General features: G+C 33.1%; 1 protein-coding gene across 2 annotated transcripts; it reads left to right on the top strand.

The window, feature by feature from the left end:
* Nucleotides 1-36338: 36338 nt before the first annotated feature.
* Nucleotides 36339-39237, top strand: LOC139844013 (G-type lectin S-receptor-like serine/threonine-protein kinase LECRK3). Of its 2 annotated transcripts, XM_071834210.1 has the most exons (2): nt 36339-38632; nt 38980-39237. In XM_071834210.1, the coding sequence occupies exons 1-2, from the start codon at nt 36344-36346 to the stop codon at nt 38992-38994; spliced, it is 2304 nt and encodes a 767-aa protein (XP_071690311.1). In that variant the 5' UTR covers nt 36339-36343; the 3' UTR covers nt 38995-39237. The 2 variants fall into 2 exon arrangements, with proteins under 2 accessions (XP_071690311.1, XP_071690310.1); XM_071834209.1 differs by lacking the exon at nt 38980-39237 and having other exon boundaries at nt 36339-38839.
* The last annotated feature ends 32852 nt before the right edge of the window (nt 39238-72089 follow it).

The raw sequence follows: 72089 nt of genomic DNA, 5'->3' as shown, positions 1-72089 counted from the left end.
AAATTGTGTTGGGACCTAGTTTTGGTCGGTTTGTGGTAGAGTACAATTTCGGTTAAATTGTACTTATGATTTTGGATTTGAATTATCACCGATGTGGTAATGTGGTAAATCTCGTTGAGAGATAATGGACGTGTTTGACGAGCAAGGTGAAATCCCTCGGTTAAGGGATGTGCATATCGGATTCTCTTCTAGAGAACTTTTGTTTTGTGCCTATGTTTGATATAGGTGGTTCTTGCTCGATTGTGTGAATGGTTAGTGGTATTCGTTAGGATTTACTATGGCATAGCAGAGCGCGATGTTACGCTACTCGTTGTCCGAGGCCAAAAGGGCGTTGATTGGTGAAGCATGACCTTCGGGGTCCGCTGACTTCATCATGGGAGTATGCGATTGGTGGAGCATGACCTTCGGGGTCCGCTGACTTCGTCATGGGAGTAGTGTTGTATCGGTGAAGCATGACTTTCGGGGTTTGCTGACTTCATCCGGTGTTGAGATTGGTGAAGCATGACCTTCAGGGTCCGCTGACTTCATCATGGTAGTGGATCATGTGTGGTTTCAGATTCACGATGACGCTTGTGGTTTCGGTCATCTTATTGTGAATGTGAATCTCGTGTAGTTCGGATTCACAAATGACTCGTGTGGTTTCGGTCATTGTATTGAGAAGTGAGTCTCGTGTTGTTCGGATTCACAAATGACTCGTGTAGTTCGGTCATTCCTCTGGGATAGTGACTCTCGTGTAGTTCGGATTCACTAAGGCGTGTGTAGTTCGGCCAATCCCGATTGTTGTTGTGGTGAAGGTAGTGAGTCGCGTGTAGTTCAGATTCACTAAGGCGCGTGTGTTTTCGGCCAGCCTTCTTGTTGTGTGATCTGTCGGTTGTTTTATACACCTATGGTGGGGTCGTAAGGACCATGATGTTTGATCTATTAGTTGTTTGATACACCAATGGTGGGGTCGTAAGGACCATGTTGTGGGAACTATCGGTTGTTTTATACGCCGATGGTGGGGTCGTGAGGACCATGTTGTACGTTTAGTGATGCGATAGCCGTGTTTCGCTCACATGTTGTTACGGGTGTGACGATAGTCAATTTTGTACACCTTTGGATTAGCGTTGCCATAGTCGTTTCGGGTGCTATCAGTTTTAGCCGTCTGTTATGATGTTACGGTAGTTGCGTATGGGTCGTATTGCGCACTACAATGGATGTTTAGTGGTAAGTGTTATCCGTAAGGATTTACTTCTTCTCAGTCTTCGTCGGTTTAGATGGTTAACCTTAAGTTTGGTATGTAGTTACTTTAGCATTGTACTTGGTAATTGTATGATAGGGGTTGATATCTCAGTTAGAGATTGGATGAGTTTTCCCGATGTGAGGGAATTGAGCAGGTTTTAGTGCTCGGATTGTGGTTTTGATATATTGCGGGTGACGATCTTAGTTGTTAAAGGTGATTCATTGGGAAGAATTGTCTAGGAAAGTTCGGATTGGGACTTATGATTGAGGACCGTTAAGTGGGTTCGGAGTGGTTAAGTGGTGAAGATCACGAGGACATGATCGATTTTAAGTGGGGGAGAGTTGTAAGACCTGGATTCTGATTCTGACTGGTCGCGCGCCGCGCCACCTGGTCGCGCGCCACGCCAATGATCGCTGGCAGACTCCTTCGGTCTTTTCACGTTTGAGCCAGATTTGAGGACTTAACCTCATCCACCCATTTCATTTCCCTATTTCTTTTTCCTTTTCTTTCCATTTTCTCTCAACAAACTCAAACACCCATTTGATTCAAAGGGATTTTTGGAAAGGAAGAAGCGGGTTTTGATCTTTGGCGTAGTATACAAGTTTGTTCTCCTCGTTCTTAGCTACGCGGTGATACTAGTGGTAAGCTCTAACTCCGAATTTTGTTTTTGTGTTCATCATTCAAATTTGGGGCTTTTGATTGTATGATTCGTAGATGAAACCCATTTAGTTGTTAATTGAAGATTAACACCAAGATTCGGGTTTATAAGTGTTAAAGGCGGGTTTTGGGTTGGTTAATGATTTAACCATGTTTAAGACTTGAGAATGGTGTATAATCACTAGTATTAGTGATTATTGATGTATTGGAGACCTTTAGGGTTCTTGTGGTTGACTAATTTTGACTAGAGTCAAAATTAGGGTTTGTTGATGATTATGACCCGAATGTCGATTCAATGAGGTTTATAAACTTAAAATGGATTAAGTTGAAGTATAAAACTGAGTTAAATATGTTTTGGTGTTAAAACTTGTAATTGGTGAGATTTTCACTTTATGGGTCAAAATTAGGGTTTAATGGCGATTTTGAGAACGATAGGTGTTTAACACTTGTGTTCGGGTTTAATTGGCATATTAGGACCATTTTCACTTGTGTTAGTGATTATTGGTTAGTTTGGGCACGGTTTGTGCTTGGAAGTGCAATTGGGTCGAAATGGCACTAAGTGTCGATTTGGGTTGGTTTGTAAATCCACTCTAAGTGTGTTGTTGTAATTGTGATAATGGAATAGGTACTTTCCATTGACGAGTTGTGGATTATTTGGAAGCATTCATCAAGGCGACAGGGTGAGTGTTAATATCCTATGTACATATGTATGTGTAGGATGGGTGCGGGTCGGGTGAAGTGGTTCTCGGTTATAGAGCTCACTTCACATATAGGTGGATTTGATGGACTTTTGTATGAGTCCAATTGGCACGGTTGTGCGTTTTGGTTGACCTCCTTTTGGCGAGGTGTACACTTGTGTGTACGTTATCACATGTATTGTGATATGGATTTGGATAACCCCGATGTAGTGGATTTTATAATCCCGTGACCGTCGGTCATCTTATTGAGGTAGTAATCTCGTGTGGTTTCGGATCACTAAGGCTCGTGTAGTTCGGCCAACCTCAATGTTGTCTTGTTGAAGATAGTAATCTCGTGTGGTTTCGGATTACTAAGGCTCGTGTAGTTCGGCCAATCTTCATTGTGGTGTTTGGTATTTCGGTAATGGGTTAACCTTATTCGTTTATATATTGTTATATATAGATTGTTGTATTGTTGTGATGTAACTAACCCTCCGGGCGTAGCTTGTTGGCGTTGTTCACATCGTCGTTGGTGACTTACTTTATGGTTGTTGTTACTAGCTTGTTGCTTAGTGATTATACGGTATGCTTAGCTTAGCTTGCCTTTATGCTTGGATGCTCCGGTATGCGGTATTTGATTATTTGTGTGGCGTGTCCATTTTATGCATATATATGTATGTAGTATGTTATCACTTGTAGTGACCCGAACTTTTCCATGTTTATATATATTAATTGAGATTGATATTTACATGATTAAATGTTTCCAACATGTTAAGCAATCAAACTTGTTAAGACTTGATTAATTGAAATATGTTTCATATAGACAATTGACCACCCAAGTTGACCGGTGATTCATGAACGTTAAAACTTGTAAAAACTATATGATGACATATATATGGATATATATATAGTTAACATGATACTATGATAAGTAAACATATCATTAAGTATATTAACAATGAACTACATATGTAAAAACAAGACTACTAACTTAATGATTTTTAAACGAGACATATATGTAACGATTATCGTTGTAAAGACATTTAATGTATATATATATCATATTAAGAGATATTCATACATGATAATATCATGATAATATAATAATTTAAAATCTCATTTGATATTATAAACATTGGGTTAACAACATTTAACAAGATCGTTAACCTAAAGGTTTCAAAACAACACTTACATGTAACGACTAACGATGACTTAACGACTCAGTTAAAATGTATATACATGTAGTGTTTTAATATGTATTTATACACTTTTGAAAGACTTCAATACACTTATCAATTACATCCTCGTTCAGTTTCATCAACAATTCTACTCGTATGCACCCGTATTCGTACTCGTACAATACACAGCTTTTAGATGTATGTACTATTGGTATATACACTCCAATGATCAGCTCTTAGCAGCCCATGTGAGTTACCTAACACATGTGGGAACCATCATTTGGCAACTAGCATGAAATATCTCATAAAATTTCAAAAATATGAGTAATCATTCATGACTTATTTACATAAAAACAAAATTACATATCCTTTATATCTAATCCATACAACAACGACCAAAAACACCTACAAACACTTTCATTCTTCAATTTTCTTCATCTAATTGATCTCTCTCAAGTTCTATCTTCAAGTTCTAAGTGTTCTTCATATATTCTACAAGTTCTAGTTACATAAAATCAAGAATACTTTCAAGTTTGCTAGCTCACTTCCAATCTTGTAAGGTGATCATCCAACCTCAAGAAATCTTTGTTTCTTACAGTAGGTTATCATTCTAATACAAGGTAATAATCATATTCAAACTTTGGTTCAATTTCTATAACTATAACAATCTTATTTCAAGTGATGATCTTACTTGAACTTGTTTTCGTGTCATGATTCTGCTTCAAGAACTTTGAGCCATCCAAGGATCCGTTGAAGCTAGATCCATTTTTCTCTTTTCCAGTAGGTTTATCCAAGGAACTTAAGGTAGTAATGATGTTCATAACATCATTCAATTCATACATATAAAGCTATCTTATTCGAAGGTTTAAACTTGTAATCACTAGAACATAGTTTAGTTAATTCTAAACTTGTTCGCAAACAAAAGTTAATCCTTCTAACTTGACTTTTAAAATCAACTAAACACATGTTCTATATCTATATGATATGCTAACTTAATGATTTAAAACCTGGAGACACGAAAAACACCGTAAAACCGGATTTACGCCGTCGTAGTAACACCGAGGGCTGTTTTGGGTTAGTTACTTAAAAACTATGATAAACTTTGATTTAAAAGTTGTTATTCTAAAAAAATGATTTTTATTATGAACATGAAACTATATCCAAAAATTATGGTTAAACTCAAAGTGGAAGTTTGTTTTCTAAAATGGTCATCTAGACGTCGTTCTTTCGACTGAAATGACTACCTTTACAAAAACGACTTGTAACTTATTTTTCCGACTATAAACCTATACTTTTTATGTTTAGATTCATAAAATAGAGTTCAATATGAAACCATATCAATTTTATTCACTCAAAACGGATTTAAAATGAAGAAGTTATGGGTAAAACAAGATTGGATAATTTTTCTCATTTTAGCTACGTGAAAATTGGTAACAAATCTATTCCAACCATAACTTAATCAACTTGTATTGTATATTATGTAATCTTAAGATACCATAGACACGTATACAATGTTTCGACCTATCATGTCGACACATCTATATATATTTCGGAACAACCATAGACACTCTATATGTGAATGTTGGAGTTAGCTATACAGGGTTGAGGTTGATTCCAAAATATATATAGTTTGAGTTGTGATCAATACTGAGATACGTATACACTGGGTCGTGGATTGATTCAAGATAATATTTATCGATTTATTTCTGTACATCTAACTGTGGACAACTAGTTGTAGGTTACTAACGAGGACAGCTGACTTAATAAACTTAAAACATCAAAATATATTAAAAGTGTTGTAAATATATTTTGAACATACTTTGATATATATGTATATATTGTTATAGGTTCGTGAATCAACCAGTGGCCAAGTCTTACTTTCCGACGAAGTAAAAATCTGTGAAAGTGAGTTATAGTCCCACTTTTAAAATCTAATATTTTTGGGATGAGAATACATGCAGGTTTTATAAATGATTTACAAAATAGACACAAGTACGTGAAACTACATTCTATGGTTGAATTATCGAAATCGAATATGCCTCTTTTTATTAAGTCTGGTAATCTAAGAATTAGGGAACAGACACCCTAATTGACGCGAATCCTAAAGATAGATCTATTAGGTCTAACAAACCCCATCCAAAGTACCGGATGCTTTAGTACTTCGAAATTTATATCATATCCGAAGGGTGTCCCGGAATGATGGGAATATTCTTATATATGCATCTTGTTAATGTCGGTTACCAGGTGTTCACCATATGAATGATTTTTATCTCTATGTATGGGATGTGTATTGAAATATGAAATCTTGTGGTCTATTATTATGATTTGATATATATAGGTTAAACCTATAACTCACCAACATTTTTGTTGACGTTTTAAGCATGTTTATTCTCAGGTGATTATTAAGAGCTTCCGCTGTCGCATACTTAAATAAGGACAAGATTTGGAGTCCATGCTTGTATGATATTGTGTAAAAACTGCATTCAAGAAACTTATTTTGTTGTAACACATTTGTATTGTAAACCATTATGTAATGGTCGTGTGTAAACAGGATATTTTAGATTATCATTATTTGATAATCTACGTAAAGCTTTTTAAACCTTTATTGATGAAATAAAGGTTATGGTTTGTTTTAAAATGAATGCAGTCTTTGAAAAACGTCTCATATAGAGGTCAAAACCTCGCAACGAAATCAATTAATATGGAACGTTTTTAATCAATAAGAACGGGACATTTCAGTTGGTATCAGAGCGTTGGTCTTAGAGAACCAGAATTTTGCATTAGTGTGTCTTATCGAGTTTGTTAGGATGCATTAGTGAGTCTGGACTTCGACCGTGTTTACTTGAAAAATGATTGCTTAACAAATTTTGTTGGAAACTATATATTTTTAACATGTGAATATTATGTGATATATTAATCTCTTAACGCGTTTGATATTATGTGATAGATGTCTACCTCTAGAACAAGTCCCATTGACTCACCTAATAATAATAAAGAGTCAAATGTAAATTGGAATGATTCGTGGACTGATTCACAAGTTCCCGAAGAGGAACCGGAAGAAGAGTCGGAACCGGAAGAAGAATCGGAACCGGAAGAAGAATCGGAACCGGATGAAGAAATAGAACCGGTGGGGGAAATAATAAAACGGTTAAGTAAAAGAAAATCCTCAACCAACCGACCAAGGTTAATTATGGTCAATGGTGTTTCCGCCAAGGAAGCAAAATATTGGGAGGATTACCAATTCTCCGATGAATCGGATTCCGACGAGAATTCCGATGATGTTATAGAAATTACCCAACTGAATTTAAAAAGGCAAAAGAAAATAATAAGGGAAAGGGCATAAAAATAGAGAAATCTAATTCCAACCCCGATGAACTTTATATGTATCGTCAACCCCCGAAGTCCTTAAGTTGTAACAATGACCCGGGAACCTCTAAACCACCAGGTTTTTCTAAACCAATGTGGAAAACGACGGCTCGTATTAGGGGAACATCATATATCCCTAGAACCTTGGCAAAACGAACCAAAACCGAAGAAGAAGAAACAAGCGAGTCGGAATAAGATAGTTGTATTCGTGTGGTGTAATATATGTAATATAGTGTGCTTATGCTTTATGATATATATGTAAAAATTGCTTGTATTAATAAGTATTTTTTTTTATGAATCTAACTCTTGTCTATTTTACAGTATAAAAACACAAAATGGATAGACAACCCAATATTTTAAGAGATCTACCCGGAGACATGATTGATGAAATCTTGTCTAGAGTCGGTCAGAATTCTTCGGCACAACTATTTAAGGCGAGATCAGTTTGTAAGACATTCGAAGAACGTTCCAAGAATGCCTTGGTTTATAAAAGGCTTTCGTTCGAAAGATGGGGGATATCACATTGGGAAATCCATAAGTTACGATGTGTTTACTTTGACGCATATATTGCGGGGAACCCAAATGCTATTTTACGTAATGGGTTAAGAAATTATTTTAACTCAATATATCCGAATATTGGACTTCGTGATTTAGAAAAAGCGGCTAACATGCAACATAAAGAAGCATGTTATGCTTACGGATTAGTAATGTTCGCTTCTCACCAAAGTGAGAACAAGAACATCGGGCTACAACTATTAAACAAAATGTTCCCACAAGTGACGGAGTCGGTAATTGGGGTAAGAAATGAGGTTTTTAGATTGTTACGGGACTGTTGGACATTACGTAACCCTCGTCCCTTTGACGATGTTACAACACGCTGTCTTATCAACGGCCATAACGGTTATGTTCCACAAGATCAAGGATGGGAAGTAATCCTAGTAAAACCAGAATGCATGACTTGTTTCTGGACGTATGAATTACGTGTCTTTATTGCCTTTGTTGAACGACTTGTGTACTAGCTAGAATTATGTTCACAACCATCTTGTATCAAATTTATTGTGTGCTATATTTCATGCTATATGTAAAATAAGCGGTACTGTAAGTTTGTAAAATATTGTGTAAAAGTTTGAACGCGAAATATTATTATAATCAGTTTTTTCATATAGAATTGTAGTAGTTGAATTGTATATTAGCTACTAAGTATGAACTTAACGGGTAGGTACTACCCGAATTTAAACTTATAAAACGCTAATATGAAGAAAAAGCTTTTATAAATGAGTTCATATTATGCTACGAAATACTATTAACTACTCTTAATATTCTGTATGATTAACTTGTTCCATTTGACTATTTTGAAGGAAATGGCACCGACTACTCGACACACCGTGAATATGAATGAAGAGGAATTCCGTACTTTTCTAGCTTCAAACATAGCCGCAGTACAGGCTGCGCTACATACCAACAATAACCTTGGATCTAGCAGTACATGAAATCGTGTAGGATGCACCTACAAAGAATTCACTGCCTGCAAACCTTTGGAATTTGATGGAACCGAAGGACCGATCGGATTGAAACGGTGGACCGAGAAGGTCGAATCGGTGTTTGCCATAAGTAAGTGTACTGAAGAGGACAAAGTGAAGTACGCTACGCATACCTTCACAGGTTCTGCGTTAACATGGTGGAATACCTATCTAGAGCAAGTGGGACAAGACGATGCGTACGCACTACCGTGGTCAGCATTTAAGCACTTGATGAACGAGAAGAACCGTCCAAGAACCGAGGTCAATAAGCTCAAGACAGAACTTAGAGGATTACGAACCCAAGGATTTGATATTACCACGTACGAAAGACGATTCACAGAATTGTGCCTATTGTGTCCGGGAGCATTCGAAGATGAGGAAGAGAAGATCGACGCGTTTGTGAAAGGATTACCGGAAAGAATCCAAGAAGATATAAGTTCACACGAGCCCGCCTCCATACAACAGGCATGTAGAATGGATCACAAACTAGTGAACCAGATTGAAGAAAGAATTAAAGAACAGACTGCTGAAGAGGCCAATGTGAAGCAAGTCAAAAGAAAGTGGGAAGAAAACGGTGATAAGAATCACCAATAAAACAACAACAACAGCAATTACAACAATAATCGCAACAATTATCCCAACAATCGCAACATCAATCGCAACTACAACAAACGGCCCAACAACAACAACAACAACAACAACAACAGCAACTACAACAATCATCCCAACAACAATAATAACCGCAACAACAACAACAATCAGAAGCAGCTATGCCAAAGGTGTGAAAAGTATCACTCGGGGTTCTGCACCAAATTTTGCAACAAGTGTAAAAGAAATGGTCATAGCGCGGCGAAGTGTGAGGTCTACGGACCAGGGGTTAATAGAACGAAAGGAACAAATGGTGTCGGAACGAGTAATGGCTGAGCAAGTAGTGTCGGAGCAAGTTATGCCAATGTAGTTTGTTATAAATGTGGAAAACCGGGCCACATTATTAGAAATTGCCCGAACCAGGAGAACACGAATGGACAAGGCCGCGGAAGAGTTTTCAATATTAATGCAGCAGAGGCACAGGAAGACCCGGAGCTTGTTACGGGTACGTTTCTTATTGACAATAAATCTGCTTACGTTTTATTTGATTCTGGTGCAGATAGAAGCTATATGAGTAGAGATTTTTGTGCTAAATTAAGTTGTCCATTGACGCCTTTGGATGAAAGGACCCGTTCATATACATTATAAACGATTCACAATAGTTGATTACATCGCGAGGTATTTGACCTCTATATGATACATTTTACAAACATTGCATTCGTTTTTAAAAGACAAACTTTCTTTACAACGAAAGTTGACGGCATGCACACCATTTCATAATACATCCAACTATAATTTGGCTTAATAATAATCTTGATGAACTCAATAACTCGAATGCAACGTCTTTCAAAATATGCCATGAATGACTCCAAGTAATATCCTTAAAATGAGCTAATGCACAGCGGAAGATTTCTTTAATACCTGAGAATAAACATGCTTTAAAGTGTCAACCAAAAGGTTGGTGAGTTCATAGGTTTATCATAACAATCATTTCAATATATTAATAGACCACAAGATTTCCGTTTATAAATATATGTACACTCGCAAGTGTATAAAAGTATTCTATAAGTTGTAGGCACCCGGTAACAAGCCTTAACGTTCAAGTTTTACCCTCTGAAGTACACCAGATCAGGTGTGTTTAAAATAACCTCGAAGTACTAAAGCATCCCATAGTCAGGATGGGGTTTGTCAGGCCCAATAGATCTATCTTTAGGATTCGCGCCTACCGTACATAGACAAGTAGTTTAATGTTACCAAGCTAAGGGTATATTTCTGGTTTAAACCCACGTAGAATTAGTTTTAGTACTTGTGCCTATTTCGTAAAACATTTATAAATCAGCGCATGTATTCTCAGCCCAAAAATATATATAAAAAGGGAGCAAATGAAACTCACCATACTGTATTTCGTAGTAAAAATACATATAACGTCATTTAACAAGTGCAAGGTTGGCCTCGGATTCACGAACCTATATTAATTATATATATTTATATGTTGGTCAATATTTGTCTAACAATTTTTGGTCAAGTCATAGTGTACCACAATCCTAATGCTCGAGACTAATATGCAAAAGTCAACAAAAGTCAACTTAACCCAAAATGACTTCTAAAATTTCTACGTGTTTATTATATAACTTAACTATAGTCGTTTTATATATTTAAATATATTTATTAGATTTTATAATAATAAAAGTCATTTATTAATAAAAATTTATATTAACGTTTATATATGATAAAATATACTTTTATATATCTTAAGTAGTAAAATTTATAAAGTTCACTTAATATCTTAAAACTATAATGGTAAGTATTATTAATGTAATTATTACGCGTGGTGAAAAATATATTTGTATCCCCTATTTATTTGATAAAATAATATTGATCATAATAATAATAAGTAAAAGTTGTATTATTTTGTAATAATAATTATTATTATTCTATAAAAAAATAACAATATTTATATTTACTAAAAATGCTATTATGATAAAATGATAATACTAACATAATAGTAATAATGATATTTTATAATAACAATGATATTTCAATTAAAATAATAACGACGATAGTAATAATAATCATTTTAACAATAATACTAAAATTCAGTTGACTATAACTTCAAATCCGTTCATCGAAACCATTCGATATCTAAATGAAAAGTTTTTAATTTTTCGCTAGCTTTCCAATAACATGCATATCATATACCCTATCTCAGTAGCATATGTATCTAATTCAGGATTCAACAAACCTATCTAAGGACAATATCGAATGTACAAGCATGCATAATTCTATATACTCGAGCACTAGTCAGGGATACACTATTGATATATAAAAGTTAAGTTATGAGTGCTCACGTATCAATATTGAGATTCAATATTGCAGGAAAGTATGTAGACGCAACAGAGATGATAAACACTAGATTGACCTCACGAGCATACCCATGAACCATACCCATCACCTCCATAGCTATAACCCATAATTTCCTTAGCTTCGACTCATTCAAAAAACTATTTTGAAATCACTCGGACATCACTCCGTCGTAATATTTTATGTATACTAATAATATCTTGAAATAATACAGAGCAAATATATATATATATGTAAATCGATTGAGAGAGTTTAGATAAATATATTTTCAAGTTTCTATGAAATAATGAAACCTATTGAATTCTATTTATAATAGATTTTTGAATTATTAAAGTGAATTATTAAAGTATGAATTATTAAAGTATGAATTATTAAAGTGAATTATTAAAGTATGAATTATTAAAGTAAATTATTTAAAGTTAAAGTAAAGTAAAAGTAAGGTAAAGTTAAAGTATAGTAAAAGTATAAAAACTATGTATGTATAATACGCGTATAAATATATATAATATTAATTTAAATTGTTATATATATTTATAGAAATAAAATATAAATATCGTTATATTTATTATACTGGTTAAGTAATGAGTTGTCAAAAGTGATTCTAGATATTTATAAAAGTTATATACGTTTTAATAATAAAGTTCTTTTTAAACTGAAAACGTTTTTGTACGTTTGAAAATAGATTAATAGAATATTATGGAAACCAATTCTCCACTAGCTTTTGTCTAACTTTCGTAAATGACACTTTTTATTTTTATTTATAAATAGCTTTACAAATTATTTCGAATATCATTAAGAGGAATAGATTTCTCAAATCATAGTGGACATCTCAACAGAGACTTGTAATCATAATTCAATGTTTCTGATAATTCAATCATTTAATATATATATTTTTTAATTTCATCGATAATCATATTGAAACAAATACGTTCATATAAAGCATTATACTTTTAAATACTTTGTTGACATTTTCAATTTATAACATATACATATATACATACATATTCATATATGTTCATTTAATGGTTCGTGAATCATTGGAATTTGGTCGAGGTTTAAATGAATGTATAAACATAGTTTAAAATCCTTGAGATTTAACTTAACAAACATTGCTTATCGTGTCAGAATAATATAAAGATAAAGTTTAAATTTAGTCAGAAATTTCAGGGTCGTCACATTGGATAGTAAATTTTTACTCGAATTAGCAAATAGTAAATTAATTTCAGCAGATAATATATGTCGGAATCGAGAAATTAAACTGGTTAGCGAAACATTTAAGATTGATTTGATACCAGTAGAGTTAGGGAGTTTTGATGTGATAATCGGTATGGACTGGTTGAAAGAAGTGAAAGCAGAGATCGTTTGTTACAAAAATGCAATTCGCATTATACGAGAAAAAGGAAAACCCTTAATGGTGTACGGAGAAAAGGGCAACACGAAGCTACATCTTATTAGTAATTTGAAGGCACAAAAACTAATAAGAAAAGGTTGCTATGCTGTTCTAGCACACGTCGAGAAAGTACAAACTGAAGAAAAGAGCATCAATGATGTTCCCATTGCAAAAGAATTTCCCGATGTATTTCCGAAAGAATTACCGGGATTACCCCCACATCGATCCGTTGAATTTTAAATAGATCTTGTACCAGGAGCTGAACCAATAGCTCGTGCTCCTTACAGACTCGCACCCAGCGAGATGAAAGAACTGCAAAGCCAATTACAAGAACTTTTAGAGCGTGGTTTCATTCGACCAAGCACATCACCGTGGGGAGCTCCTGTTTTGTTTGTCAAGAAGAAAGATGGTACATTCAGGTTGTGTATCGACTACCGAGAGTTGAACAAACTTACCATCAAGAACCGCTACCTACTACCGAGAATCGACGACTTATTTGATCAACTACAAGGCTCGTCTGTCTATTCGAAGATTGACTTACGTTCCGGGTATCATCAAATGCGGGTGAAAGAAGATGATATTCCAAAGACTGCTTTCAGAACACGTTACGGTCATTACGAGTTTATGGTCATGCCGTTTGGTTTAACTAATGCACCAGCTGTGTTCATGGACCTTATGAACCGAGTGTGTGGACCATACCTTGACAAGTTTGTCATTGTTTTCATTGATGACATACTTATTTACTCAAAGAATGACCAAGAACACGGTGAACATTTGAGAAAGGTGTTAGAAGTATTGAGGAAGGAAGAATTGTACGCTAAGTTTTCAAAGTGTGCATTTTGGTTGGAAGAAGTTCAATTCCTCGGTCACATAGTGAACAAAGAAGGTATTAAGGTGGATCCGGCAAAGATAGAAACTGTTGAAAAGTGGGAAACCCCGAAAACTCCGAAACACATACGCCAGTTTTTAGGACTAGCTGGTTACTACAGAAGGTTCATCCAAGACTTTTCCAGAATAGCAAAACCCTTGACTGCATTAACGCATAAAGGGAAGAAATTTGAATGGAATGATGAACAAGAGAAAGCGTTTCAGTTATTGAAGAAAAAGCTAACTACGGCACCTATATTGTCATTGCCTGAAGGGAATGATGATTTTGTGATTTATTGTGACGCATCAAAGCAAGGTCTCGGTTGTGTATTAATGCAACGAACGAAGGTGATTGCTTATGCGTCTAGACAATTGAAGATTCACGAACAAAATTATACGACGCATGATTTGGAATTAGGCGCGGTTGTTTTTGCATTAAAGACTTGGAGGCACTACTTATATGGGGTCAAAAGTATTATATATACCGACCACAAAAGTCTTCAACACATATTTAATCAGAAACAACTGAATATGAGGCAGCGTAGGTGGATTGAATTATTGAATGATTACGACTTTGAGATTCGTTACCACCCGGGGAAGGCAAATGTGGTAGCCGATGCCTTGAGCAGGAAGGACAGAGAACCCATTCGAGTAAAATCTATGAATATAATGATTCATAATAACCTTACTACTCAAATAAAGGAGGCGCAACAAGGAGTTTTAAAAGAGGGAAATTTAAAGGATGAAATACCCAAAGGATCGGAGAAGCATCTTAATATTCGGGAAGACAGAACCCGGTATAGGGCTGAAAGGATTTGGGTACCAAAATTTGGAGATATGAGAGAAATGGTACTTAGAGAAGCTCATAAAACCAGATACTCAATACATCCTGGAACGGGGAAGATGTACAAGGATCTCAAGAAACATTTTTGGTGGCCGGGTATGAAAGCCGATAATGCTAAATACGTAGGAGAATGTTTGACGTATTCTAAGGTCAAAGCTGAGCATCAGAAACCATCAGGTCTACTTCAACAACCCGAAATCCCGGAATGGAAATGGGAAAACATTACCATGGATTTCATCACTAAATTGCCAAGGACTGCAAGTGGTTTTGATACTATTTGGGTAATAGTTGATCGTCTCACCAAATCAGCACACTTCCTGCCAATAAGAGAAGATGACAAGATGGAGAAGTTAGCACGACTGTATTTGAAGGAAGTCATCTCCAGACATGGAATACCAATCTCTATTATCTCTGATAGGGATGGTAGATTTATTTCAAGATTCTGGCAGACATTACAGCAAGCATTAGGAACTCGTCTAGACATGAGTACTGCCTATCATCCACAAACTGATGGGCAGAGCGAAAGGACAATACAAACGCTTGAAGACATGCTACGAGCATGTGTTATTGATTTCGGAAATAGTTGGGATCGACATCTACCGTTAGCAGAATTTTCCTACAACAACAGCTACCATTCAAGCATTGAGATGGCGCCGTTTCAAGCACTTTATGGTAGAAAGTGCAGGTCTCCGATTTGTTGGAGTGAAGTGGGGGATAGACAGATTACGGGTCCAGAGATTATACAAGAAACTACCGAGAAGATCATCCAAATTCAACAACGGTTGAAAACCGCCCAAAGTCGACAAAAGAGCTACGCTGACATTAAAAGAAAAGATATAGAATTTGAAATTGGAGAGATGGTCATGCTTAAAGTTGCACCTTGGAAAGGCATTGTTCGATTTGGTAAACGAGGGAAATTAAATCCAAGGTATATTGGACCATTCAAGATTATTGATCGTGTCGGACCAGTAGCTTACCGACTTGAGTTACCTCAACAACTCGCGGCTGTACATAACACTTTCCACGTCTCGAATTTGAAGAAATGTTTTGCTAAAGAAGATCTCACTATTCCGTTAGATGAAATCCAAATCAACGAAAAACTTCAATTCATCGAAGAACTCGTCGAAATAATGGATCGTGAGGTTAAAAGACTTAAGCAAAACAAGATACCAATTGTTAAGGTTCGATGGAATGCTCATAGAGGACCCGAGTTCACCTGGGAGCGTGAAGATCAGATGAAGAAGAAATACCCGCATCTATTTCCAGAAGATTCGTCAACACCTACAACAGCTTAAAATTTCGGGACGAAATTTATTTAACGGGTAGGTACTGTAGTGACCCGAACTTTTCCATGTTTATATATATTAATTGAGATTGATATTTACATGATTAAATGTTTCCAACATGTTAAGCAATCAAACTTGTTAAGACTTGATTAATTGAAATATGTTTCATATAGACAATTGACCACCCAAGTTGATCGGTGATTCACGAACGTTAAAACTTGTAAAAACTATATGATGACATATATATGGATATATATATATAGTTAACATGATACTATGATAAGTAAACATATCATTAAGTATATTAACAATGAACTACATATGTAAAAACAAGACTACTAACTTAATGATTTTTAAACGAGACATATATGTAACGATTATCGTTGTAAAGACATTTAATGTATATATATCATATTAAGAGATATTCATACATGATAATATCATGATAATATAATAATTTAAAATCTCATTTGATATTATAAACATTGGGTTAACAACATTTAACAAGATCGTTAACCTAAAGGTTTCAAAACAACACTTACATGTAACGACTAACGATGACTTAACTGTAGTGACCCGAACTTTTCCATGTTTATATATATTAATTGAGATTGATATTTACATGATTAAATGTTTCCAACATGTTAAGCAATCAAACTTGTTAAGACTTGATTAATTGAAATATGTTTCATATAGACAATTGACCACCCAAGTTGATCGGTGATTCACGAACGTTAAAACTTGTAAAAACTATATGATGACATATATATGGATATATATATATATATATATAGTTAACATGATACTATGATAAGAAAACATATCATAAAGTATATTATCAATGAACTACATATGTAAAAACAAGACTACTAACTTAATGATTTTTGAACGAGACATATATGTAACGATTATCGTTGTAAAGACATTTAATGTATATATATCATATTAAGAGATATTCATACATGATAATATCATGATAATATAATAATTTAAAATCTCATTTGATATTATAAACATTGGGTTAACAACATTTAACAAGATCGTTAACCTAAAGGTTTCAAAACAACACTTACATGTAACGACTAACGATGACTTAACGACTCAGTTAAAATGTATATACATGTAGTGTTTTAATATGTATTTATACACTTTTGAAAGACTTCAATACACTTATCAAAATACTTCTACTTAACAAAAATGCTTACAATTACATCCTCGTTCAGTTTCATCAACAATTCTACTCGTATGCACCCGTATTCGTACTCGTACAATACACAGCTTTTAGATGTATGTACTATTGGTATATACACTCCAATGATCAGCTCTTAGCAGCCCATGTGAGTCACCTAACACATGTGGGAACCATCATTTGGCAACTAGCATGAAATATCTCATAAAATTACAAAAATATGAGTAATCATTCATGACTTATTTACATGAAAACAAAATTACATATCCTTTATATCTAATCCATACACCAACGACCAAAAACACCTACAAACACTTTCATTCTTCAATTTTCTTCATCTAATTGATCTCTCTCAAGTTCTATCTTCAAGTTCTAAGTGTTCTTCATAAATTCCAAAAGTTCTAGTTTCATAAAATCAAGAATACTTTCAAGTTTGCTAGCTCACTTCCAATCTTGTAAGGTGATCATCCAACCTCAAGAAATCTTTGTTTCTTACAGTAGGTTATCATTCTAATACAAGGTAATAATCATATTCAAACTTTGGTTCAATTTCTATAACTATAACAATCTTATTTCAAGTGATGATCTTACTTGAACTTGTTTTCGTGTCATGATTCTGCTTCAAGAACTTCGAGCCATCCAAGGATCCATTGAAGCTAGATCCATTTTTCTCTTTTCCAGTAGGTTTATCCAAGGAAATTAAGGTAGTAATGATGTTCATAACATCATTCGATTCATACATATAAAGCTATCTTATTCGAAGGTTTAAACTTGTAATCACTAGAACATAGTTTAGTTAATTCTAAACTTGTTCGCAAACAAAAGTTAATCCTTCTAACTTGACTTTTAAAATCAACTAAACACATGTTCTATATCTATATGATATGCTAACTTAATGATTTAAAACCTGGAAACACGAAAAACACCGTAAAACCGGATTTACGCCGTCGTAGTAACACCGCGGGCTGTTTTGGGTTAGTTAATTAAAAACTATGATAAACTTTGATTTAAAAGTTGTTATTCTGAGAAAATGATTTTTATTATGAACATGAAACTATATCCAAAAATTATGGTTAAACTCAAAGTGGAAGTATGTTTTCTAAAATGGTCATCTAGACGTCGTTCTTTCGACTGAAATGACTACCTTTACAAAAACGACTTGTAACTTATTTTTCCGACTATAAACCTATACTTTTTCTGTTTAGATTCATAAAATAGAGTTCAATATGAAACCATAGCAATTTGATTCACTCAAAACGGATTTAAAATGAAGAAGTTATGGGTAAAACAAGATTGGATAATTTTTCTCATTTTAGCTACGTGAAAATTGGTAACAAATCTATTCCAACCATAACTTAATCAACTTGTATTGTATATTATGTAATCTTGAGATACCATAGACACGTATACAATGTTTCGACCTATCATGTCGACACATCTATATATATTTCGGAACAACCATAGACACTCTATATGTGAATGTTGGAGTTAGCTATACAGGGTTGAGGTTGATTCCAAAATATATATAGTTTGAGTTGTGATCAATACTGAGATACGTATACACTGGGTCGTGGATTGATTCAAGATAATATTTATCGATTTATTTCTGTACATCTAACTGTGGACAACTAGTTGTAGGTTACTAACGAGGACAGCTGACTTAATAAACTTAAAACATCAAAATATATTAAAAGTGTTGTAAATATATTTTGAACATACTTTGATATATATGTATATATTGTTATAGGTTCGTGAATCAACCAGTGGCCAAGTCTTACTTCCCGACGAAGTAAAAATATGTGAAAGTGAGTTATAGTCCCACTTTTAAAATCTAATATTTTTGGGATGAGAATACATGCAGGTTTTATAAATGATTTACAAAATAGACACAAGTACGTGAAACTACATTCTATGGTTGAATTATCGAAATCGAATATGCCCCTTTTTATTAAGTCTGGTAATCTAAGAATTAGGGAACAGACACCCTAATTGACGCGAATCCTAAAGATAGATCTATTGGGCCTAACAAACCCCATCCAAAGTACCGGATGCTTTAGTACTTCGAAATTTATATCATATCCGAAGGGTGTCCCGGAATGATGGGGATATTCTTATATATGCATCTTGTTATTGTCGGTTACCAGGTGTTCACCATATGAATGATTTTTATCTCTATGTATGGGATGTGTATTGAAATATGAGATCTTGTGGTCTATTGTTACGATTTGATATATATAGGTTAAACCTATAACTCACCAACATTTTTGTTGACGTTTTAAGCATGTTTATTCTCAGGTGATTATTAAGAGCTTCCGCTGTCGCATACTTAAATAAGGACGAGATTTGGAGTCCATGCTTGTATGATATTGTGTAAAAACTGCATTCAAGAAACTTATTTTGTTGTAACATATTTGTATTGTAAACCATTATGTAATGGTCGTGTGTAAACAGGATATTTTAGATTATCATTATTTGATAATCTACGTAAAGCTTTTTAAACCTTTATTGATGAAATAAAGGTTATGGTTTGTTTTAAAAATGAATGCAGTCTTTGAAAAACGTCTCATATAGAGGTCAAAACCTCGCAACGAAATCAATTAATATGGAACGTTTTTAATCAATAAGAACGGGACATTTCAGTTGGTATCCGAGCGTTGGTCTTAGAGAACCAGAAAATTTGCATTAGTGTGTCTTATCGAGTTTGTTAGGATGCATTAGTGAGTCTGGACTTCGACCGTGTTTTCTTTAAAAATGATTGCTTAACATTTTTGTTGGAAACTATATATTTTTAACATATGAATATTATGTGATATATTAATCTCTTAACGTGTTTGATATTATGTGATAGATGTCTACCTCTAGAACAAGTCCCATTGACTCACCTAATAATAATGAAGAGTCAAATGTAAATTGGAATGATTTGTGGATTGATTCACAAGTTCCCGAAGAGGAACCGGAAGAAGAGTCGGAACCGGAAGAAGAATCGGAACCGGAAGAAGAATCGGAACCGGATGAAGAAATAGAACCGGTGGGGGAAATAATAAAACGGTTAAGTAAAAGAAAATCCTCAACCAACCGACCAAAGTTAATTATGGTCAATGGTGTTTCCGCCAAGGAAGCAAAATATTGGGAGGATTACCAATTCTCCGATGAATCGGATTCCGACGAGAATTCCGATGATGTTATAGAAATTACCCCAACTGAATTTAAAAAGGCAAAAGAAAATAATAAGGGAAAGGGCATAAAAATAGAGAAATCTAATTCCAACCCCGATGAACTTTATATGTATCGTCAACCCCCGAAGTCCTTAAGTTGTAACAATGACCCGGGAACCTCTAAACCACCAGGTTTTTCTAAACCAATGTGGACAACGACGGCTCGTATTAGGGGAACATCATATATCCCTAGAAACTTGGCAAAACGAACCAAAACCGAAGAAGAAGAAACGAGCGAGTCGGAATAAGATAGTTGTATTCGTGTGGTGTAATATATGTAATATAATGTTCTTATGCTTTATGATATATGTAAAAATTGCTTGTATTAATAAGTATTTTTTTATGAATCTAACTCTTGTCTATTTTACAGTTTAAAAACACAAAATGGATAGACAACCCAATATTTTAAGAGACCTACCCGGAGACATGATTGATGAAATCTTGTCTAGAGTCGGCCAGAATTCTTCGGCACAACTATTTAAGGCGAGATCAGTTTGTAAGACATTCGAAGAACGTTCCAAGAATGTCTTGGTTTATAAGAGACTTTCGTTTGAAAGATGGGGGATATCACATTGGGAAACCCATAAGTTACGATGTGTTTACTTTGACGCATATATTGCGGGGAACCCAAATGCTATTTTACGCAACGGGTTAAGAAATTATTTTGACTCAATATATCCGAATATTGGACTTCGTGATTTAGAAAAAGCGGCTAACATGCAACATAAAGAAGCATGTTATGCTTACGGATTAGTAATGTTCGCTTCTCACCAAAGTGAGAACAAGAACATCGGGCTACAACTATTAAACAAAACGTTTCCACAAGTGACGGAGTCGGTAATTGGGGTAAGAAATGAGGTTTTTAGATTATTACGGGACTGTTGGACATTACGTAACCCTCGTCCCTTTGATGACGTTACAACACGCTGTCTTATCAACGGCCATAACGGTTATGTTGCACAAGACCAAGGATGGGAAGTAGTCCTAGTAAAACCAGAATGCATGACTTGTTTCTGGACGTATGAATTACGTGTCTTTATTGCCTTTGCTGAACGACTTGTGTACTAGCTAGAATTGTCTTCACAACTATCTTGTATCAAAGTTATTGTGTGCTATATTTCATGCTTTATGTAAAATAAGCGGTATTGTAAGTTTGTAAAATATTGTATAAAAGTTTGAACGCGAAATATTATTATAATCAGTTTTTCATATAGAATTGTAGTAGTTGAATTGTATATTAGCTACTAAGTATGAACTTAACGGGTAGGTACTACCCGAATTTAAACTTATAAAACGCTAATATGAAGAAAAAGCTTTTATAAATGAGTTCATATTATGCTACGAAATACTATTAACTACTCTTAATATTCTGTATGATTAACTTGTTCCATTTAACTATTTTGAAGGAAATGGCACCTACTACTCGACACACCGTGAATATGAATGAAGAGGAATTCCGTACTTTTCTAGCTTCAAACATAGCCGCAGTACAGGCTGCGCTACATACCAACAATAACCTTGGATCTAGCAGTACAGGAAATCGTGTAGGATGCACCTACAAAGAATTCACTGTCTGCAAACCTTTGGAATTTGATGGAACCGAAGGACCGATCGGATTGAAACGGTGGACCGAGAAGGTTGAATCGGTGTTTGCCATAAGTAAGTGTACTGAAGAGGACAAAGTGAAGTATGCTACGCATACCTTCACAGGTTCTGCGTTAACATGGTGGAATACCTATCTAGAGCAAGTGGGACAAGATGATGCGTACGCACTACCGTGGTCAGCATTCAAGCACTTGATGAACGAGAAGTACCGTCCCAGAACCGAGGTCAATAAGCTCAAGACAGAACTTAGAGGGTTACGAACCCAAGGATTTGATATTACCACGTACGAAAGACGATTCACAGAATTGTGCCTATTGTGTCCGGGAGCATTCGAAGATGAGGAAGAGAAGATCGACGCGTTTGTGAAAGGATTACCGGAAAGAATCCAAGAAGATATAAGTTCACACGAGCCCGCCTCCATACAGCAGGCATGTAGAATGGCTCACAAACTAGTGAACCAGATTGAAGAAAGAATTAAAGAACAGACTGCTGAAGAGGCCAATGTGAAGCAAGTCAAAAGAAAGTGGGAGGAAAACGGTGATAAGAATCACCAATACAACAACAACAGCAATTACAACAATAATCGCAACAATTATCCCAACAATCGCAATATCAATCGCAACTACAACAAACGGCCCAACAATAACAACAACAACAATAACAACAACAGCAACTACAACAATCATCCCAACAACAATAATAACCGCAACAACAACAACAACAATCAGAAGCAGCTATGCCAAAGGTGTGAAAAGAATCACACGGGGTTCTGCACCAAATTTTGCAACAAGTGTAAAAGAAATGGTCATAGCGCGGCGAAGTGTGAGGTCTACGGACCAGGGGTTAATAGAACGAAAGGAACAAATGGTGTCGGAACGAGTAATGGCGGAGCAAGTAGTGTCGGAGCAAGTTATGCCAATGTAGTTTGTTATAAATGTGGAAAACCAGGCCACATTATTAGAAATTGCCCGAACCAGGAGAACACGAATGGACAAGGCCGTGGAAGAGTTTTCAATATTAATGCGGTAGAGGCACAGGAAGACCCGGAGCTTGTTACGGGTACGTTTCTTATTGACAATAAATCTGCTTACGTTTTATTTGATTCGGGTGCGGATAGAAGCTATATGAGTAGAGATTTTTGTGCTAAATTAAGTTGTCCATTGACGCCTTTGGATAGTAAATTTTTACTCGAATTAGCAAATGGTAAATTAATTTCAGCAGATAATATATGTCGGAATCGAGAAATTAAACTGGTTAGCGAAACATTTAAGATTGATTTGATACCAGTAGAGTTAGGGAGTTTTGATGTGATAATCGGTATGGACTGGTTGAAAGAAGTGAAAGCGGAGATCGTTTGTTACAAAAATGCAATTCGCATTATACGAGAAAAAGGAAAACCCTTAATGGTGTACGGAGAAAAGGGCAACACGAAGCTACATCTTATTAGTAATTTGAAGGCACAAAAACTAATAAGAAAAGGTTGCTATGCTGTTCTAGCACACGTCGAGAAAGTACAAACTGAAGAAAAGAGCATCAATGATGTTCCCATTGCAAAAGAATTTCCCGATGTATTTCCGAAAGAATTACCGGGATTACCCCCACATCGATCCGTTGAATTTCAAATAGATCTTGTACCAGGAGCTGCACCAATAGCTCGTGCTCCTTACAGACTCGCACCCAGCGAGATGAAAGAACTGCAAAGCCAATTACAAGAACTTTTAGAGCGTGGTTTCATTCGACCAAGCACATCACCGTGGGGAGCTCCTGTTTTGTTTGTCAAGAAGAAAGATGGTACATTCAGGTTGTGTATCGACTACCGAGAGTTGAACAAACTTACCATCAAGAACCGCTACCCACTACCGAGAATCGACGACTTATTTGATCAACTACAAGGCTCGTCTGTTTATTCAAAGATTGACTTACGTTCCGGGTATCATCAAATGCGGGTGAAAGAAGATGATATTCCAAAGACTGCTTTCAGAACACGTTACGGTCATTACGAGTTTATGGTCATGCCGTTTGGTTTAACTAATGCACCAGCTGTGTTCATGGACCTTATGAACCGAGTGTGTGGACCATACCTTGACAAGTTTGTCATTGTTTTCATTGATGACATACTTATTTACTCAAAAAATGACCAAGAACACGGTGAACATTTGAGAAAGGTGTTAGAAGTATTGAGGAAGGAAGAATTGTACGCTAAGTTTTCAAAGTGTGCATTTTGGTTGGAAGAAGTTCAATTCCTCGGTCACATAGTGAACAAAGAAGGTATTAAGGTGGATCCGGAAAAGATAGAAACTGTTGAAAAGTGGGAAACCCCAAAAACTCCGAAACACATACGCCAGTTTTTAGGACTAGCTGGTTACTACAGAAGGTTCATCCAAGACTTTTCCAGAATAGCAAAACCCTTGACTGCATTAACGCATAAAGGGAAGAAATTTGAATGGAATGATGAACAAGAGAAAGCGTTTCAGTTATTGAAGAAAAAGCTAACTACGGCACCTATATTGTCATTGCCTGAAGGGAATGATGATTTTGTGATTTATTGTGATGCATCAAAGCAAGGACTCGGTTGTGTATTAATGCAACGAATGAAGGTGATTGCTTATGCGTCTAGACAATTGAAGATTCACGAACAAAATTATACGACGCATGATTTGGAATTAGGCGCGGTTGTTTTTGCATTAAAGACTTGGAGGCACTACTTATATGGGGTCAAAAGTATTATATATACCGACCACAAAAGTCTTCAACACATATTTAATCAGAAACAACTGAATATGAGGCAGCGTAGGTGGATTGAATTATTGAATGATTACGACTTTGAGATTCGTTACCACCCGGGGAAGGCAAATGTGGTAGCCGATGCCTTGAGCAGGAAGGACAGAGAACCCATTCGAGTAAAATCTATGAATATAATGATTCATAATAACATTACTACTCAAATAAAGGAGGCGCAACAAGGAGTTTTAAAAGAGGGAAATTTAAAGGATGAAATACCCAAAGGATCGGAGAAGCATCTTAATATTCGGGAAGACGGAACCCGGTATAGGGCTGAAAGGATTTGGGTACCAAAATTTGGAGATATGAGAGAAATGGTACTTAGAGAAGCTCATAAAACCAGATACTCAATACATCCTGGAACGGGGAAGATGTACAAGGATCTCAAGAAACATTTTTGGTGGCCGGGTATGAAAGCCGATGTTGCTAAATACGTAGGAGAATGTTTGACGTGTTCTAAGGTCAAAGCTGAGCATCAGAAACCATCAGGTCTACTTCAACAACCCGAAATCCCGGAATGGAAATGGGAAAACATTACCATGGATTTCATCACTAAATTGCCAAGGACTGCAAGTGGTTTTGATACTATTTGGGTAATAGTTGATCGTCTCACCAAATCAGCACACTTCCTACCAATAAGATAATATGACAAGATGGAGAAGTTAGCACGACTGTATTTGAAGGAAGTCGTCTCCAGACATGGAATACCAATCTCTATTATCTCTGATAGGGATGGCAGATTTATTTCAAGATTCTGGCAGACATTACAGCAAGCATTAGGAACTCGTCTAGACATGAGTACTGCCTATCATCCACAAACTGATGGGCAGAGCGAAAGGACGATACAAACGCTTGAAGACATGCTACGAGCATGTGTTATTGATTTCGGAAACAGTTGAGATCGACATCTACCGTTAGCAGAATTTTCCTACAACAACAGCTACCATTCAAGCATTGAGATGGCGCCGTTTGAAGCACTTTATGGTAGAAAGTGCAGGTCTCCGATTTGTTGGAGTGAAGTGGGGGATAGACAGATTACGGGTCCGGAGATTATACAAGAAACTACCGAGAAGATCATCCAAATTCAACAACGGTTGAAAACCGCCCAAAGTCGACAAAAGAGCTACGCTGACATTAAAAGAAAAGATATAGAATTTGAAATTGGAGAGATGGTCATGCTTAAAGTTGCACCTTGGAAAGGCGTTGTTCGATTTGGTAAACGAGGGAAATTAAATCCAAGGTATATTGGACCATTCAAGATTATTGATCGTGTCGGACCAGTAGCTTACCGACTAGAGTTACCTCAACAACTCGCGGCTGTACATAACACTTTCCACGTCTCGAATTTAAAGAAATGTTTTGCTAAAGAAGATCTCACTATTCCGTTAGATGAAATCCAAATCAACGAAAAACTTCAATTCATCGAAGAACCCGTCGAAATAATGGATCGTGAGGTTAAAAGACTTAAGCAAAACAAGATACCAATTGTTAAGGTTCGATGGAATGCTCGTAGAGGACCCGAGTTCACCTGGGAGCGTGAAGATCAGATGAAGAAGAAATACCCGCATCTATTTCCAGAAGATTCGTCAACACCTTCAACAGCTTAAAATTTCGGGACGAAATTTATTTAACGGGTAGGTACTGTAGTGACCCGAACTTTTCCATGTTTATATATATTAATTGAGATTGATATTTACATGATTAAATGTTTCCAACATGTTAAGCAATCAAACTTGTTAAGACTTGATTAATTGAAATATGTTTCATATAGACAATTGACCACCCAAGTTGATCGGTGATTCACGAACGTTAAAACTTGTAAAAACTATATGATGACATATATATGGATATATATATATATATATATATATATATATATATAGTTAACATGATACTATGATAAGAAAACATATCATAAAGTATATTATCAATGAACTACATATGTAAAAACAAGACTACTAACTTAATGATTTTTGAACGAGACATATATGTAACGATTATCGTTGTAAAGACATTTAATGTATATATATCATATTAAGAGATATTCATACATGATAATATCATGATAATATAATAATTTAAAATCTCATTTGATATTATAAACATTGGGTTAACAACATTTAACAAGATCGTTAACCTAAAGGTTTCAAAACAACACTTACATGTAACGACTAACGATGACTTAACGACTCAGTTAAAATGTATATACATGTAGTGTTTTAATATGTATTTATACACTTTTGAAAGACTTCAATACACTTATCAAAATACTTCTACTTAACAAAAATGCTTACAATTACATCCTCGTTCAGTTTCATCAACAATTCTACTCGTATGCACCTGTATTCGTACTCGTACAATACACAGCTTTTAGATGTATGTACTATTGGTATATACACTCCAATGATCAGCTCTTAGCAGCCCATGTGAGTCACCTAACACATGTGGGAACTATCATTTGGCAACTAGCATGAAATATCTCATAAAATTACAAAAATATGAGTAATCATTCATGACTTATTTACATGAAAACAAAATTACATATCCTTTATATCTAATCCATACACCAACGACCAAAAACACCTACAAACACTTTCATTCTTCAATTTTCTTCATCTAATTGATCTCTCTCAAGTTCTATCTTCAAGTTCTAAGTGTTCTTCATAAATTCCAAAAGTTCTAGTTTCATAAAATCAAGAATACTTTCAAGTTTGCTAGCTCACTTCCAATCTTGTAAGGTGATCATCCAACCTCAAGAAATCTTTGTTTCTTACAGTAGGTTATCATTCTAATACAAGGTAATAATCATATTCAAACTTTGGTTCAATTTCTATAACTATAACAATCTTATTTCAAGTGATGATCTTACTTGAACTTGTTTTCGTGTCATGATTCTGCTTCAAGAACTTCGAGCCATCCAAGGATCCATTGAAGCTAGATCCATTTTTCTCTTTTCCAGTAGGTTTATCCAAGGAAATTAAGGTAGTAATGATGTTCATAACATCATTCGATTCATACATATAAAGCTATCTTATTCGAAGGTTTAAACTTGTAATCACTAGAACATAGTTTAGTTAATTCTAAACTTGTTCGCAAACAAAAGTTAATCCTTCTAACTTGACTTTTAAAATCAACTAAACACATGTTATATATCTATATGATATGCTAACTTAATGATTTAAAACCTGGAAACACGAAAAACACCGTAAAACCGGATTTACGCCGTCGTAGTAACACCGCGGGCTGTTTTGGGTTAGTTAATTAAAAACTATGATAAACTTTGATTTAAAAGTTGTTATTCTGAGAAAATGATTTTTATTATGAACATGAAACTATATCCAAAAATTATGGTTAAACTCAAAGTGGAAGTATGTTTTCTAAAATGGTCATCTAGACGTCGTTCTTTCGACTGAAATGACTACCTTTACAAAAACGACTTGTAACTTATTTTTCCGACTATAAACCTATACTTTTTCTGTTTAGATTCATAAAATAGAGTTCAATATGAAACCATAGCAATTTGATTCACTCAAAACGGATTTAAAATGAAGAAGTTATGGGTAAAACAAGATTGGATAATTTTTCTCATTTTAGCTACGTGAAAATTGGTAACAAATCTATTCCAACCATAACTTAATCAACTTGTATTGTATATTATGTAATCTTGAGATACCATAGACACGTATACAATGTTTCGACCTATCATGTCGACACATCTATATATATTTCGGAACAACCATAGACACTCTATATGTGAATGTTGGAGTTAGCTATACAGGGTTGAGGTTGATTCCAAAATAAATATAGTTTGAGTTGTGATCAATACTGAGATACGTATACACTGGGTCGTGGATTGATTCAAGATAATATTTATCGATTTATTTCTGTACATCTAACTGTGGACAACTAGTTGTAGGTTACTAACGAGGACAGCTGACTTAATAAACTTAAAACATCAAAATATATTAAAAGTGTTGTAAATATATTTTGAACATACTTTGATATATATGTATATATTGTTATAGGTTCGTGAATCAACCAGTGGCCAAGTCTTACTTCCCGACGAAGTAAAAATCTGTGAAAGTGAGTTATAGTCCCACTTTTAAAATCTAATATTTTTGGGATGAGAATACATGCAGGTTTTATAAATGATTTACAAAATAGACACAAGTACGTGAAACTACATTCTATGGTTGAATTATCGAAATCGAATTTGCCCCTTTTTATTAAGTCTGGTAATCTAAGAATTAGGGAACAGACACCCTAATTGACGCGAATCCTAAAGATAGATCTATTGGGCCTAACAAACCCCATCCAAAGTACCGGATGCTTTAGTACTTCGAAATTTATATCATATCCGAAGGGTGTCCCGGAATGATGGGGATATTCTTATATATGCATCTTGTTATTGTCGGTTACCAGGTGTTCACCATATGAATGATTTTTATCTCTATGTATGGGATGTGTATTGAAATATGAGATCTTGTGGTCTATTGTTACGATTTGATATATATAGGTTAAACCTATAACTCACCAACATTTTTGTTGACGTTTTAAGCATGTTTATTCTCAGGTGATTATTAAGAGCTTCCGCTGTCGCATACTTAAATAAGGACGAGATTTGGAGTCCATGCTTGTATGATATTGTGTAAAAACTGCATTCAAGAAACTTATTTTGTTGTAACATATTTGTATTGTAAACCATTATGTAATGGTCGTGTGTAAACAGGATATTTTAGATTATCATTATTTGATAATCTACGTAAAGCTTTTTAAACCTTTATTGATGAAATAAAGGTTATGGTTTGTTTTAAAAATGAATGCAGTCTTTGAAAAACGTCTCATATAGAGGTCAAAACCTCGCAACGAAATCAATTAATATGGAACGTTTTTAATCAATAAGAACGGGACATTTCATTAACGACTCAGTTAAAATGTATATACATGTAGTGTTTTAATATGTATTTATACACTTTTGAAAGACTTCAATACACTTATCAAAATACTTCTACTTAACAAAAATGCTTACAATTACATCCTCGTTCAGTTTCATCAACAATTCTACTCGTATGCACCCGTATTCGTACTCGTACAATACACAGCTTTTAGATGTATGTACTATTAGTATATACACTCCAATGATCAGCTCTTAGCAGCCCATGTGAGTCACCTAACACATGTGGGAACCATCATTTGGAAACTAGCATGAAATATCTCATAAAATTACAAAAATATGAGTAATCATTCATGACTTATTTACATGAAAACAAAATTACATATCTTTTATATCTAATCCATACACCAACGACCAAAAACACCTACAAACACTTTCATTCTTCAATTTTCTTCATCTAATTGATCTCACTCAAGTTCTATCTTCAAGTTCTAAGTGTTCTTCATATATTCTACAAGTTCTAGTTACATAAAATCAAGAATACTTTCAAGTTTGCTAGCTCACTTCCAATCTTGTAAGGTGATCATCCAACCTCAAGAAATCTTTGTTTCTTACAGTAGGTTATCATTCTAATACAAGGTAATAATCATATTCAATCTTTGGTTCAATTTCTATAACTATAACAATCTTATTTCAAGTGATGATCTTACTTGAACTTGTTTTCGTGTCATGATTCTGCTTCAAGAACTTCGAGCCATCCAAGGATCCGTTGAAGCTAGATCCATTTTTCTATTTTCCAGTAGGTTTATCCAAGGAACTTAAGGTAGTAATAATGTTCATAACATCATTCGATTCATACATATAAAGCTATCTTATTCGAAGGTTTAAACTTGTAATCACTAGAACATAGTTTAGTTAATTCTAAACTTGTTCGCAAACAAAAGTTAATCCTTCTAACTTGACTTTTAAAATCAACTAAACACATGTTCTATATCTATATGATATGCTAACTTAATGATTTAAAACCTGGAGACACGAAAAACACCGTAAAACCGGATTTACGCCGTCGTAGTAACACCGAGGGCTGTTTTGGGTTAGTTAATTAAAAACTATGATAAACTTTGATTTAAAAGTTGTTATTCTAAAAAAATGATTTTTATTATGAACATGAAACTATATCCAAAAATTATGGTTAAACTCAAAGTGGAAGTATGTTTTCTAAAATGGTCATCTAGACGTCGTTCTTTCGACTGAAATGACTACCTTTACAAAACGACTTGTAACTTATTTTTCCGACTATAAACCTATACTTTTTCTGTTTAGATTCATAAAATAGAGTTCAATATGAAACCATATCAATTTGATTCACTCAAAACGGATTTAAAATGAAGAAGTTATGGGTAAAACAAGATTGGATAATTTTTCTCATTTTAGCTACGTGAAAATTGGTAACAAATCTATTCCAACCATAACTTAATCAACTTGTATTGTATATTATGTAATCTTGAGATACCATAGACACGTATACAATGTTTCGACCTATCATGTCGACACATCTATATATATTTCGGAACGACCATAGACACTCTATATGTGAATGTTGGAGTTAGCTATACAGGGTTGAGGTTGATTCCAAAATATATATAGTTTGAGTTGTGATCAATACTGAGATACGTATACACTGGGTCGTGGATTGATTCAAGATAATATTTATCGATTTATTTCTGTACATCTAACTGTGGACAACTAGTTGTAGGTTACTAACGAGGACAGCTGACTTAATAAACTTAAAACATCAAAATATATTAAAAGTGTTGTAAATATATTTTGAACATACTTTGATATATATGTATATATTGTTATAGGTTCGTGAATCAACCAGTGGCCAAGTCTTACTTTCCGACGAAGTAAAAATCTGTGAAAGTGAGTTATAGTCCCACTTTTAAAATCTAATATTTTTGGGATGAGAATACATGCAGGTTTTATAAATGATTTACAAAATAGACACAAGTGCGTGAAACTACATTCTATGGTTGAATTATCGAAATCGAATATGCCCCTTTTTATTAAGTCTGGTAATCTAAGAATTAGGGAACAGACACCCTAATTGACGCGAATCCTAAAGATAGATTTATTGGGTCTAACAAACCCCATCCAAAGTACCGGATGCTTTAGTACTTCGAAATTTATATCATATCCGAAGGGTGTCCCGGAATGATGGGGATATTCTTATACATGCATCTTGTTAATGTCGGTTACCAGGTGTTCACCATATGAATGATTTTTATCTCTATGTATGGGATGTGTATTGAAATATGAAATCTTGTGGTCTATTATTATGATTTGATATATATAGGTTAAACCTATAACTCACCAACATTTTTGTTGACGTTTTAAGCATGTTTATTCTCAGGTGATTATTAAGAGCTTCCGCTGTAGCATACTTAAATAAGGACAAGATTTGGAGTCCATGCTTGTATGATATTGTGTAAAAACTGCATTCAAGAAACTTATTTTGTTGTAACATATTTGTATTGTAAACCATTATGTAATGGTCGTGTGTAAACAGGATATTTTAGATTATCATTATTTGATAATCTACGTAGAACTTTTTAAACCTTTATTGATGACATAAAGGTTATGGTTTGTTTTAAAATGAATGCAGTCTTTGAAAAACGTCTCATATAGAGGTCAAAACCTCGCAACGAAATCAATTAATATGGAACATTTTTAATCAATAAGAACGGGACATTTCATCACTCACTAAGCGTTAGCTTACCCTCTCGTTGTTTACATTTTTATAGATTGCATGGATGCGGAGGCTCGGGTAAGCGGGGACTAGTGGCTCGCGTAGTTGCTTTAGAAGGCTTGCTTTTGGATTAATTAGGATTGGGTAGCGTATCCCCAATCGCCATGCTCGGCCTTTATTTTGTATTACAAATCACGTGGTTGAAAACTTGTATTTTCGTACGAAAGTCGTAAAACGGCCGATGTGGACCCGGTCTTCGTAAAACTAATTTTATTAATGGAACGTGTTAGTTTTACATATATGAATGTGTGGTTGAAAGTGTTTTGTCTAATTATGCCTGGAAACGGCCAAACATTTTTGTGTAATTGACTTCCGGGGACAGCAGAGTGTCCAGGTGGTTTGGCGCGCCGCGCAACCACCTGGCGCGCCGCGCCATATGCTGATCAGACAAAAAAAAATTTTAATTTGATATTTTAAGCGGGTTCGATTGCGGTTTGGTTTGGGTTGTTACAAGGTAAAACCTATAACTCACCAACATTTTTGTTGACGTTTTAAGCATGTTTATTCTCGGGTGATTATTAAGAGCTTCCGCTATTGCATATTAAAATAAGGACAAGATTTGGAGTCTATGCTTGTATGATATTGTGTAAAAACTGTATTCAAGAAACTTATTTTTGATGTAATATATTCTTATTGTAAACCATTATGTAATAGTCGTGTGTAATCGGTATATTTTAGATTATCATTATTTGATAATCTACGTAATGCTTTTTAAACCTTTATCGATAAAATAAAGGTTATGGTTGTTTTAAAAATGAATGCAGTCTTTGAAAAACGTCTCATATAGAGGTCAAAACCTCGCGACGAAATCAATTAATATGGAACGTTTATAATCAATCTGAACGGGACATTTCAGTTGGTATCCGAGCGTTGGTCTTAGAGAACCAGAAATTTGCATTAGTGTGTCTTATCGAATTTGTTAGGATACATTAGTGAGTCTGGACTTCGACCGTGTTTTCTTTAAAAACGATTGCTTAACACTTTTGTTGGAAATTATATATTATTAACATGTAAATATTATGTGATATATTAACCTCTTAATGTGTTTGATATTGTGTGATAGATGTCTACCACTGGTACAAATTCCATCGACTCACCTAATAATAATGAAGAATCGAATTTACTTTGGGAAGATTCACAAATTCCCGAAGAGGAACCTGAAGAAGAGGAACCGGAAGAGGAGGAACCGGAAGACGAGGAACCGGAAGAGGAGGAACCGGAAGAAGAAGAGGTTCCGGAGGAAGAAATATTGATACCTACAGTAAATCGAATAAATAAAAGAAAATCCTCAACCAGCGGACCAAAGTTAAAAATGGTCAATGGTGTTTCCAAAGAAGTTCCATTCGAGTCGTTGAGTTCAATAAGATTATTATTAAGTCATTTATAGTTTGAATATATTATGAAATGGTATGCATGCCTGTCAACTTTCGTTGTAATGAAAGTTTGTCTTTTAAAAACGAATGCAATGATTGTAAAACGTATCATATAGAGGTCAAATACCTCGCAATGAAATCAATTATTATGTAACATTTATAATCGATATGAACGGGGCATTTCAGGTAGATATAAATGGAGTATAAGGTTCTTAGGAAGATAAATGTGTAATTAGGTATAGGTGTGGGGATTATTATGGGCGAGAGGTATAGTGTTATGGGTTACTATAGACATGTCTTGCTTTTGTTTACGTATATTTTGAAATTACGTTTCTCTATGCACTATATTATGTATGTTATCTCTTTTTTATTGTGTAATATTGTTATATGTGTATTTTTCTCTATGAATATTTTTGCATGGTCACATCTTCTTAAGCGCATTTAACTTTTTCAGGTAATATTATTATCAGTTGACCCCTACCATTTATTTATTTTTTATATTATTATAATTGGCCGGAGGTCCTTTTGGAAGCCATCTCTCTGCCCTCGAGCAGAGGGAGGGACGGACCTCCTTTAGCCACGGGTCCTATACCTGCGGATGGAGTAGTGATTTTCTTCTAATTTAGGGCACGAGAAATGATTGTTTACACCTTATATTCCCCATACCCTGCAATAGTGGGATTGGGTATTGTTGTTGTTGTTGTTGTTGCTGCTGCTGTTGTTGTACGTTTATGTAATACAGTATGTGGGGTATATAATATATATTAATCTTAGAAGATATAACAATTACTATTAGATTAGAGGTACAATTTATGATACAGGAGAATATGTCAGTATGTCAGAGGCCATTAATGATACAGGAGAGTACAATTTAAAGTATTGTATATGAGGTCAGCACATCCAATGGGCCATTGGCCTAGCGATATCGGGGTAACTATCAAACTTTGAAGTTGTGGGTTAAGTCCTAGAGTGAACCACTTGTAATATTCGTCTAAGATGAATATTGACCTAAGAAATTACAATGCAACTTTTAGTATGAAAAGGGACAATATGACAACTAGAAGGATGCAAGACAAGGACATGATAATTTTTAAATTTTGAAAAGAGAGTTTTTTGGTCTATACGCACCAATATAGAGAAAGTGACTATCTTGACATCAAATAATATTGGAAAATGATAAAATTTTCATTTTCAACTTTAGTATAAAACTAATACACGTCATTATTCCCTTAATATTATACAATCTTTTTCTAATCAATAATATTATATTATTTTGTTAGATGATATAAATACAAAATAATTTAAATTAAAATAATATTATATATGTTACAAATAAATAATAATTCATATTTGTTAATCGAAATTAAAAGTTTAAACCGGATGTAGAAAACACTTCTCCTATCTCCTATAGTATAATTGAGAAATATTCAAATGAAGTCAACTTTTAAGTTGAGATTCAAGGGACTAACCAGAGTGCGATACGTGGCGCGATAATCATATGTAATTGAAGAAAGATAAAAAAAAAAATTAAATTTCTTTTTTCAAAAAACTTTTTTTTGTTTTTTCGATTTTTTTTTGACATGCGATTAAATCACATGTGATTCTGCATGCCAATCACACGTGATTGTAAAACCCACTCACATGTGATTCTGCATGTCAAATCCAATCACATGTGATTGAAAAAAAAATTATTTAGTAAAATGACGAATTTCAGTAAATTTGTGCTAAAAGCTGTAAACACCAAGTTTTTTTTTATAAAAACTTGATCAAATCACCGAATTAAAGTCTGAAATTTTGAAGATATGATCACGAAACGCTAACAAACTTAATTAAATCACCGAATTAAAGTATATTTCCTATTGAAATTTTTTTTTGAAAAAAAAATTTTGAATTTTTTTTTTCAATCACATGTGATTGTGTTTTACAATCACATGTGATTGAGTTTGATAATCACATGTGATTAGATTTGAAATGCTAAATTTAAAAAAAAAAAATTTCAAAAAAAAATTCAAACTTTTTAAAAAAAATATGTTATTTTGAAAAAAGTTTTCAATCATATGTGATTGTCGCATCACATTTCGTACTCTGATTGATCCGTTGGATTTCAAGCAAGTTATTGAATTTAAAGGATTACAACTATAGTATAATAATAATAATAAGATAATATAGTATATTACCTAATGGATTTAAATCAACGATTTATTTACTCCTAAGAAATATTTTACCCTTTAACTTTAGCAGGAATGTTACAAAATTGAAATTTGGGTCTAATTTCCACTTTGAATCTTCCTGCCGTGTAAAACAATTTGAGTTTTCATGATTACGGGAAATGGTCAAATTTCTATATCAAAGATGAGTTTTCATTCTATTATTAGGGAATTTATTATCACCACAAAAATGTTTTAGAAACCTACAGGTGGACTTAGTCTTTTAGTTGACTTAATTCAATCACCTTCTTTATTATAAAATACCCGACTTCATTATAATATTATATTGTCTATTATCTTTAACAACTTATATCATGGCGATGCTTCCACTGTGCCTCATCTTGTTAACTAACTTACTACACTTTTTATCAGCTCAACAGACTAACGGTTATGTATCTGTTGGTGCCTCACTTACAGCCACACCGAATGCCAGCTCATGGTTATCATCTTCAGGTGAATTTGCATTTGGATTCCAACAAATTCAAGGAAACGATAACTTTTTGTTATCCATATGGTATGACAAGATACCCGACAAAACCATTGTCTGGTATCCAAAAGACGGGCATACGGTTCCTAGTGGATCCAAAGTTGAGCTAACAGGCGGGACCGGGCTCGTACTTACGGATCCCGAAGGTAAACAGATATGGACCTCAGGGTCCATATCTAATATTGCTTCCGGTTTCATGAACGATACCGGCAACTTTGTGATTATTGGTAGCGATTCGCGAAACATTTGGGAGAGTTTTAATCATCCGACAGATACCATGTTGCCTACTCAAGTTATGGCCAGAGGAGGCGTGATTAGTTCAAAGATGAGCAAAACAAACTTCTCGGCTGGCAAATTTCAGTTGCGGTTCCAGTTAGATGGGAATTTTGTTCTTTATACTCTCGATATAATATCTGGTTCAACTGGAAATCCTAACTATAACACTGGTACTTTTAATGTTTCCAGTTCGACGAATTCTGGTTACCAATATATTTTTAATGCGACGGGATACATGTATATATTGAAAGGTAATGGCGAAAAATATGAACTTACTCCAAGAGATTCGTTACCGTCGGGAGATTATTATCATCGAGCTACTCTTGATTATGATGGAGTTTTCGCTCAATACTATTACCCTAAGAATTCGGATGGCAATCAACGTTGGGAAGTTGTATGGTCTGAGCCAGAAAATATATGTAAGATAGATGGTGGCGGTGCGTGTGGACTAAACAATGTTTGCAGCCTTGAAGATAACCGGCCAATATGTGAATGCCCACAGGGGTTTTCTTTGCTCGATTCTAACGTCCCGAATGGTGACTGCAAGCCTGATTTTGCTCCAAGTTGCGATGAAGATTATAGGGAAGAGCAATTTGACTTCATTGAGCTTAATAATATTGATTGGCCACAACATGATTATGTTCACATGGACCCATCTAACGAAGAAAGCTGCAAAACTTCTTGTTTGAAAGATTGTTTCTGTGCCGTTGCGATTTACAGAGACAGTCAATGTTGGAGGAAGCAGATTCCACTCTCCAATGGAAGGAAGGATTCTTCGGTTATTGTGAAGGCCTTTTTGAAATTTAGCAATGGTAATCATTCTCTTCAAAGACCTGAATTTTCAAGAGAAGATAAAAATCGGAGAAGTTTGATATTACTCGGATCAGCCCTGTTAAGTACGTCCGTTTTTGTAATCATATTTTTAACTAGTGTGATTTGTATCGGGTTTTTTCGAGTCTACAAAAAGAGATCACTAAATCCATACCCAAGTAGTAAAGCTGTTGAAGCAACTCTGCCACGTTTTACATATCAAGAACTAGTCAAAGCTACTGACGGGTTCAAAGTTGAACTGGGAAAAGGAGCTTTCGGGGCAGTTTATAAAGGCGTAATAGGGACAAAAATGGTTGCTGTTAAAAAGTTGCATTCTTTGATTCAGGATGTACAAAAGGAATTTAAAATTGAGGTCAACACAATAGCAAGGACTAATCACAAAAATTTGGTGCAGCTTCTTGGGTATTGTGATGAGGGTGAGCAGAGGCTATTGATTTACGAGTACATGAGCAACGGGACTTTAGCAGGCTTTCTATTTGAGGACACGAGACCTAGTTGGAAACAGAGGAGTAACGTTGCGATAGGAATTGCAAAGGGACTCGCGTACCTTCACGAAGAGTGTAGTACACAGATCATTCATTGTGATATAAAACCTCAAAATATACTTCTTGATGAACATTGTGATGCCAAGATTGCTGACTTTGGATTAGCAAAAATTTTGATGTTGAATCAGAGCCGAACGAATACTGGAATAAGGGGAACGAAAGGGTACGTTGCTCCTGAATGGTTTAGAAACACTTTGGTCTCTGTAAAGGTTGATGTGTATAGCTTTGGTGTGTTGCTACTTGAGATTGTTTCGTGTAGGAAGAGTGTGGTGTTTGAGAGTGATAATGAAGATATGGAGGTATTAACTGATTTTGCATGGGACTGTTACCAGAAAGGCTTACTGGATACGTTTGTTGAAAATGATTCAGAGGCGTTAGATGACTACAAGAAGCTGACAAGGTTTGTGATGGTTGGTCTTTGGTGCGTTCAAGAAAATCCGTCTCTGAGGCCCACCATGAGAAAGGTGATTCAGATGCTTGAAGGAGGACTCGAAGTAGCAGAACCTCCATGTCCATTTCCTTACTCTCTTACATCATTCAAATCATTTAATGAATGTGGATAACTTTTCTGTTTCCGTTTCTGTTTTTGATTTTCTTTATATTTCAGTCTTAGTTGAGTTCTAGTCTATAGTAAATTAATATTGCAATATACCATATAAGTGGTTTGGTTATTAGAGCTTCAGAAGCTTCGTTATTTAACTATTTACACCATCTAGATAATACAAATAAAAATTAGATAAGGTAACTATTATGAAATTTATATGAATGGGTTGAGTTTTAAAAAGTTATTCTCGAATTTTTTTGTTTCCAGAAAGGAAAGGAATAGAAGAGAATGAGATAAGCCGCTGCTTGAATTGAAGTTTGAAGCTCGTGTCTATTTGTATCTCTAAAAGAGTGTAGTTGTAGTGGTTTTTTAAGTTTGGTTGTATATGTTAGTACTTGTTTCTGTGTCGTAGTTGCCCCCTCAGCAACTCTATGGTAGTCGTTGTTATCTCCTGTATCGGCTCTGAGTTGATGTTGTGTTTCTCGTGTCTGTACAATGGGTTGGGCCTCACTTAGCCTGACCCTCTCGAGTTCTTTTAATAAAATTATTTGCTTTTCGAAAACACGGAAGAGAATGACTTCGGATGGAGTACTCGTTATAAATCTCTTTCGTTTATATTTGGCCGAATTAGAAAAGAATATAATGTCTACATATAACTCTCTACGTATAGGCAATATAAGCAATGACCAATGGAGTACCTAATACCAATATTGTTGCGTTTTATTTAAATTGCCTAATATTAGATAAGTTTGTTAAGTCATTGCCACCAGTTAACAGGTAAAAATAACTTTTTGCGGGCTCATGTTTGGTGGTTTATTGATTATTTGTTAATTGAAGTTAAAATGGTTCAACGGACGAGCTCATAATCTATTCTTTAGCATTCAATACTAGTGCTTTGATACAAATGTTATCTGTAATCAAGATTGGAGAATTCGGATCTCTGGGAGATCTCGTTTGGACTTTTTAGGGAGATCTCGGCATCTTAGAATAATCTCGGGGAGATCTCCAACGTTGACTTAGGTTTACTTTATAGTTTTTTTAATAAAAATATAAATGAAAACATAAATATATGTATATTTATATACATTTTTACGAGATTTTACAAAAATATCTTAGAAATGAGCGAGAAAATCTTAGAAATTATGTACTTTACAAGAAAATTTTACAAATTAGCAAGAAAATTCGAGAAATCGTGGTTTTTACTAAGTTTGACCCCGTTGACCGAGAAATCTCGGGAGATGAACATCTCGTCTCGGTTGCCTTTCAAAAACGATATCCCGGGGAGATCTCGGGAGATTTACAACACTGTCTGTAATTAATGGGTTTTCATTGTAACTCTATTATATACATTTGATAAGTAGTAATACTAACATTATCACGCGATGTTCATAAAACTAGAGTTGTGATAAAATAAAATAAAAACTGAATCCACTCATTTTTAAGTTGATCTGATTTTGTGACACATGTTTGTTTTTTCACATTCTAAGAAATGTGCTCCCCTTGTTAACTACTCCAACATTCATTATCAAAAATTTCAACCAACATTCATGACCATAAATAAATAAATCCTAAATTTGTAGAATCCAAATTAAGGACCAAACTTGCTAATTTTCAAGATTCTGATTTCCCTCAAATACGGCACCGTCGTCGGTTCGCACCCTACATTGCCGGAGACCGCCACTTAAATTACTGGAGCATGGCCAGAGACGTATCCTGGAACCACATCGCCTGCAATTAACCTGTTTCCTGGTTCGATTTACTAGTCTCATTTTTAATTTAATGTTTTGGTTTCCAGTGACAAGTTTTTATGTGCTAAGTTTTATGTTAAATTATCCTACCGTATATGTATATGTTGATCATTGATCGAATTTTTTTTTTTTTTTTTTTTTGAAATATTGCTGTTTATAATGTGGTTGTTAGGCTAGTACAAGTGTTATTATCTAAAGTTGTTTACGACTATTATAGGTTTAATAATGCAGAACAGTGATCATTAAGTTCATAAGTATTATATATCTTTGGGTGAATCTAACTTGGTACGCAAATAACCACTTATTTAGTGAACAATGAATTCGTTAGAGATGTTAAGGCGACAAGCTATTAGAGTAGCAACACGATTGGCGACTTATTTAATTATCGGATCATCAGCATAGTGACTGAGTAATGATGTCTCAAAATCCGCGTGTTAATAGAAGTTGTCACCCACAATGTGGTTACTTCGTGACGAATTTAGATATTTTTAAAAAATTGTGTCTTATTAATACTGAAGTAATGGGCTCTATTCTCGTGTTGTACCATTTTTATCTCGTGTTATAAAATGTTTGCTTTTCGGAATTTTTTTATTTTTTTTTTTACTGAAGTACCACTTGCTGTCTTTGGATGAGTGGCAAGGCCAAAATCCATCGCTATATTAGTTTAAACATGTATCTAAACAGTTTTTTTTTTTTTCCTCTGGTAGTGACTAGTTTAACATTCATTATAAGCCCTCTTTGATATGGCTTTGTAATTTCAACATGAAGTTGGTCGTATGTGATATGCCAATTTCGTCTAAGGTGAGTATTAACCTAAGAAATTAAAAGGTAGAAGGTAGAAGGTAGAAGGTTTTCCCTGTTCGGGCTACCCGGGAGGGCGAGTAATCCGACTTCATACTCTGATGTACGCAGCCCAGCGGGATTACTCCCCGGCTATTTCCAAACTATCCCTGGTCACTACTGTTAGAATGTTATACTTCACCCATGGATCTTATTGATCAAAGAGGCCAAATATATAGTACATGATCTGATCTCATATCCCTTGATTTTAGGGATCCTACATTTAATATGAGATATGGATAAATATGCCTACATTTAATGCTAGATATTACATAAGATATTGTCTACGTCTAATGTCCGTTAACATCCCCCCACAGTTTGAGCGGGAGAGGAATGAACGGTCAAACTGGATTAAAACGCTAAAAACTAAATAACATTCTTCTTTCCGAGCAGACTGATATTCGTTGATGTGGTTGCGTATTGCTTGACTGCGTTTCCTTTTCCGTAACGTTTTTTTTTACGTCGTGGCTTGCTTTGCCTAAGGATTGAGCAGGACTTGGGCATTGAACTTTGTCGACGATAACCAGTCTTTATCGGAAGAGATTATTATTCTTATTATTATTTTTTTCGAGGTTTGGAACCTAGTCTATTTAGGCGGCTCATCCTCACACCGATTATTAAAACCTCCGATTAATTGAGCATAATGATAATTATTATGTGGGCTTAATGATTTCAATTCCAAGGTGAAGGAGCCCACCACTCACCCAACTTTTGACTTTCCCTTTGATTACCACCAATTATTACGCTATTAATTCCAATCGCTCCACCCATTATTTTCAACTTGATTCAAACAGTTTTGTTGAAGTAGCCCATCATGGTGATTAGTGAGCAGAGTTATACGGTGGTTGTTGAGGCGTTTCTCAGGAGGAAAAAATTTTGCATCTACCTAATTGGTGAAGTGGTTATAGAGAACGAAGAAAAAAAATAAAGGTAGGTTTTTTTTTTTTTTTTTTCCTTTTATATAACAGAAGTGGTGATGGTTTAGAGAGTCTGGAGCTGAAACTGTGTATATTTCAACCGTGATGTTGCTGCTCCGGTGGTGAGATGACGGTATATATTTCAACCGTTGTTGGATGCTTTTTGCAAGAAATTGAAAAAGAAAAAAAATATAGAAGACGGGAGCTGAAACGGTGTATATTTCAACCGTGATGTTGCTGCTCCGGTGGTGAGATGACGGTGTATATTTCAACCGTGATGTGGATTCTTTTTACAAGAAATTGAAAAAGAAAAGAAAGATAGATAGAAGACCGAACTGGAGTTTCAGCTCTGATGGGGTTAGGAAGATTTTATGGGTGGTAGAGCAGAAGCGGCACACAGGCGGCCGACTAGGTTTGGATCAAACCCTCTGATACCATGTTAGAATGTTATAATTCACCCATGAATCTTATTGATCAAAGAGGCCAAATATATAGTACATGATCTGATTTCATATCCCTTGATTTTAGGAATCCTACATTTAATATGAGATATGGATAAATATACCTACATTTAATGCTAGATATTACATAAGATATTGTCTACATCTAATATCCGTTAACAACTACTAATTTCTTTCTAACCTAAGAAATTACTACAATGCAAATCTTAGTATGAAAAGGGACAACAAATATGAAAACTAGAAGGATGCAAGACAAGGACATGCTAATTTTTTAAATTTTGAAAAGAGAGTTCTTTGGTCCATACGCACCAATATTGAGAAAGTGACTATCTTGACCTCAAAGACTATTGGAAAATGATAAAATTTTCATTTTCAACTTTAGTATTAAATTAATACACAACATTATTCCCCTTGTTGTGATTTAGGAGTTTATAACTACCTTTAATAACGTAATCACTAATTAGAGAATAATAGAAAGAAGAGAGAAAGAGAGAGTATATGTATAAGTAAACATATATATTTTCATAAGTGCATCTTTTGCAAACTACATCTTCATATATTTATAGTACAAAATAAATCACTGTGTGATTAGGTAGGAAATTTGTAGCCACAAAATTTGGCAGACATTATTGACTTTCATAACACTCCCCCTTGGATGACAATTTTTATTTCATTAAGATCAACTACAAGTTACTGCCTCATTAAAAACCTTGCTAAAGAAAATCCAGTGGGAAAAAAACTTTAGGTAAGGGAAAAAGAGTGCAGCATAGAGTTGACTCCCCCTCAAGTAGACATCACTGAGCTGTTACATCTTTTGAACATGCCTCATGCCAATATTGTGAACGTGTGTTCTGATAATAGCAATTGAGAGTGCTTTGGTGAAAAGATCAGCAGAGTTTTTGCTGGATTGAACATATCTCATTTCAATCTGGTTGTCCTTAATGAGATCTTAAGTGTATGAGAAGAATCTAGGAGGTATGTGTTTTGTTCGGTCACTTTTGATATACGCTTCTTTCATTTGTGCTATGCAAGCTGCATTATCTTCATAGATAGTTGTTGGACTTTTATCGCGTTCTAGTCCACATAAATCATTAATGAGTTGTGTCAATGATCTCAACCAAAAACATTCCCGAGTAACTTCATGTAATGCAATCACTTCGGCATGATTTGATGATGTTGCAACAAGTGTTTGTTTTTGAGAACGCCATGATATTGCGGTACCTCCATTTAGGAATACATATCCATTTTGAGATTTAGCTTTATGTGGATCAGATAAATAACCTGCATCTGCATAACCAACTAAATCTTGTTTTGATTCGTTAGAATAAAATAATCCTAAATCAGTAGTTCCTCGAAGGTATCGAAATATGTGTTTGATCCCATTCCAGTGTCTTTTGGTAGGAGCTGAGCTGAACCTTGCCAACAAATTAACTGCAAAAGAAATATCAGGTCTTGTACAATTTGTAAGATACATAAGAGCTCCAATTGCACTAAGATATGGTACTTCTGGTCCCAGAATATCTTCATGATCTTCACAGGGACGAAATGGATCAGTATCAACATTAAGAGATCTAACAACTATAGGAGTACTTAATGGTTTTGCCTTGTCCATATTGAAACGTTTTAAAATCTTTTCTGTATAAGTTGTTTGATGTACAAGTAAACCATTAGGCATATGCTCAATCTGCAAACCAAGGCAATACTTGGTTTTTCCGAGATCTTTCATTTCAAATTCTTTCTTTAGAATTTGAATGGCTTCATGGATCTCTTTATTTGTACCTATGATGTTAAGATCATCGACATAAACAGCTATGATCACATATCCGGATGTTGTTTTCTTAATGAATACACATGGGCAAATAAGATTATTTGTATACTCTTTGCTTATCAAATAATCATTTAATCATTTATACCACATGCGACCAGATTGTTTCAACCCATATAAAGACCTTTGTGATTCAATGGAATACATTTCTTTGGGTTTTGCATTAGATGTTTCTGATACCTTAAACCCTTCATGGATATTCATGTATATATCACTATCAAGTGATTCATTTAAATAATTAGTAATAACATCTATGAGATGCATTTCTAAATTTTTAGAAACTGTTAAGCTGATTAAGTATCTAAAAGTAATTGCATCCGTAACAGGAGAATAGGTTTTCCTCATAATTCATTCATGGTCTTTGAGAGAAATCTTGAGTTACAAGTCTAGCTTTATCTTGGAACTTCATTTTTTCTCATTTCTTTTCGGATAAAAATTCATTTTTTATCTCATACGTTTAACATCTATAAAAGTGATAACGATTGAGCCGAAAACTTTTCTTTTATTGAGCGATTCTAATTCAGCTCGTATTGCTCCTATCCAATGATCCCAATCATGTCTATTTTGTCATTTCATGACAGATTTTGGTTCTGGATCATCATCATCATCATTCATGATGTCATATGTAACATTATATGAAAATATCTCATCAAGATTTTTCATTTCATTTCGGTTCTATAATATTTTTTAATGTGCATAATTGATTGAAAATTCCGTATTGACATCATCAATCTCCTTTGCAGAATGAGTATTGATTTGTGGTTCTTCTTGAACACTTTCTTTTACCTCATTATCAGCTGATTTTCTTTTTCGAGAATTTTTATCTTTGGAACCAATTGGTCTCCCACGTTTCTGGCGTGACAAAGACTCAAGAGTGACATTATTGCCAGCTTTTGAAATTTCAATTCTTGCTAGAGTATTTACTGCTGATATATATGATTTAGTCACTCTTTTTGCATCTGTAAATGCATCGGGCAATTTATTCGCAAGTTCTTGCATATGCATTATTATTTTTTTGAATTTTTGTTTCGCATTCTTTTGTGCGAGTATCAAGATACCTTAATTGATGTTCACATCATGAAACATCATTTTATTTATTTTTTCATTTCTCCCCCTAATCTAGGGAACAATTTTCATTAAAATGACAATCAGCAAAAACGTACTGTAAAAACATCACCCGTCATGTATTCAATATATCTTATGATTGAAGATGTTTCATATCCAACATATATTTCAATCCTTCTTTGAGGAACCATTTTTTGTGGTGGTGCAATTAAAAATACACTGCACAACCAAATGTTCTAAGATGGAAAATATTTGACTCTCGACCAAACTTAAGTTGGTAATGGAGAATATTTATGACTTGCACTTGGTTTAATGCGAATTAATGTCGCATCATGTAAATTTACATGTCCCCATATAAATATTGAGAGGTTTGTACTCTTTACCAATTGTCTAGTTATTAGCTGCAAGCGTTTATCTATTGATTCAGCTAAACCAATTTTGTGTATGCACATGAGCAACTGGGTGTTCAACAACAATCTCTGTAGACATATAATAATCATTAAATACTTGAGATGTTAACTCACCAGCATTATCAAGTCTCATCCTTTTAATAGTGTAATCAGAATAATGTGTTCTCAATCTAATAATTTGTGCAAGAAACTTTGCAAATGCCATATTACGATTTAATAACACACAAACATAAGACCATTCGCTAGATGCGTCTATTAGAACCATGAAATATCAAAATGGTTCACATGATGGATGAATTGGTCCATATATATAACCTTGAGTTCTTTTTAAGAAACATGGGTGATTCTTTCTCAATATTCTTTTCATTAATCACCATATGTGCTTTTCATTAATCACCATATGTACCTTTTCATTAATCACCACATGTGCTTTTTCATTAATCACCATATGCGCTTTTCATCATATATCCTTTTCACCTTATGAGCTTTTAATCATATGCGCTGCGCTTTTCATCATATGCACTTTTCATCATATGCGCTTTTAATCATATGCGTTGCACTTTTAATCATATGCGCTGCGCTTTTCATCATATGCGCTTTTTATCATATGCGCTTTTCATCATATGCGATTTTAATCATATGCGCTGCGCTTTTCATCATATGCGCTTTTTATCATGTGCGCTTTTAATCATATGCGCTGCGCTTTTCATCATATGCGCTTTTAATCATATGCGCTGCGCTTTTCATCATATGCGTTTTTCGGTGCTACATAGGTATTTCTCATTTTCGGTTATCATTGACTGATAATCATATCCATTATGATATATATCAGAGAAACTTAACAAATTTCTCTTTGATTTGGGAAAAAATAAAGCATTGTTTATCAGAAAATTCGTACCATTTGGTAATATGAATTTTTGCCTTTTCCGTTCCTTATATCAAGTTTGCAAGACATGATATAGTATTTATAATTCCTTCATTTGATTTAAATCAATGAAATATTTCTTAGATTTGATCATAGTGTGTATGTTACCACTATCTGCAATACATAGGTCTTTACCATTTAATTGATGTTGTATTTCAGCAGGATTCATACTAAAACTTCAAATAAGATAAGCAAATAATGAGTTATATTTCAGCAAGATAATCAAATTATATTACCTGCAAACAAGTTACAATCTGAAGTACAGAAAAGATAACACTTAATAAACATATGCGTTATGGTCTAAAATCATTTATTTATGAGTGATACATAACAAGCTAGACATCTTAGAAAATTTAAACCATTCAAGTCTCAAGGTAGCTCAAGGTTTATTTAATCAAGATTTTTTAACAGATTCACTCTCGTTTTATTTTCTTTTGGGACTTATTTGTAGAGATAAACAAGATGTTCATGTATTCAAGAAATACTAGACTGATGATCCACGTTACCAGATCATTAATAAGAATCTTCGGGATTCTTATAAGAGCGTCTACTAACATCTTCAATTTTATTCTTTCATGGATCACCGTTATTTCTTGATAATTAATATCGTATCTATCTTTGAGTATTTTCCATAATACACTTGGATCTTCGATCATATAATATGTAGGTTCTAAGGACTCGTCAATATGTTTGCTAAGAAAAATACTTGCTATTGCTTTCTCTTGTTCGGAACAATTGTTATTTTCATTAAGGGTTTCTAAAATACCAATTGATTCGAGATGTTTTTCTACATTCATAACCCATGTTAAGTAGTTGTTCCCACTTGATTCTAAAGGAGCAAATTTAAGCATTTTCAAATTCGACATTTTCTATTATCAAAAAGATGAACAACATAAATCATAATCATAATCAACTTCTATTCATAGACAAATAATAAAATGAAATTAGAATCATTTTAAATTCATAAGTAGCAAACAACAGAATAATGGCATGATTACAAATGATAAAACCACAAGAGCAGGATAGAATATAGGTTCACCCGGTGGTATATTAGCAATAATGATGATAGTTAGTATGACCAATACAATAGGAAAAATCATCCTTGTGTGAATCATCTTTAAAAAAAAAACTTTTTTGAGAGTGGTAATCTGAGAAAATGAAGATTGATTTGTGAAAATATGAAAACAGAGATGTTTATTTTATATTTGAAAAATATAGTCGTTGTAATGACGTCAGTTGACGTTAACAACCGTTTTGTATATATGGTTGTTGTAACGTCGTTAGTTGACGTTAACGACTGTTATGTACTCGTTGTATTAATAATAATTTTAATAAAAGAAATTTTATTAGTACAAATACGATTACTATAAATACATTTAGTATAAATACGTTTAGTATAAATACGAAGATTAAGAGAATAAACATATTATGCATAAATAATAAATTTTAAGAATAAACATTAGTATGCATGAAATAAATAATGATTAATTGCATAAGTAATCATAAATGTTAGATAACATAAATATAAATCTTAGTGAAGTTAATAAGAGTTAGATTACAGAAATATAATTCAGGCGGTATAACCGACCATATATAACTTATATAATATAAATATAAATGTTAGTGAAGTTAATAAAAGTTAGATTACATAATATAATTCAGGCGGTATAATCGACCATATATAACTTAAATAACATAAATATAAATGTTAGTGAAGTTAATAAAAGTTAGATTACATAATATAACTCAGGCGGTATAACCGACCATATATAACTTAAATAACATAAATATAAATGTTAGTGAAGTTAATAAAAGTTAGATTACATAAATATAATTCAGGCGGTATAATCGACCATATATAACTTAAATAACATAAATATAAATGTTAGTGAAGTTAATAAAAGTTAGATTACAGAAATATAATTTTACTTATGATGATAATAATATTTATCTTACTAATAAATAATAGAAGATATCGTTAAAGAATTTCTTACCTTGATTAGTGACTTGTGCTTTCTTAAATAAACTTTGATTATACGGAGCACTTCGTGCTGATAACGTGTTGTGATTTAGGAGTTTATAACTACCTTTAGTAACGTAGCCACTAATTAGAGAATAATAGAAAGAAGAGAGAAAGAGAGAGTATATGTATAAGTAAACATATATATTTTCTTAAGTGCATCTTCTGCAAACTACATCTTCATATATTTATAGTACAAAATAAATCACTGTGTGATTAGGTAGGAAATTTGTAGCCACAAAATTTGGCAGACATTATTGACTTTCATAACACCCCTAATATTATACAATCTTTTTCTAAACAGTAATATTATTTTGTTAGATAATATAAATAAAAATTAATTTAAATTAAAATGATATTATATTTTATAAAAATAAAAATAAATAATAATTCGGATTTGTTAATCAAATTCAAAAGTTAAAACTGCATGTAAAAAACACTTCTGTTATAGTGTAATAATAAGATAAGATACTATAGTATATTACCCAATGATTTTAAATCAACAATTTATTTACTCCTCCTAAGAAAGATTTTACCCTTTAGCTTTTAGCAGGAATGTTACAAGAATTGAAATTTGGGTCTAGTTTCCACTTTGAGCCTTCCTGTCGTGTATAACAATTTGAGTTTTCATCAGGGCCAGATATTGGGCCGTGCAACCCGTGCAGCCGCACAGGGCCCAATATCTATAGGGGCCCAAAAAATATATTCTAATGTTGCATACATATGCTCATTATCCATACATGAGTCCATTTGATACATAATAATTTAAAAACTAATAAATGAAATACACCATGCTACGTTTTCTATTAAATTTGATATCACGTTTTCTACGTCCGTTATTTTGATTGATCATAGTAATTTTTACTTTATTAGTATTATTAAACGTTATTATTATATAATTGAAAATTTTGTGTATATAAGGGTCCGATTTTATTTATCGCACAAGGCCCATAAATTTGACAGGACGGCCCTGGTTTTCATGATTATGGGAGATGGTCAAATTTCTATATCACATATGAGTTTTCATTCTATTAGGGATTAGGGAATTTATTATCACCACAAAAATGTTTTTGAAACCGACAGGTGGACTTAGTCTTTTAGTTGATTTAATTCAATCATCTTCTTTATTAGTATTATAATATATACCCAATTTCATTATAATATTATATTGTCTATCATCTGTAACAACTTATATCATGGCCATACTCCCACTGTGTCTCATCTTGTTAACTAATTTAGGGAATATCACCAAAATGCTCATTTTTTGAAGCTTGTTGACTGACAGCCCTTAGAAAAAAAGTTTGACAATTTGCCCTCGCAAGGCGCAAGAGGCCTTGCGTCCTTGCGACCTTGCGTCCTTGCTTCCTTGCATTTAGGCCTAAACGCAACAAACAGTCTTGTGTCCTTGTGTATTGCGTCCTTGCGTCTTGCGTCTTGCGTCTTGTGTCTTGCGTCTTATCCCGATAAGATTTCATTGATTTCTTGGATAAGATTTTGCTAGATTGTTGTACTTTTACGGATAACATTTCATTTCTATATAATCATTTAACCTGGAACAACAGATTATCAGTTCATTTCACTACATTTCCACATAAATCATATCATTCCTAGCATCATTAAGGTAACTTTCCACCTTTTTTCACTTGTTTTTTAAATAATGAGTTGTAGTGATAATGAAACCTTTGTTATTCATATATGTTGTGGTGATTCTTTTCAATTTATTAATAACTTACCTATGTATTTGCCTCTAGATTGTTTTAGAACTCGATTAAAACTCCCAGTTGCTCCACAAAAACCAATTACTCGAAGAATATTGTTAAAAAATGTTCTTAGAAAAATTAATTTGCCACGTAATGCTCCTATTTCAATGAGATATGTTGTCGATAATCTTGTTTTTGATATTACTGATGATTATGAAGACTTTCGTGATTTTCTACAACATGCAATATCAAATGCTCCTATTGATATTTATATTATCGACAAAGTTACAATGCATCAACTACCAGAAAACTTACAGTCATTGCAAATCCTACCAAAAAAGAATGTCCATCAAAACCTACCATCAAACGATGTCCAACAAAATCTACCAACACACGAGTCTCAAACAAACCTTCAGACACCCAATTTGGAAGAAGCACGACCTGAAATACCACCTCCAAACACAGAAGACTTTGATTTCTTCAACAATGGAGTTGAGAACATATGTAAAATAAAAAAAACAGATCATCCTTTTGAATCAGTTGTCGCGTCTAGTGATTCGGAGTAAGAAAATGACAGAGAAGATCAAGATGAAGATGAAGAAGATGAAGAAAAAAAAAAGATGTATTCTGGAATATGCCACTTTTATTGAGTGAGCATGACCAAGAGACTGAATCTACGAGCCAAATACCAACCAGTTATAGAGTGTCCGATTTGATTTAAGTTCGACAAACTTTTTTAAACAATGATGATTTTGTAAACCATCTATACACAAAATGTCTTGAAGAAAACTTCCAAATTAATCCTTTAAAGTCGGACAAATCTCGATTCACCGCTAAATGCATGTTGCCAAATTGTGAGTGGAAATGTAGTGCATACAAAATACGCCACACTGACAACTTCATCGTAAAGAAATTGCATGATGTACACACATGCTCACGTACCCAAATTATGGGAAATAATAAACATGCAACCAAAAAGGTGTTAGGAAGTATTCTGATGGAATTGTTCAAAGCTGCTAATCGAGACTATAAACCAAAAGATATATGTGATAATGTTGGCAACCATTTTTGGGTGAGCATTTCTTACAATCAAGCATGGAGAGCCAAGTGTCATGCAATAGAGATGCTCCGTGGCAGTATGGATGACTCGTTCCGAATGCTTCCCATTTATCTTCATAACATTAAGATTCATAACCCAGGAAGCATGACAAATTTGGTGACTGACAATGAAAATAGATTCGTGATGTGTTACATGTCTTTTGGCGCAGTTGTAAGTATCATTCATCCTAAAATTGTTTTATCTTAAAATAATAGCAATCTCATTTGATTTGTTTGAGTGCAGATTCGATCATTTGTCCAAAATGTTCGCCCTATTATCATCGTTGACGGTGCACATTTGAAAGCTGGATACTTGGGTACAAATTTAATTGCTGTTGCAATGGATGCCAATAACGGAATTTTGCCATTGGCTTATGGAATTGGTGAAGGCGAGACAAACGAGGTTTGGTCATGGTTTTTTGGCAATCTAAGAGATCATTTAGAGAGTAGTTATATGAGTAATCGTATGTCAGAGATTACCTTCATTTCTGATCGTGCTCCATCAATAGTACATGGTATTTCAAATGTGTTTTCTGAAGTCTTTCACTCTTTCTACGCACGTCATCTATTCATGAACATAAAAACGATGTCCAACAAATTCAAATATTTTGAATGGCACTATTAAAAAATGGTTAAGGCTTACCGTTTGTCAGATTTTCAAGACAATGTTAGTGTATTTCAAAGAAGATTAAAAGCGTCTCACAAGTATCTACATGACGTTGGTTTCAACAAATGGTCCAGAAGTCAAGCTGATCATGTTAGGTATGCATACCTTACTAGCAACAATGTAGAGTCTATTAACACTCTATCCAAACATGCTCGCAAACTACCAGTTTGCATGTTATTGGAATTTTTTCGCGCTTCAATACAGGATTGGTTTTTCAAACATCACAACAAAGCAGTTAGTCTTACTTCAACAGTTACTCCATATGTTGATCGAAAATTAGCCAAGAGGACGAACAAATCAAGAAGATGGCAAGCATTTCCATCGACAAACAATCTAATAGAGGTGCGTGATGGAAGGAAACTGGTCTCGTTAATATAGAAGATAGAACTTGTACATGTGGGCAATGGCAGTTATCAGGCATACCTTGCGGACATGTAATTGCAGAAGTACGACTCTTCGGAGTGGAAGATGTTACATGTTATGTATCACATTGGTTCATGTCTCAAACGTATATAAATACGTATTCTGAACACATCCTTCCTTTTCCCCATCAATCCGAATGGTCGGATACAGGGCCCAAGATCTTGAAAATCGTAAACCCCCCAATTCAAAAGAAAAGAGCACCTGGACGCCCAAAAGGTACCGATCGGTGTAGTGACCCAAACTTTTCCACGATTATTCCATGATTATATATTAAATGAAAACTATATTTGCATGATTAAATGTTTCCAACATGTTAAGCAATCAAACTTGTTAAGACTTGATTATTTGAAATGAGTTTCATGTAGACAATTGACCACCCAAGTTGACCGGCGATTCACGAACGTTAAAACTTATAAAAACGACATGATGATATATATATATGGAAATATATATGGTTAACATGAGATTATGATAAGTAAGTATCTCACTAAGTATATTAACAATGTGTGTTATACATAAAAAATGAGAATATTGAATTATGAAGCTAGAAACGATATACATAACGATTATCGTTATAACAACGTCTTACTAAATACATATGTATTGTATTAAGATATTGATATACTATATTTAACATGATAAAATGATAATTAAGTATATCATTGTGTGTATTAACAATGAACTATATAAGTAAGATGAGACTACTAACATAAGGATTTCGAAACAATATATATATATATATATATATATATATATATATATATATATATATATATATATATATATATATATATATATGTAACAATTATCGTTGTAATAGTACTTTAACATATATATAGATGATGTTAAGATATATTCATACACCATGTTATCATGTTAACATAAAAATTTAACATCTCATTTAAGTATAATGACAATGAATTAATTACATTTAACAAGATCGTTAACTTAAAGGTTTCAAAACAACACTTACATGTAACGACTAACGATGACTTAACGACTCAGTTAAAATGTATATACATGTAGTGTATTTAGATGTATTAGTACACTTTTAAAAGACTTCAAGACACATATCAAAGTACTTCTACTTAACAAAAATGCTTACAATTACATCCTCATTCATTTTCATCAACAATTGTACTCGTATGCACCCGTATTCGTACTCGTACAATACACAGCTTCTAGATGTATTTACTATTGGTATATACACTTCAATGATCAGCTTTTAGCAGCCCTTGTGAGTCACCTAAATATGTGGGAACCATCATTTGGAAAATAGCATGAAATATCTCATAAAATTACAAAAAATATTATAAATCATTCATGAATTATTTACAAAAAAAACAAACTTACACATCCTTTATATCTAATCCATATACCAACGACTAAAAACACCTAAAAACACTTTCATTCTTCAATTTTATTCATCTAATTGATCTCTCTCAAGTTCTATCTTCGAGTTCTAAGTGTTCTTCATAAATTCTATAAGTTCTAGTTTCATAAAATCAAGAATACTTTCAAGTTTACAAGTCTACTTCCAAGTTTTCTAATCCATTCCAAGTAATCATCTAAGATCAAGAAACCTCCATTATTTATAGTAGGTTATCATTCTAATTCAAGGTAATATTCATATTCAAACTTTGATTCAATTTCTATAACTATGAACTATCTTAATTCGAGTAAAAATCTTACTTGAACTTGTTTTTGTGTCATGATTCTACTTCAAGAACTTTCAAGCCATCCAAGATCCTTTGAAGCTAGATCAATTTTTGTCACTTCCAGTAGATTTACCTACTAAACTTAAGGTGGTAATGATGTTCATAACATCATTCGATTCATATATATATAACTATCTTATTCGAAGATTTAAACTTATAATCACTAGAACATAGTTTAGTTAATTCTAAACTTGTTCGCAAACAAAGTTAATCCTTCTAACATAACTTTTAAAATCAATTAAACACATGTTCTATATATATATATGATATGCTAACTTAATGATTTAAAACCTGGAAACACGTAGAACATCGTTAAACCGGACATACACTGTCGTAGTGAAACCGGGGGCTGTTTTGGGTTAGAAAAATAAAAACTATCTTAATCTTTGAATTGGAAGTTTGTTTTATGGAAAAATGATATTTCATATGAATATGATACTATATCCAAAAATCATGGTTAAACACAAAGTTGAAGTATGTTTTTCAAAATGGTCATCAAGATGTCGTTTTTTCGACGGAAATAACTACCTCTTTAAAAAATGACTTTAACCTGTATTTCTGACTATAAACTTATACTTTTTCTGTTTAGTTTCATAAATTCCAGTTCATTATGAAACTATAGCAACTTGAATCACTCAAAACGGATTTGAAACGAAGAAATGACGGGTAAAACAAAATTGGATAAATTTGCTAGCTTTAGCTACGAAAATTTTGTAACAAATCTAGACTAACCATAACTTAACTAACTTATATTGTATTATACATGTATTCTAACATATATTATGTAATCTTGGGATACCATAGACACGTATACAATGTTTTGACATATCATATCGACCCATCTATATATATTATTTGGAACAACCATAGACACTCTATATGCAGTAATGATTGAGTTAGCTATACAGGGTTGAGGTTGATTCCAAAATAATATATATATTTTGAGTTGTGATCTAGCCTGAGACTTGTATACACTGGGTCGTGGATTGATTCGAGATAATATATATTGATTTATTTCTGTACATCTAACTGTGGACAACTAGTTGTAGATTACTAACGTTGGACCGCTAACTTAATAAACTTAAATCATTAAAACGTAATAAAAAATGTTGTGAATATATTTCGATCATACTTTGATATATATGTATATATTTGTTATAGGTTCGTGAATCAATCCGTTGCCAAGTCTTAAATTTTTGACGAAGTAAAAATATGTGAAAGTGAGTTATAGTCCCATTTTTAAAATCTAATATTTTTGGGATGAGAATACATGCAGTTTTATAAATGTTTTACAAAATAGACACAAGTATGCGAAACTACATTCTATGGTTGGATTATTAAACTGAATATCGCCCTTCAACTCTGGTAACCTAAGAATTAGGGAAATGGCCCCTAATTGACGCGAATCCTAAAGATATATCTATTGGGCCTAACAACTGCCATTCAAGTTATGGATGGCTTTAGTACTTTGAGATTATTATACAGACGAGAGGTTCTGTTTGGGGATATTCTATGCATTAAGTTAATGTCGGTTACCCGGTGTTCAACATATGAATGATTTTTATCTCGATGCAGTTTGCGAAATGCCTGATATGAGATGTGTTTATAAAAATAAAAATCTTGTGGTCTATTATTATGATTGATAATTATATAGGTTAAACCTATAACTCACCAACATTTTTGTTGACGTTTTAAGTATGTTTATTCTCAGGTGATTGTTAAGAGCTTCCGCTGTTGCATACTAAACTAAGGACAAGATTTGGAGTCCATGCTTGTATGATATTGTCTAAAAACTGCATTCGAAAGTTTTCTTTGTTGTAACATAATATTTATTGTAAACCATTATGTAATGGTCATGTGTAAGCGTGATATTTTAGATTATAATTACTTGATAACCTAGGTTATGTCCTTTAAACCTTTGTCGATAAAATAAAGGTTATGGTTTGTTTTAAAAATGAATGCAGTCTTTGAAAAACGTCTCATATAGAGGTCAAAACCTCGCAACGAAATCAATTAATATGAAACGTTTATAATTATTATGAACGGGACATTTCAGTTGGTATCCGAGCGTTGGTCTTAGAGAACCAAAAATTTACATTAGTGTGTCTTATCAAGTTTGTAGGATGCATTAGTGAGTCTGGACTTCGACCGTATATTTTTCTCTAAAAACGATTGCTTAACACTTTTTGTTGAAAACTATATATTATTAACATGTAAATATTATGTGATATATTAATCTCTTAATGTGCTTGATATTGTGTGATAGATGTCTACCTCTAGTACAAATCCCATTGACTCACCTAATAATAATGAATAGTCGAATATATATTGGGAAGACTCACAAATTCCCGAAGAGGAACCGGAAGAAGAGGAACAGGAAGAAGAAGAACCGGAAGAAGAGGAACCGGAAGAAGAGGAACCGGAAGAAGAAGAAGAGGTTCCGGAGGAGGAAATATTAGAAACCACTGAAAAACAGATAAATAAAAGAAAACCCTCAACCAATGGACTGTAGTGACCCGAACTTTTCCATGTTTATATATATATTAAATGAAATTGTTATTTACATGATTAAGTATTTCCAACATGTTAAGCAATCAAACTTGTTAAGACTTGATTAATTGAAATAGGTTTCATATAGACAATTGACCACCCAAGTTGATCGGTGATTCACGAACGTTAAAACTTGTAAAAACTATATGATGACATATATATGATTTTATATATAGTTAACATGATTTTATTATAAGGATGTATCTCATTAGGTATTTTAACAATGAGTTATATACATAAAAATGAGACTATTAATTTAAGAAACTCGAAAACGATATATATAACGATTATCGTTATAACAACGTCTTACTAGGTACATATGAATCATATTAAGATATTGATACACTTGGTTAATTATGTTAAATTATAATTAAATATATTATTAAGTGTATTAACAATGAAATACATATGTAAAAATAAGACTACTAACTTAATGATTTCGAAACGAGACATATATGTAACGATTACCGTTGTAACGACATTTAACTGTATATATATCATACTAAGATATATTATATATCATAATATCATGATAATATAACAATTTAACATCTCATTGGTTATAATAAACAATGGGTTAACAACATTCAACATGATCGTTAACCTAAAGGTTTCAAAACAACGTTTACATGTAACGACTAACGATGACTTAACGAATCAGTTAAAATGTATATACATGTAGTGTTTTAATATGTATTCATACACTTTTGAAAGACTTCAAGACACTTATCAAAATACTTCTACTTAACAAAAATTCTTACAATTACATCCTCGTTCAGTTTCATCAACAATTCTACTCGTATGCACCCGTATTCGTACTCGTACAATACACAGCTTTTAGATGTATGTAATATTGGTATATACACTCCAATGATCAACTCTTAGCAGCCCATGTGAGTCACCTAACACATTTGGGAACCATCATTTGGCAACTAGCATGAAATATCTCATAAAATTACAAAAATATGAGTAATCATTCATGACTTATTTACATGAAAACAAAATTACATATCCTTTATATCTAATCCATACACCAACGACCAAAAACACCTACAAACACTTTCATTCTTAAATTTTCTTCATCTAATTGATCTCTCTCAAGTTCTATCTTCAAGTTCTAAGTGTTCTTCATAAATTCCAAAAGTTCTAGTTTCATAAAATCAAGAATACTTCCAAGATTGCAAGTTTACTTCCAAGTTTTCTAAATCCATTCCAAGTAATCATCCAAGATCAAGAAACCTTTGTTACTTACAGTAGGTTATCTTTCTAATACAAGGTAATAATCATATTCAAACTTTAATCAATTTCTATAACTATAACAATCTTATTTCGAGTGGAAATCTTACTTGAAATTGTTTTCGTGTCATGATTCTGCTTCAAGAACTTTCAAGCCATCCAAGGATCCTTTGAAGCTAGATCTATTTTTCTCATTTCCAGTAGGTTTATCCAAGGAACTTGAGGTAGTAATGATGTTCATAACATCATTCGATTCATACATATAAAGCTATCTTATTCGAAGGTTTAAACTTGTAATCACTAGAACATAGTTTAGTTAATTCTAAACTTGTTCGCAAATAAAAGTTAATCCTTCTAACTTGACTTTTAAAATCAACTAAACACATGTTCTATATCTATATGATATGCTAACTTAATGATTTAAAACCAGGAAACACGAAAAACACCGTAAAACCGGATTTACGCCGTCGTAGTAACACCGCGGGCTGTTTTGGGTTAGTTAATTAAAAACTATGATAAACTTTGATTTAAAAGTTGTTATTCTGGGAAAATGATTTTTATTATGAACATGAAACTATATCCAAAAATTATGGTTAAACTCAAAGTGGAAGTATGTTTTCTAAAATGGTCATCTAGACGTCGTTCTTTCGACTGAAATTACTACCTTTACAAAAATGACTTGTAACTTATTTTTCCTACTATAAACCTATACTTTTTCTGTTTATATTCATAAAATAGAGTTCAATATGAAACCATAGCAATTTGATTCACTCAAAATGGATTTAAAATGAAGAAGTTATGGGTAAAACAAGATTGGATAATTTTTCTCATTTTAGCTACGTGAAAATTAGTAACAAATCTATTCCAACCATAACTTAATCAACTTGTATTATATATTATGTAATATTGAGATACCATAGACACGTATACAATGTTTTGACCTATCATGTCGACACATCTATATATATTTCGGAACAACCATAGACACTCTATATGTGAATGTTGGAGTTAGCTATACAGGGTTGAGGTTGATTCCAAAATATATATAGTTTGAGTTGTGATCAATACTGAGATACGTATACACTGGGTCGTGGATTGATTCAAGATAATATTTATCGATTTATTTCTGTACATCTAACTGTGGACAACTAGTTGTAGGTTACTAACGAGGACAACTGACTTAATAAACTTAAAACATCAAAATGTATTAAAAGTATTGTAAATATATTTTGAACATACTTTGATATATATGTATATATTGTTATAGGTTCGTGAATCAACCAGTGGCCAAGTCTTACTTCCCGACGAAGTAAAAATCTGTGAAAGTGAGTTATAGTCCCACTTTTAAAATCTAATATTTTTGGGATGAGAATACATGCAGGTTTTATAAATGATTTACAAAATAGACACAAGTACGTGAAACTACATTCTATGGTTGAATTATCAAAATCGAATATGCCCCTTTTTATTAAGTCTGGTAATCTAAGAATTAGGGAACAGACACCCTAATTGACGCGAATCCTAAAGATAGATCTATTGGGCCTAACAAACCCCATCCAAAGTACCGAATGCTTTAGTACTTCGAAATTTATATCATATCCGAAGGGTGTCCCGGAATGATGGAGATATTCTTATATATGCATCTTGTTAATGTCGGTTACCAGGTGTTCACCATATGAATGATTTTTATCTCTATGTATGGGATGTATATTGAAATATGAAATCTTGTGGTCTATTGTTACGATTTGATATATATAGGTTAAACCTATAACTCACCAATATTTTTGTTGACGTTTTAAGCATGTTTATTCTCAGGTGATTATTAAGAGCTTCCGCTGTTGCATACTTAAATAAGGACAAGATTTGGAGTCCATGCTTGTATGATATTGTGTAAAAACTGCATTCAAGAAACTTATTTCGTTGTAACATATTTGTATTGTAAACCATTATGTAATAGGCGTGTGTAAACAGGATATTTTAGATTATCATTATTTGATAATCTACGTAAAGCTTTTTAAACCTTTATTGATGAAATAAAGGTTATGGTTTGTTTTAAAATGAATGCAGTCTTTGAAAAATGTCTCATATAGAGGTCAAAACCTCGCAACGAAATCAATTAATATGGAACGTTTTTAATCAATAAGAACGGGACATTTCAGTTGGTATCCGAGCGTTGGTCTTAGAGAACCAGAAAATTTGCATTAGTGTGTCTTATCGAGTTTGTTAGGATGCATTAGTGAGTCTGGACTTCGACCGTGTTTTCTTTAAAAATGATTGCTTAACATTTTTGTTGGAAACTATATATTATTAACATGTATATATTATGTGATATATTAATCTCTTAACATGTTTGATATTGTGTGATAGATGTCTACCTCTAGCACAAATCCCATTGACTCACCTAATAATAACGAAGAGTCGAATATATATTGGACTGATTCACAAGTTCCCGAAGAAGAACCGGAAGAAGAATCAGAACCGGAAGAAGAATCAGAACCGGAAGAGGAGGAACCGGAGGAGGAAATAGAACCGGTGGGGGAAATAATAAAACGGTTAAGTAAAAGTGAAACATCCGAGACTAATCCTCCCGGACGGAATCTTCAACAGTTGGTTCCATTACGATGATCGACTCCAAATAATATCTTTAATATGAGTTAATGCACAGCGGAAGACTTATTTTGTACCTGAGAATAAACATGCTCTAAAAAGTCAACATAAAGTTGGTGAGATATATAGGTTTGATGCTAGCAGCGTTATAACTATGGACCACAAGATTTAAAGTTTATAAACATAATACACTCTCAAGTGTATGAAAAGCATTCTAAGTAGTGGGCACCCGGTAACTAGCCTTAACAAAAGTGTGTACCCCTGAGTTATAATAATATGTGCACCGAATCAAGTGCGTTCCGTTAACCTCGAAGTACTAAACACCCGTTCTTCTAGTTTAGTAGTGACTAGAACAACATCTGGGTGGGGGTGTAAAACCCGATAGATCTATCTTTAGGATTCGCGCCTACCAGTTCATAAACCAATAGTTAAAGTTACCAAGCTAGGGGATTTTTGATTCAAACCCATGTAGAACGTAATTTTAGTCACTTGTGTCCATAACGTAAATCATTTATAAAAAACAGCGCATGTATTCTCAGCCCAAAAATATTTAAAGTTTAAAAGGGACTATATACTCACCTAATGTATTTTGTAGTAAAAATACATATAACATCATTGAACACGTATAAGGTTGGCCTTCGATTCACGAACCTATATTGATTATATAAATTAACACATTGTAATTGAACAAATTTATATACTATTATAATTGATGATATATTCGCCATTTTAATGAATTTATATGTTTCATTAATTAATTAATTATATTTATTTTATACATATAGAGTATCAATGTAGTTAAATTATATGTATTAACTATTATTTTTAAAAAATATATATCTTTATTAAAATAATAATTATAGTAATATTACAATAATGGTAACACTAATAATATTAAAAATGATAAAAATGATAAACTAAATAAAATGGTAATTTTAATAATGATACTAGCTTTAATAATAACAATAAAATGATGATTTTTAAATATTAATGTTACTTTAAAAAAAATAATTTTTTCTTTCTTAATAATGATATACCTAATAATAATAATAATACTAATAATAATAATTATAATGATAAGGGAAAAGAGAAATAAAGTGTATACCCATCTAATTGTTTTTCTAAAAAGAAAAGCACCGGACGGGATTCGAACCCGCGACCTCTCGAATAGTCTTAACACTCTACACCATCGGGCTGTTTGCCCAGTTTCTGATTTACATTGACTTTTATTTATTTTAAACCGTGTAAATAAGTTCATCTTCCTCATTCATATTCTTAATTTGACAAAACCCAGTTGCAGACATGAAACGATTTTAAGAATTTATTTAGGTCTGTTATCTGGAACATAACGACCATATATGATTCCATTGATTAACAGAAAGAAAAAAAAAATAATTAAAAGATTAAAACCTGCTGTTGCGAAAAAAAAAATTTATGAACTCCATAGTCGATTTTGATTTCTGAAATGTTTTAACCAAAGATTATAACACAAAGTATATCTTAAATCTATCCTAGAAACTTTCTCAAACATCAATTGAATCAGAAACATAAAAACAAACTCGAATTTAATCATTGTTCGTTCGTATGACTTTTTGAATTGAAAACTTAACTTCCAAAATTCGACCTAGATATCATGAATTGGAATTTGATATTTTGAAGACAGTTTAAGTAAACCGTTCCTAACAAAACCTTTTTAATCCATTTTGAAATTTGTAATGAATTTAACCTATAAAAAAAAATGAAGTTCGAACAGGACCACTGGTACAGCGTGTTTTCTTTTTTTTTTTTTTATAACAAAATTCGATATTTAAAACAGTTTTAGGGTATTAATGATTGATAACAGATAGTGTCGATTTTTCCTCTCTTTCAAATGGAAATCTGTTAGTTATATAGAAAGGATGATTCCATAATTTCAAATTCAGACAAAACAAAAAGAACAAATAAAAAGGAGGTAGACTTTATTTGGCAGCGTGATTTTAGGAAAAATAATTGAGATGTTATTCGATTTTTGAGAATACAGTTGAGGACAAAAATCGATTTTGGATGGTTTAGATAGATACCCAACAAGTAACTGGTACAACTTTTCTTTGTTTTTATTTTATATATAATTATTAATTAATATAGATAAAAATTATGAATATTAATGACAAATAATAATAATACTGGTTTATATATATATATATATATATATATATATATATGTATGTATATCTGTATATATATTTATATATGTAGATATATATAAATTAAATCTAGTTAATACTAAGAAAATAATAAAAATAATAATTTTAGTGAATTTGATAATATTAATATTAATCATAATCATAATAATAATAATAATAATAATAATAATAATAATTATGTTAATATTGACAATAATACTTATATATATCGACTTTCACACTTATTTTTAATAATATTTAATTATAGTAATAATAAACCTAATATTTGGAAATTGAAATTTTTAAAGATAACAATAACTAATAATTTATGTAAATCGTATCCAATTTGTAATTCAATATTTCTCATAAAATATTTATAAAATAATTATGATCACCTTAAAACCATTAGAACTTATTAATAACAATAATATAAGTAATACATGTCCACTTTGTTTATATTTACATTTATATATATATTTATATATTTATTTCAACAATTGTTCGTGAATCGTCAGACATGGTCAAAAGGGTAGTTGATTATCCGAATGAAGATTTTCAAACTTTCTAAACTCAATATAACAGATTCTGCTTATCGTGTCGGAGACATATAAAGATTAAGGTTTAAATTTGGTCGGAAATTTCCGGGTCGTTACAGTACCCACCCGTTAAAGAAATTTCGTCCCCGAAATTTAATAGAGTTGTCATAAATAGCGATAGGAATGTTTTCATGACGGATATGAGGTAATAATAGAGTTTTATCATTATTGGAAGATATGGATAAAACAATTCGATCATATGAAGCGCACGAATGAAGTTATCATAAAATAGTGAAATGAATAAATATGGATTCGTTCTAACCGATGACGTGGGTATGATTGATTTCCGGGATTTAAGGGATTTAAAGAAAATCTTACATAATAGGATTTGGTTCTTTGGCGATCAGAATCTTCTGTGATTTAATGCGGCGATTTGTTTTGATTTCTCTGTCGGATACTTTACTATAAATTTACTCCTTCGTTTCCTCATTTTTCACAATTCACATTTTCTACTTCTTCTCCTTAATTACTACTTTAAGACATTCGTCAATATGCTCCATCCCATTCTAATCCTTGATATACTCTTAATTTTCACATCTGCCATTCTCCTTTTTCATCTACCCCCAGAAGAATCTATTTACTTCTACTATACTCTTGTGTTTATAGTGTTTCTAGTTCTCCCGTGTCTTTATATCGCTATTTGCATCGATATACACGGTTTGAAATTTTGGGGTTGATGTTGGGTTTTATATCTTCCCTTATTTTTTTTTATTTTTTTTTTTCGGAGCCTCATGCTTTTGTTTTCTTTTCCCGACTTCGAATCAAGCGAGTAATGGTGCGGAATTTGTAGGTATGAAATTCGAAATGGATATAGCTAATGTTCTTAGAAAGAAATGGTAATGGCACGATTCTGATTTGTCAAATTACCAGAATATCCAGAAAAATTGAACTATCAAGATGATATGTTCCTAATACGTTTCGGAATTGGATAGAATGTAAGAGCCGTGTAACATGGCACATGATGACGGTACTGTGAATCATCATGCTTCATTAGAAACTTAACATGAGTTACTGTAATATAATGAAGTTGATCAAGTTTCATTATATTATACTAATTCATGCATCAGTTCCCAACACTACTTCAAGACATTCAAATTTTAAATTTGAAGGTTTCAGAATTTAGAAACTAACACAGTTTCTTTTATATTGTAATGCAGATATTATGGAGAGATAAATGACTTCAGATAAGGATAATTGTGAAATTATATTCAGAAATATTGTGGATGTTTATAATGAAAGAAATGATGATATCTTGGAATTTCTAATGTCGAAGATGATGATGAAGATTGACCCGTAAGGGTTTAGATTTGGAAGCAAGGTGTTCGCTAAAGATTTCAGCAGGCATCGAATCATTTGGATCCTTTGAAGTCAAACTTATTCTTTGTGATTTGTTTAAGGCTTCCTTCATAATTTCGCATAATCCGCTTTTCGGTACTAAATTTTCTATTGAGCGTTTCCAATACTCCATTCTTTATCATCAACTTTTGGTCACTGAGACCATCTACAACATGCTGCTTCGTCAGCATTCTCAAAGTTAACGGATCGGGGTCATCGGTTATCAAACTGTGGTGCTTTCAGGAGAATTGTGTTTTTAGATGATTAAACGTTGATGGTAATATGATGGGATATAAAAGGTTCTCCGATCACGATGGCGAAAGAACAACATATATATATCGAGGTTAAACTAAGAGTAATCTTACTGAGAAGTCGAAGTGGAGCTGTGACAAAATTGACTACTTTGAAAAGGAATTGCAAGGTTATTTTGGGTAATAATAACACTAAAGAAATTAACACTGCTGCATGTTAAACGTTGACTCAGTCTCCGAGAGTCTTACAGGAGCATAAGTCTTTTCTTCCGTAGATGAAACGCGGTTGGTTCATCCTCTCGATTGAGGGGTTTTCAAGAGTCATGAAAGATTTGAACACGCATTGTAATTGTCGAGATACAAATGAGGTTTAAGATGAAATCAAGTGGCAAGCTTGAAGAATTATTTAATTTTATATGTTATAATCAATATTTTAATTTAATTCATTTTAATTGTCCAAAGTTAGCAGTCTAATAGTCCGATGGTTCAATGATTCATATATAATTTAATATATAATATTCGAATTAAATAATACGTATCGTGACCCGTGTACCGGTCTCGGTGTCGATCACAACTCAAAGTATATATATATTTTGGAATCAACTCCGACCCTGTATAGCCAACTCCCACCTTCACATATAGAGTGTCTACGGTTGTTCCGAAATATATATAGATGGGTCGATATGATAAGTCGAAACCTTGCATACGTGTCCCGTTATTTAAAGTGCGTAAAAATAAATAACAGAAATTAAATGACGATAAATAAAATTGCGAGAATGTAAATTGCGATAAATTAAATGTTAATCAGTTAGCTGGGAACAGTTAGCCGGAACAGTTAGCGTGAAATCCTATCACAATTCCAATTAATTAATTCGTTTGTTTCTAACACTTTTTATTTTTGTCCAATGTTTTCTTCGTTATGCCACTTGTTGGATCCTGATAGGTCAAAATCCAAATATGAAATTTGAATAGAAATGGTTATTCTGTGGTGAACGGATACGTATATCGGTAGTTGTAAGTAGGATAGTAAATGATCGTTGAATTAGATTCGAAGAATGTACAGTGTAACTTATTAATGTGAATTCTAAATATTCCTCGGGTACTACCCACCCGTTAAAATATTTTCATCATTAACAGTTTGTGCAAAAGAATTTTTATTTACAATCTTTATGAAAATATACTTGCATATATATTTTCATCGAATGTAATTATGGATTTAATGAGTCAAAAACTCATCTGATTTACCGTTAATACTAGATTACATAATCTCTAAAACTTTAGAAATTACATATTCACCATGTCGAACGAGGAAAAATGAGGTAGAATGATACGTAAAGTGAAGATAGCCGATGTAGATCGATGTGTAGAACGAAGTTCATACTCGAAGTACAGATGGTGATATTGAGGCGTGTAATGTTGATATTCGAGGTACAGATTGTGATATTGAGAGTTACGGCGCGGTTATGGTTTAGAGATGATAGGGGTACTGTCGACGTCAATGATATTGGTACTGATTATGCTGCTGGTGCTGCTGCTGGTGTTTGTAACCTCCGCACCAGATTCTCCATAGCCGCCTCGCGAGCACGATGTTCGTTAACTTCTGCTAGTATACCGGGATGGTTGGAGCAAGCGGATGAATAAGATTTGTGATATGGGATAGTATATAATCGTGACAAGATAATCTAGAAATGGAAAAGAAAATGGTTTCTCGAACAGGTTCACCGGTAAATGCTTCAGGTTCGTCGCCAAGTGAGCAATTTGGTGAATGGAAGGGATCTTTGATATGAAATGATTTTCGAATAACGAATGATGTTCTAACTATATAGAATATCCATATATATCACTAAAGATTTCGTAGACTACAGAGGAACCTACAGCATTAGTCAGGCAAGTCTACAGATGCGCTAAAATATGAATTATCAGATACGCTAAGATATGAATTTCGTCTATACACTATCGATGCACTAAATGCAGTAGGACGTGTCTAGACTTGAGAATGATAAGCAGGCAATTTCCTAAGGATGATAAGCAGATGATTTCCGACTAGAAATGATAAGCAAAACTTTTGACAGGCAGACACGGTCAAAGTCCAGACTCACTAATGTATCCTAACAACTACCAGTTAGACACACTAATGGGAAACCTGGTTCGCTAAGACCAACGCTCTGATACCAACTGAAACATCCGAGACTAATCCTCCCGGACGAAATCTTCAACAGTTGGTTCCATTACGATGATCGACTCCAAATAATATCTTTAATATGAGTTAATGCACAGCGGAAGACTTATTTTGTACCTGAGAATAAACATGCTCTAAAAAGTCAACATAAAGTTGGTGAGATATATAGGTTTGATGCTAGCAGCATTATAACTATGGACCACAAGATTTAAAGTTTATAAACATAATACACTCTCAAGTGTATGAAAAGCATTCTAAGTAGTGGGCACCCGGTAACTAGCCTTAACAAAAGTGTGTACCCCTGAGTTATAATAATATGTGCACCGAATCAAGTGCGTTCCGTTAACCTCGAAGTACTAAACACCCGTTCTTCTAGTTTAGTAGTGACTAGAACAACATCTGGGTGGGGGTGTAAAACCCGATAGATCTATCTTTAGGATTCGCGCCTACCAGTTCATAAACCAATAGTTAAAGTTACCAAGCTAGGGGATTTTTGATTCAAACCCATGTAGAACGTAATTTTAGTCACTTGTGTCCATAACGTAAATCATTTATAAAAAAACAGCGCATGTATTCTCAGCCCAAAAATATTTAAAGTTTAAAAGGGACTATATACTCACCTAATGTATTTTGTAGTAAAAATACATATAACATCATTGAACACGTATAAGGTTGGCCTTCGATTCACGAACCTATATTGATTATATAAATTAACACATTGTAATTGAACAAATTTATATACTATTATAATTGATGATATATTCGCCATTTTAATGAATTTATATGTTTCATTAATTAATTAATTATATTTATTTTATACATATAGAGTATCAATGTAGTTAAATTATATGTATTAACTATTATTTTTAAAAAATATATATCTTTATTAAAATAATAATTATAGTAATATTGCAATAATGGTAACACTAATAATATTAAAAATGATAAAAATGATAAACTAAATAAAATGGTAATTTTAATAATGATACTAGCTTTAATAATAACAATAAAATGATGATTTTTAAATATTAATGTTACTTTAAAAAAAATAATTTTTTTTTCTTAATAATGATATACCTAATAATAATAATAATACTAATAATAATAATTATAATGATAAGGGAAAAGAGAAATAAAGTGTATACCCATCTAATTGTTTTTCTAAAAAGAAAAGCACCGGACGGGATTCGAACCCGCGACCTCTCGAATAGTCTTAACACTCTACACCATCGGGCTGTTTGCCCAGTTTCTGATTTACATTGACTTTTATTTATTTTAAACCGTGTAAATAAGTTCATCTTCCTCATTCATATTCTTAATTTGACAAAACCCAGTTGCAGACATGAAACGATTTTAAGAATTTATTTAGGTCTGTTATCTGGAACATAACGACCATATATGATTCCATTGATTAACAGAAAGAAAAAAAAAATAATTAAAAGATTAAAACCTGCTGTTGCGAAAAAAAAAATTTATGAACTCCATAGTCGATTTTGATTTCTGAAATGTTTTAACCAAAGATTATAACACAAAGTATATCTTAAATCTATCCTAGAAACTTTCTCAAACATCAATTGAATCAGAAACATAAAAACAAACTCGAATTTAATCATTGTTCGTTCGTATGACTTTTTGAATTGAAAACTTAACTTCCAAAATTCGACCTAGATATCATGAATTGGAATTTGATATTTTGAAGACAGTTTAAGTAAACCGTTCCTAACAAAACCTTTTTAATCCATTTTGAAATTTGTAATGAATTTAACCTATAAAAAAAAATGAAGTTCGAACAGGACCACTGGTACAGCGTGTTTTCTTTTTTTTTTTTTTTTTTTTAACAAAATTCGATATTTAAAACAGTTTTAGGGTATTAATGATTGATAACAGATAGTGTCGATTTTTCCTCTCTTTCAAATGGAAATCTGTTAGTTATATAGAAAGGATGATTCCATAATTTCAAATTCAGACAAAACAAAAAGAACAAATAAAAAGGAGGTAGACTTTATTTGGCAGCGTGATTTTAGAAAAAATAATTGAGATGTTATTCGATTTTTGAGAATACAGTTGAGGACAAAAATCGATTTTGGATGGTTTAGATAGATACCCAACAAGTAACTGGTACAACTTTTCTTTGTTTTTATTTTATATATAATTATTAATTAATATAGATAAAAATTATGAATATTAATGACAAATAATAATAATACTGGTTTATATATATATATATATGTATATCTGTATATATATTTATATATGTAGATATATATAAATTAAATCTAGTTAATACTAAGAAAATAATAAAAATAATAATTTTAGTGAATTTGATAATATTAATATTAATCATAATCATAATAATAATAATAATAATAATAATTATGTTAATATTGACAATAATACTTATATATATCGACTTTCACACTTATTTTTAATAATATTTAATTATAGTAATAATAAACCTAATATTTGGAAATTGAAATTTTTAAAGATAACAATAACTAATAATTTATGTAAATCGTATCCAATTTGTAATTCAATATTTCTCATAAAATATTTATAAAATAATTATGATCACCTTAAAACCATTAGAACTTATTAATAACAATAATATAAGTAATACATGTCCACTTTGTTTATATTTACATTTATATATATATTTATATATTTATTTCAACAATTGTTCGTGAATCGTCAGACATGGTCAAAAGGGTAGTTGATTATCCGAATGAAGATTTTCAAACTTTCTAAACTCAATATAACAGATTCTGCTTATCGTGTCGGAGACATATAAAGATTAAGGTTTAAATTTGGTCGGAAATTTCCGGGTCGTTACAAAAAGAAAATCCTCAACCAACCGACCAAGGTTAATTATGGTCAATGGTGTTTCCGCCAAGGAAACAAAATATTGGGAGGATTACCAATTCTCCGATGAATCGGATTCCGACAAGAATTCCGATGATGTTATAGAAATTACCCCAACTGAATTTAAAAAGGCAAAAGAAAATAATAAGGGAAAGGGCATAAAAATAGAGAAATCTAATTCCAACCCCGATGAACTTTATATGTATCGTCAACCCCCGAAGACCTTAAGTTGTAACAATGACCCGGGAACCTCTAAACCACCAGGTTTTTCTAAATCGTTGTGGAAAACGACAGCTCGTATTAGGGGAACATCATATATCCCTAGAAACTTCGCAAAATGAACCAAAACCGAAGAAGAAGAAACGAGCGAGTCGGAATAAGATATTTGTATTCGTGTGGTGTAATATATGTAATATAGTGTGCTTATGCTTTATGATATATGTAAAAATTGCTTGTATTAATATGTATTTTTTTATGAATCTAACTCTTGTCTATTTTACAGTATAAAAACACAAAATGGATAGACAACCCAATATTTTAAGAGACCTACCCGGAGACATGATTGATGAAATCTTGTCTAGAGTAGGTCAGAATTCTTCGGCACAACTATTTACTGCAAAATCAGTTTGTAAGACATTCGAAGAACGTTCCAAGAATGTCTTGGTTTATAAGAGACTTTCGTTTGAAAGATGGGGGATATCACATTGGGAAACCCATAAGTTACGATGTGTTTACTTTGACGCATATATTGCGGGGAACCCAAATGCTATTTTATGCAACGGGTTAAGAAATTATTTTGACTCAATATATCCGAATATAGGACTTCGTGATTTAGAAAAAGTGGCTAACATGCAACATAAAGAAGCATGTTATGCTTACGGCTTAGTAATGTTCGCTTCTCACCAAAGTGAGAACAAGAACATCGGGCTACAACTATTAAGAAAAAACGTTCCCACAAGTGACGGAGTCGGTAATTGGGGTAAGAAATGAGGTTTTTAGATTGTTAAGGGACTGTTGGATATTACGTAACCCTCGTCCCTTTGATAACGTTACAACACGCTGTCTTATCAACGGCCATAACGGTTATGTTCTACAAGACCAAGGATGGGAAGTAGTCCTAGTAAAACCAGAATGCATGACTTGTTTCTGGACGTATGAATTACGTGTCTTTATTGCCTTTACTGAACGACTTGTGTACTAGCTAGAATTATCTTCACAACTATCTTGTATCAAAGTTATTGTGTGCTATATTTCATGCTATATGTAAAATAAGCAGTATTGTAAGTTTGTAAAATATTGTGTAAAAGTTTAAACGCGAAATATTATTATAATCAGTTTTTCATATAGAATTGTAGTAGTTGAATTGTATATTAGCTACTAAGTATGAACTTAACGGGTAGGTACTACCAGAATTTAAACTTATAAAACGCTACTATGAAGAAAAAGCTTTTATAAATGAGTTCATATTATGCTACGAGATACTATTGACTACTCTTAATATTCTGTATGATTAACTTGTTTCATTTGACTATTTGAAGGAAATGGCACCGACTACTCGACAAACCTTGAATATGAGCGAAGAGGAATTTCGTGCCTTTCTTGCTTCAAACATAGCCGCAGTACAGGATGTGCTACATACCAATAATAACCTTGAATCTAGCAGTACAGGAAATCATGTAGGATGCACCTACAAAGAATTCACTGCCTGCAAACCTTTGGAATTTGATGGAACCGAAGGACCGATCGGATTGAAATGGTGGACTGAGAAGGTCGAATCGGTGTTTG

This window comes from Rutidosis leptorrhynchoides, chromosome 4 (genome assembly GCF_046630445.1).
Source record: "Rutidosis leptorrhynchoides isolate AG116_Rl617_1_P2 chromosome 4, CSIRO_AGI_Rlap_v1, whole genome shotgun sequence".
NCBI classification, from domain to species: Eukaryota; Viridiplantae; Streptophyta; class Magnoliopsida; order Asterales; family Asteraceae; genus Rutidosis; species Rutidosis leptorrhynchoides.
Note: the sequence above shows the minus strand (reverse complement) of the source record. Positions and strands in the feature narration are given on the sequence as shown.

Excerpts from the sequence above, each read along its gene's own strand:
- LOC139844013 (XM_071834209.1), top strand. The coding sequence starts at position 36,344 with ATGGCGATGCTTCCACTGTGCCTCATCTTGTTAACTAACTTACTACAC.